This window comes from Sander vitreus, chromosome 5, assembly GCF_031162955.1.
Source record: "Sander vitreus isolate 19-12246 chromosome 5, sanVit1, whole genome shotgun sequence".
NCBI classification, from domain to species: Eukaryota; Metazoa; Chordata; class Actinopteri; order Perciformes; family Percidae; genus Sander; species Sander vitreus.
In genome coordinates, this window is record NC_135859.1 from 31452869 (window position 1) to 31517965 (window position 65097).

The 65097-nt window shown below is 41.3% G+C and overlaps 5 protein-coding genes and 1 non-coding gene across 6 annotated transcripts in view; 2 read left to right on the forward strand and 4 right to left on the reverse strand.

Moving 5' to 3' along the window:
* mmp11a (matrix metallopeptidase 11a) overlaps positions 1-13403 on the reverse strand; it is a 43182-nt gene extending 29779 nt beyond the window's left edge. Inside the window, exons 1-2 of the mRNA XM_078249875.1 lie at positions 13132-13403; positions 1-63 (exon numbers count right to left, since the gene is read on the reverse strand). The exon at positions 1-63 is cut by the window's left edge and continues 149 nt beyond it. Of these exons, the coding sequence (XP_078106001.1) occupies positions 1-63; positions 13132-13236 (168 nt within the window). The 5' untranslated portion in view covers positions 13237-13403. The remainder of the gene's footprint in view (positions 64-13131) is intronic.
* Positions 13404-37496: 24093 nt separating this feature from the next.
* tas2r200.1 (taste receptor, type 2, member 200, tandem duplicate 1) lies at positions 37497-38385 on the reverse strand. The gene is given in 2 exon segments (XM_078249877.1): positions 37497-37569; positions 37571-38385. Coding segments are annotated over 2 exon segments (888 nt in total).
* Positions 38386-39490: 1105 nt separating this feature from the next.
* Positions 39491-47903, forward strand: cfap157 (cilia and flagella associated protein 157). Its single transcript, XM_078249820.1, has 8 exons — positions 39491-39570; positions 41028-41299; positions 42485-42647; positions 42764-43010; positions 44100-44200; positions 45002-45152; positions 47254-47413; positions 47818-47903. Exons 1-8 carry the CDS (start codon positions 39491-39493, stop codon positions 47901-47903), a joined length of 1260 nt encoding a protein of 419 aa, XP_078105946.1.
* On the reverse strand, positions 43054-43125 carry trnac-gca (transfer RNA cysteine (anticodon GCA)). Its single transcript has one exon. It is a non-coding gene; the product is annotated as a tRNA-Cys (tRNA).
* Positions 47904-49956: 2053 nt separating the features above from the next.
* On the forward strand, positions 49957-56999 carry gstt1a (glutathione S-transferase theta 1a). Its single transcript, XM_078249822.1, has 5 exons — positions 49957-50065; positions 50855-50942; positions 52928-53084; positions 53987-54163; positions 56799-56999. Exons 1-5 carry the CDS (start codon positions 49957-49959, stop codon positions 56997-56999), a joined length of 732 nt encoding a protein of 243 aa, XP_078105948.1.
* A 1249-nt stretch (positions 57000-58248) lies between these two features.
* Positions 58249-60682, reverse strand: LOC144517758 (uncharacterized). Its single transcript, XM_078249878.1, has 7 exons — positions 60626-60682; positions 60427-60502; positions 59592-59909; positions 59214-59498; positions 58758-59087; positions 58462-58538; positions 58249-58341 (listed from the first exon to the last, which is right to left on the reverse strand). Exons 1-7 carry the CDS (start codon positions 60680-60682, stop codon positions 58249-58251), a joined length of 1236 nt encoding a protein of 411 aa, XP_078106004.1.
* Positions 60683-65097: the final 4415 nt, after the last annotated feature.

Consider the following 65097-nt stretch of genomic DNA (forward strand, 5'->3'; position numbering starts at 1 on the left):
TACTAGATCTTGAGCATGAGGAACCTTCCCCCTCTTCTTCAAGTCGGGGAACTTTTCAGAGACCTGCAACAACAACGGTGTTCGTGAGTCAGTGCAAGTTTGTTTTTTGTCATTAAAAATCATTAGAAATATGTTAGGCTGTGTCGTCTAATCGTTTTTGGTGTGGCATGACACTGTATGAAAATAAGAAAATCATTGTGTTTCAGGAAAAGATGAAAAGGAAGAAAATAATGTAGAGGAAGGAAAAGACAGACACAAGAATAAAACTATGGTCACATGCAAGACTTGGAGAAAAACGTGCTCTGGTTTATTGGCATTTCTTTAAACCAATCACAATCGTCATGGGAGGTGCAAAGCTCCGCAAGTATCCGCTGTAAAATAGTCTTGCGAGAGAAAACTCGGATTGGACAGATAGTCTAGCTAGTTATTAATTCTCAATTTACCCTGCAGAGATCTGAGGAGCAGTTAACCATAGTCCTCATAAATCCACTGGGGTTTACAATTCCAACACAAAGAAAGCAGAAGGAAACGGACATCGGCGAAAATACATGCATCCTGTGGAATTTCCCGCGGCACCGGAGCAATCCCGGAAGTGGAACGTCAAGGATATAGACTACTGGTGAGCTAACCGCTAACACGTAAGCTAGGGTGACCAGACATCCCCGGTTTCCGGGGACAGTCCCTAGTTTCAGTGACCTGTCACCGGCTGGAGCTGTCCCCAGCTTTTTAGGGGGGCTTGAGCCCCCCTAAAAAGGGTCTAAAACTGCCCATGTCACCGAGCCATGTAGTTTGCCCCAGTTTAAGACAGTCAGTCCCACATTGTCTGATTATCTGTAATACCCCCCCCCCACTAGCAGATCCAGAGGAAATGGCTCTGCTCATTTCCACAGAAGCAAATTACAGAGTAGAGCCTTCTCATCTGACCCAGCCGCTGAACCAAACCACATCTGCAGTGCTACATCTACTGTTGGGTGGGTTCCTCCTATCACACAATTGCAGTTCCGTGCATTTCCTTTTCCGCTGCTACTCATAACAATCTGTGGGAAAAGACGCTATCAATTTATAGTGAAGAGATGAAACTCATTACTTCTTACACGTCCATGTGAACAACCTGTGGAAAAAAGATGCTATCAATGTAATGTGTAGAGATGAAACTTATTACTGCTATCATCAGACAGATCCTAGGAATCTTACCACAGCTTCTCTCTTACATACTGTAATCACGCGAAGAGTTTTGCTGATATTGATCCTTTTCTTAAGTGCGGCAATATCCACGAGTCATTGTTGGTTCCCTCTAAGCACTAATTCAGAGACCTGCAGGTAAAAAGATGTCTAAGCTATTAGGTTAGGACCTGTGGTGGAATGCAACTAAGTACATTTACTCAAGTACAAATTCAAAGTACTTTACTTGAGTATTTCCATTTTTTACTACTTTATATTCCACTACATCTCAGAGGTAAATATTGTACTTTTTACTCCACTACATTTGTCTGACAGCTTTAGTTACTTTTCAGATGACAGTTTTTCATCCCCTTCACAATAACAGAAACAATATTGCTTTACTTTTATTACTTTTAGGTATTTTATTTCCATTAAATTAATTAAATTGCTGTAACTGATTTTATTTTATTTGTTCCTGGTTCAACCATGTGAAGCCCTTTGTAACTTTGCTTTGAAAAGTGCTGTGCTGCAGAATTATTGATCATAGATTGTACAAAGGTCTAAATTATTGTACAAATATTAGAGATTCCTGAAGATGCAGGATAACAAGTCCAAACTAGAAGGGCCCTATCTCTCTTAACGAAAGTGAAAAATGATTCAGATCCACTCCAAAACGTAATGGGTTCTTCCTTGGCAGATGCTTCACCCTTCCACCAAGTTTCATAGAAGCTGGGCCAGCAGTTTTACCGTAATCCTGCCGAAAAACCGAACCGAAAACATGACCTTAGCGGAGGTGCAATATCTTATGAATGAGTTTTAAGTTAATGTAACCTCATGTTTACAAGATAAAATGCACTTGAATTAGATTTAATGTTACAGAGACTTTTCAGCCCTGACAGGAAGATGCTCAAACAGAAAAGTAAGAAAATATCTACATTAAACCAAAGATTTTAAAAAATTAACCTTCGAAGAAACCAACCTTAATTCACAATAGATCCATAAAATATCAAATCAAAATTGTAAAGTCACAATCGTGTTTTTGTTGTGTTTTGAACGAGGCTGCCTCGCTCAGCTCTGCAGGACTCAAACCGCGTCGTCGTTGTAGGTTAAGGGGAACAAAACCCAGCAGGATTCATGGAATGTGCTCCTGCCTGCAGAAACCCAGTGACTGATGGGTCTGGATCACAGAACAAACAGTACACACCTCCTGTGTTTCACTTTGTTTAAACAAGATGTAAGCTGCTTGTTGTGTTGCACAAAGCACTTGCTCACATTAGGAGGGGCGTTACTGCTCATGTCCTACAGTTTTCCTTATACGGCTTGTTAGTGCTGTGATAAATTAACAAAGAAAAACTGCTTCTTCTGGAGGTTTTGTAAGTGTGATCTGAGGTTTCTCACTGTTATCTGCCCTCCTGACAACAAAACCCTCAGATAAACAACAAAACCCTTTTCAAGTTGTAAATCAGGTCTGAAACGTAATCTCTGTTGACATGAAACTGGTGGAAGATATAACTAGCATGGAATTCGGTCACTATTTGTTTGCTTTTTAAAAAAACACATGTATTTACCCTGGGGAAGTGAGCATATACAGGCCTGTAGCTTTCATTGAGGGCACTGAGTTCATGTCCTCAGTATTGCTTATTGAAATCTGGGGGATTTAATGACCTGAGGAGTTTACAATATACAATTACAGATTAAATATGCATGAGGGGATTTCTTTAAGGCTTATAGATCTTTGCCCGAACCCGTCGGGTCCCGTCGGGTCCCGTCGGGTCCCGTAACAGGGCTCACGTAGTAGGAGTTAAAAAAGCAATACAAATGTTTGCCATAATGTTGTAATTTCTTTTTGTTAAAATGGATTTTATAAAATTGGTATCTAAAAAAGTATTGTTTAGGAACCGGTATTGAAGTCACGGTATTGGTATCGGTACTGGTATCGAAAATGTGTGAACGTTACCCAGCCCTAGCAGTGAGCCACTTTTCCAGCTGTGGTTGTTGTCACATCATTTTAGGTTTTTGAACACTGAAACGACTGATGCCGTGGGCTGGTGAGGACAGTGTCCTGCCCACAGCTGTTCCTTGTGTTCAGCAGCCTCTGTGGTCTTTGTTGAGGACCCAGGTTTGACCTGGTGCCAAGCCGACCTCCGTCCCCAAATGACACAGTTTAGACCCCAGTTGTCTGCTGCCTGATCCCAATCAGTGAGCTGAGGTGAAGGGAGTGTCAGCTTTCAGGTTCAAAAAAACTTTGTGTGGTGGGGTCATTTCAAAGAGGGAGATGAAAACAAAAGTGGTGTGAGCGGTAAGTGGTTAAAGGACTAAACCTCCCCCCCCCCACCTGTGTGTCAGTTGTGTTGTTGACCTGCCTGACCCCACAGCTGAGTAAAGCCCTAAATGTGCCGGATTCCACATCACAGTTCAAGTTCAAACCCAAAAAATTAGCTCCATCTGAATATCTGGTGTATTTTCTTGTTTTATTGAGCAGCTTTTATCAATAAACATATGTTTTTTTGCTTTCCAACCTTCTTCCTGAGTCAACTTGACGTTACTTGTTAACAAAAGATTCTTAACTCATTACTGAATATACTTAAGTTGATTGTGTTATTCACCAAAAGTCACACAATAACACAAACTGACTAACTGATCGAGGCAGTGGTAGACCTCCCTTGTTCTGTGAGGTAAAATTACTGTTTTTGTCAAAGGAGTCTGGTGGCATAGATAACGGCTGCAGTTTCCCATCAGAAGGGGCTGTCTGACGGCAAGGTAAAGTGGTGAAAATATTTTCACACCTATAGTTCGGTAGACTCTAGTGCGATTTGGGGGTGAAGTTGCAACACTGTTGCATTCTCAACCAAGACCCCCGTTTTCAGGTGGACCAGAGTTTGGTTGTTTGGTCTGCACCAGAGTTCGAATGAGCTTTCACACTACCCCAAACAAACCAGACTTTCTGACAAAACGCTCCAGGGTTCGGTTAAAACGGACAACACAGCTTATGTGTGAAAGCAACCTTAAACTGATATTGATTTTTTAGGTGGTCCTTTTTGTAGGTGGCTAAAAAACGTTAGCTGTTGCCCCGGTCCACAGCAGTACATTGCTTAGCTTCTGTACCAGTACCAGTCAGTATTACACTGACTATGGACAAGGACCTCAAACAACCCCACTTCAAAACACCTGAACTATCCCTTTAAACCTGCAGTGAAAACGTCCCGACTGCCTTCTGGCTTCCTGCAGTTCACTTCTTGGTCGTGTCAAACTAAAGCACAGTGACCTGGTGGGGGTGATGGTGGTGGGTTTGTTGTCAGACTGTAGACGCTGTTCAGACGCACCGTGTACAGACATGTTTCTCTCTGAATACCACTGTCAGATCCCCTGCACCGCTGCTCACACAGCTTGTCATCACTGTAACCAGAAGCTAGATATGTCCAAACTTGTAATGGATGGCCCCCCACGCACACTGCATCACCGCCGCCGCCACCATCACAAACTCCTTCACATGTTCCCGGCGTGAAGAAGTCTTCACGAGGCCTTCAGGCTCTTTGGGAGTTGTATGTTTCATCAGCAGCTTCTTGCACTCTCAGCAGAAAGTGACAGACTAATTGTCCCAAGGGTATTTTTGTAACGTCGTCACAAAGTCTCCTGCCAGGATTTCCATTGTCTGCTCTGAAATTACACGTGAACACGCATGCATGGCCACAACACTTCTGCCTCAGCATCTGAGTCACTGACATGGGATCACCTGCCCCAAGTTACAAAGCAAACTCTAAACATTTAGCTTTTAAAAAATGTAAGCCCTCTGGAGGCTCCACAAAATTACTGGTCCCAATCAAGAAATAGTCCAGCGCGTAAACCTCCTGTAAAACAGCGGATTTTGTTTTCAGTCTTACCTAAGCTAAGCTGATAAGCTAAGTTAGCATGCAGACATTTTAGCATACAGACATGCTAGTGGTTTCAATCTTCTCATCTAACACTCAGCAAGAACATGAACGTTTTTTTTTCATTAATCAGACTTTTTAGTTCAAAAGATAAGCCTGGTGGTGATATTCTATATTTTTTTCCTAAATGACAACATATCCCATGAAGTCCAAATCCTACAATGAATTGATCCTAATAACAAGTAGGCTTTTGTGTGTGTGTGTGTGTGTGTGTGTGTGTGTGTGTGTGTGTGTGTGTGTGTGTGTGTGTGTGTGTGTGTGCGTCCAATGCCTGTAAAAAAGTATGTTCAACATTCATTCTGTGGAAAATCATCATGAAAAAGGCACAGACACCAACTTGTATACCAGCATTGGCATCACTCTCCAGAATGCATTGCATCCACACAACATGTGTTTTGAATAAGGAAAGTAAGAAATATATAACTGCAGCAGAAGTAGAAAAGTAGGTTGAGGTAAAGTGGGTCCAACAAGGAAATTACAAAAGTTGGTCCAAAACCTTCTCCTGAAATTCACTGACTCTCAGACTGATGAGATCTGAAAAAAAGGATCAGAGGGTTCATTTATATTTATAGCAAAATTCAAACAGGTTAATAAGTGTTTGAAAGAAACTAAACAGGATTCTTCCAATGCTAAAGCCAGAAGATTTTTAATCAACATGATATCTAATCTAGTAACAGTGAATCCGGATGATCGGAAGTAAGCCATAAGTAAGTGTTTACATCAGGAGACAGATAAGCTTTCAATTTGAAGGGTGTGCTCTCATTGAACAAAACAGGGACAAAGAGTTAGTTACAGAGATACAGGATGTATTTTGCCAGATGGAAGGGGTGAGGTTTGATTTTTTCATCAACAAATATCTTCCTTCTTACTCTCCTAATCCGATATATCATCCGAAAATCAGAAACACCCTGCAGTGGAAGGTGATATAAACCATCTGCTTAAATCTCTTATCTTTCCTGGCACAAAAAAAGAGAGACTTGCAGAAGTTCTGTTCGTCTGGCTGCAGGATGACTAACTGATGAGGATTTCACTGTTGATTGTGATTATTAATGAGAGCACATTACCAGGGGGCGTATTAGTTCACAGGCAAATCATGCTGTTTGTATCTTTCTTTTAAGATTATTTTTTGGGCTTTTCCACCTTCAATTTTTGACAGGACAGCTAGGTGAGAAAGGGGAGACAGAGGGGAAAGACATGCAGGAAATCGTCACAGGTCAGATTCAAGCCCTGGACCTCTGCGTCAAGGTATAAACCTCACAGTACATGTGTGCCTGGTCTACCCACTGAGCCAACCCGGCCACTGACCGGCATCTTTGACATCATTTGGTCGTTAATCAATTTGGTAGAGATAGACAGAGATGGCTGCTTTACAGAAAAGTGACAGACTCCAGACTCCAGTTTTTCTAGGGAATGTGGGTGGATTTTAAAACCACAGTATAAATTGCAGGTCCAAGTTCAGGTCCCATCTGCAGCAAAACCTTCTGTATGAAGGCTATCACTGATACAGTACATTTTGGTCTAGAAATATCTCAACAACTATTTAAAAGATTGCCATGACATTTTGTACAGACATTCATGTTTTCCAGGGGATAAATATTACGGACTCAGTTTGTTATATTTGCCCTAACCAATCAGTTGTGAGTGACGTATCTGTCCCTCTGACATAATTTCCAGTGACACTGGCTAGGAGCAGTTAACTTAACCTTTTTAAAATGCTGATTAAGAGTTGTTATTTCTAGAAGTTGACTTACAACAACCTGTACAGCTGCGTCCATCTCATCCACACTGTTCTCCTGTCGCTTTGTTTCATGAATGCAACTAGATAGCTAGCTGGCTGGCTATATTGAAAGATGATGTCCCCATTCTTGATCCTATTTACTATTAATTTACAGTAAAGGTGGATTTGGACTCTCAAGGTGCCTCCATTCGTTGTCATGGACAAAAACCTGATAACTGCAAACTCCTCCAGTTGCCATCTTTGTTTGGGTCAAGAGACGGAGACACACCTTGTGCAATGTATCAAGGTGCAAACTGGAGCTCTCTGCCAATCCAGAAACTCAGTGATGTGCGCTTTTAATAAATTCAGCCTGCAGAATCGCCGGAACTGTAAATACTCTAACATGATGCCACCCTTCCTCTCAACTTGTTAGCGAGGGACTCAGAATGAGGCTGGGGGCTCCGCCTGCTAACAAAAGCATCTGATTATCTTTATGAGAGAAGGTTGCATGTGCCTTTTAACTGCATCCCCCCCATTGTGTGGTATCAGCCACTCACAGCCCGGCGCAGCTGTGACCTAGATCTACTCGATGGGAACCGAGGGCGGCTCTGATGTCACCTTTGCTCTCACGGTTCCCCAACCAATCGCTTTGCCTGAAGACATCGACATCATGGGGCAAAACAGAAAAGCAGAACCAAGGGACTTGGGGTTTATTGACAAAAACAGTTAGCTGTTAGCTCCTCCTCTTCACTCCAGAGAGAAAACAGGCACTTTGTAAATCTCGCTGTGCCGAATGCCACAGACACTGAGGCCTGTCCGGGCCTGTGTAATCACTCACTCTTTTGTCAACAACGGGGGAACAAATTGACAAAACTACAGATTAGACTTTCCAGTGAGATGACCTGCCGACATCGCTACGTTGTCATCACAGGTGCAACACATGTCTGATAATGTATTGCTAAAAAATAGTCATTTTGCATGTGTAGAAAGCTGGTTTTCAACTCAACACATAATCACACTGTCGACAAAGACATGTCATGACACTACAATTGCCTGGCTTCTGATTACTGTGGATTAAACTGTGCAAAAGTATTTCAAGTATGCGAAAACACAGAGTGGATGCTAATGAATCAACACAATGGAAGCATGTCAGGGTTTCCCCCAGAAAAGTTGTTTAGCCTTGTGGCAAGTGTCTTTTTTTCGACGATGGCCCAGCTGGGGCCAGTCACAGACTGATGGCAGCATTAATGTAGATCCCAATTGTTTCTGGATAACAGAATCATGGACAGAATTGCAAAATTGAGAATTAAAAAAAGCTAAAAGACAGATTCCGTACATTAAGTCAATGCTAAAAGCTAACTGGAGAATTGAAATTATGACTATGTTCCAACCGAGCTGCCCCACTATAACTGTTAAAAAACATCTTAAAAATACATTACAAAATAATTCCAAGTGGCTTAGGACTGGTGGTGGGAAACCTGGGCTTGCAATACACAGGGGGACACCCTGCATGTTAACTGATAGTTGGTGTCAGGATCAGTCCAGACAATATGTCTGTTGAGATATTCACTGTGTCAGATTAGGTTTATGGCCCTTTTAAAATGAATCTACTTGCAACCCCTCCTCACCCCTTACATATGTCTACCAGTTGCAACCTGTTCAACAAAAGAGTTTTTTTTCCCCTTGTTTTATTGGAATAATTTTAAGAGTCCTAAAAAGTAAAATGATCCACTTATTTACAAGTTTAGGGGAAAGTCTCAGATGTGTTGCAGATACAATTAGAGCCATGCCCTGTTGTGGCCTTGTTTGGAGTCCTCCCTGACACTGTCAAATTATCCAGGTCTAAATCAGACTGGGTTGCATTTCTTTTTCACATAGCTATGAGGTTAATCTTGACTGCTAAGTTAAGCTTCCTCCCTCACATTCCTTATGGATAAGAGATGTGCTATTGTTCTTAAAGTGCCCATAATATGAAAAAAAAACACTTTCTGGGATTTGGGGTGTTATTTTGTGTCTCTGGTGCTTCCACACGCATACAAACTTTGAAAAAAATCTATCCATGCTGTTTTGAGTGAGATACAGTTTCTGAATGTGTCCTGCCTTCAGTCTCCGGGTGAGCTGTTCAAAATCGGCACGGCTTGTGACGTCACAAGCCGAAACGAGCTGGCTAACCGCAACTGTTAGCTCGTAGCGTTAGCATGCTAACGCTAATGCTAACGCTAGCATGCTACCTCATTCTCAATAGCAAAGCACTGCTACAACACACACAAGTTCACCATAATCTACAAAAGAACTACTTACATGTGTGCCCTCATTTAGAAGTCTCCCAGCTAATCCTGCCTTGTAACTGACCGAAGTTGGAGAAACAGCCTTTCTTTTACTGTCTATGGAGCTAGCTAGCTGACATGATCTACATCTGAGCTACTGCGCATGTGCGAGTACAGATAGTACAGAAGAAGAAAAAGAAGAAGAAGAAAAGAGGTCTCACTCTGTAGCTAAAACAGAGACCAGCTGAAAAGAGGATCTGCAGTAGTGAGAGAGAGCGGTGCAGTACAACAAAAATATGGTGTTTTTTGAAAATTAAACCATGTAAACCTATTCTGGTACAACCTTAAAATACAATTATGAACCTGAAAATGAGCATAATATGGGCACTTTAAAACGTGAAAAGATTAGACATTTGAAGAGAGGTGCTGTATCAAAATTTGATAAAAATCTGACAGCCTTTTCTTTCTTATGTTGACTCCATTGACCTGCAGCCTCCAGAGAGGCTTCATAATCCAGTAACTGCCATGATGTAGCCTATAGCCTGGTGATATTGATCCTTGACCTTATCCGTTACACACTTGTTTTTGACCTAAGACCATAACCATGGTTGTTGTTGTTGCTATTTTGATCTGTTTTCTTTGTTTTTTGTCCCCTGTATAGTTATAGTTTAGCTTAACTTCCTTTATTGATTAGCACAGCCTAAGCTTGGTGGGTGGATGGGTGGGTGGGTGGGAGGGGAGGATGTGGGTATGGTTTATAATTGTCTTTCTTTATTGATATGTCTTTTTCATTTTTTTTATTAGACTGTATTGTAAATCTAAATAGCATATACAGTATGTATACTATTACATTCGTATTATAATTACAGATTCATTTCTTGCATGGATTTTGTAACTGTAAAAGTCTAAATAAACCATGGGGGAAAAAAAGAAAGTCTGAGAAAATAAGCATAACTCTGTGCAGCAGAAATATGTTTTATAAAAACGACCCAGAGGTTGGAAATCAAGCGAACACACGGTCATACACGGGCTGTGGCTTGGCAAAAAAGAAGAGACCAATCAGAAACCAGGTGTAGTTTCTTAAAGCTACATTGTGTAAGAATTGCTCCCATCTAGCGGTGAAATTGTATATGACAACCAACTGAATATTAATTTCTAGCCCCCCCCATTCCGATACGGTGGCCGACCCTGAAATTATCCATCGTTTACATGCAGCTGTTCTAGCCACTCCAATATTAACTTTGGTCTTGTTGCTTTGCCTGTCGCGTTGTCGTTTTAATTCTCTTTTCCGCTTCCCTGGCAAGTAATCTCCCCCTGGCATTCGTCACGGTGCGAAGTGCCACTGAGTGTAAAAGGTGGTTAATGTATTTTAAAGATGGAGGCGCAACATGCCGGCCGTCATTCGAGCGACTCACCTGTATGTATTCTGAATGATTCTAAATGGCAGATTCTACACTTACGAGAATACTTTGATTAGTTGGTGGAAGTAATTACACATGAATGAGCACATATTTGTGAAAGAACAAAGGGGGTTTTGCTAAGAATCAACTCAAAAAATTACACAATGTAGGTTTAAAGGGCTGTGTATTGGCAAGAATTTGGCAATACAATACATATCATGATACAGGGGTTATGAATCAATATATTGTCATACTGTCAGCAAGGCGGTGTATAAAATCTCATTTTAAGAAAACTGTCATAGTAAACAGTGAGGTCAATCTTCAAAATGAAGTGAAATGGCTACTTTGGGGACTAACAGTCAGTTATGTCAGTTATTGAAATCATCCACCTACACTTTATAGACTACTGATGTTATACTCCTTGAAACCTACACCCTCAAATTTGCACACAGACAGTTTTCTTGACTTTAGACATTGATATCTCCACAGTGGCTGAACGGATTTTTACCATTCAAACGGCATTTGAAACATCCATATCCCTTTGTCCTTTTGCATGTACGTGCAGTGTGAAGATAGCCCTTACCAAACTCTTACAATGGGGAACCTGGCAACATAGGATGATGACCTCCAGTTAGCTACCTTAGCTAGAGCAGTTTGCTAACTTGCGCTGCTCTCCAGGCTTCTAGCATCACCCATTTTGCGAGGTCAAGCAGATGAACTTTGCTTTGGCACCGTCTGGTGGTCAGAGAGCTTTAGACCTTTAAGACCTTCAGGAAATCGTTCGTTCAACTTTACGGCTCTTTACTGGAGATAGGTGCAACCAGGGGCGTAGCACAAAATTCTGGGCCCTGTAGAAAGGCATTCTCTACGGGCCCCTCCCCGCATCTACACCTATTCATTCTAGCATCTATTTGGGCCCTCCTCACATAAGGGGCGCTGGGTACTCAGTCCCATTTCCACCCCCAGTCTCGACACCCCTGGGTGCAACACCTACAACTGCATTTGTTACGATACGACCTTGTGGTATTTATTTCTCTTGAAAGAAAAATTGCCATCGCTTTGCAATTCTGCTACAAACAGATCGATTGGCTGATGCTTCGGGAACATACCAAAACTGATTAGTCTGATTACATTAACCTGCAATCGTATATACCTAAAAATCAACACTTCCACCCTTCCTTCAGGACTATTTTCAGTAACCGCTACATTCCTCTTTGTGACTGCTTATCTGAGCTGCCTGCTTGTTTTGATAAATTCCTTATTTTTCTGTGTACCTGTAAACATGACATTCCTTTAAAAAAGCATGCACGCTAAACCAGCCTACTCTGTAAATAGAGGTTACGTGTTTACTTCAGGAAATATGATACAGGAGAAGAGAGGACATAAACAAGGCTGTAGTAAATATGATGGGATCCAGAATTACTACACAAGAACATATTAAGAGGAAATATTAGAATGTAAAATCTTAAGTAATGAGTTGCACTATGTGGTGAGGTTTGCAGAACAGCAGCAGACCAAAGTGAGGCTAATAAACAAGATGGAAATAAGTCAGATAAGCCTCCAAAACAAGACTGTGACTATTTGTAGAAGGGCAACGTGTGCTACTGACGCCATCATGACTGCTCCATATGGAGGACCCCTCTTTTTTATGGTTTTGTTGACAAAATGCCTTTAAGACCTGTTATTACTGCTTCCTACCCTGCAGACAGGGGAACTCAGCAACCTTTATTTTCATCTCTCTTTCTCTCTCTCTCTCTCTCTCTCTCTGCACTGAGGCAAAACCAAAACACTCTGCTGTCATCCTGCATGCACGCCACAAGAGGAGAAGGAGAAGACGTCAGTTTTTGCATGCAAAGTCATGAATGCTTCCAGTGGTGCTGAGCACACTCAAAATAAATAGTGATGATAGTAATTTGTTCAAAGTAAGAGCAGCTCCCGGGCTAATTACAGTGACAGGTCAGCTCCTGTGCGCGCGTCAAAATAGCCATTTTCTTAATTACAACATAATTGTCATTGGTCCGAGGATAGGGCGTGCGCGCGTGTGAGGGGGGGAGAGATTTGAGGGCACATCTAGATAGCTGCAGAAAATTGTTTGGCTACTCAAACCTAGAAGTAGGCTATACTTCTTGATACAAGAATGTGGATTGTTTTAAGCCTACTTTGGAGCAAAGTGACTCATTCTGCTGCAACGTCTGCACAAGAAAATCTAGCGCCATTACATCACACTCATTTAGCCAACGCTTTCATCCAAAGCGACGTACAATTAGTGTCTACAACCATGGAGATACCACCCCAAAATAGCAAAAATCATTGCAAACTGTTGTGCACGAGTGTGTGCACGTGTAGCCTATGTGTGTGTGTGTGTGTGTGTGTGTGTGTGTGTGTGTGTGTGTGTGTGTGTGTGTGTGTGTGTGTGCGTGCGTGTGTGTTTAGGGGGTGGGAGAGTAACATGTAGCAGGAGAAAGAATGAAGAAAGTCAACACTGCAGATTCCTTTAAAATGCAACAGAATAAATCATTTCCCATGCGTGCCACAGGTTAAACCAAACCGACTCATTCTGCAGCACAACATCGATAAACTTTCCAAACTTCTGCAGAAAACTTTTTCTTCTTTTGTTTCGACTTTGCAACAAGTGGGGGGGGGGGGAAAAAACTCACCGGTGCCACTTTGTACCTGCTGGATCCCCGCACTGGAAGACAAAGCGTGCTCTGGAGGCATTGAAGCGCGAAGACGCAGCAGCACACGACCAGAGAAGTTCGCATCCTCACCGCCGTCGGGAGCACTGGTGGTGCACAGGCAGGCTGGGTTTGGCGCAGCTGTGAGGGGTGCGCAAAGCCGGGAGTCACACGGCTGCCGGATCCGGGGCTACTTCTCTTTAAATAGACTCTGATTTCTTTGTTCTCCTAAAGGTTTTTTTCCTCCACATACACTTTTTACAGCCTAGGGCTGATAATACCACCCGCTACCATGTGACTCTTAACCCTTTCTCTGCCGCGTGCACGTCAACTCAAAACAGATGATGATGATGATGATGATGGCTTTGCGTTTTTCACCCGTCTGTGTGTCTTGATTTTATGAATACCAAGAAACTTGACATTTTGAAAGAAAATATCTATTAATTACGACCAATGCCACACATTAAACACTATAAACAGTGACACAGCATGTACTGCAGAAACATATGGAGATATTATCGGATTAGTTTAAGAGTATTACAACAACACAATCACCTACAGTTAAAACTAACCAGCCAGCTAACACAGAACACTCTATTTAAATCATTTTATGAGGAGAAAACATATAGTCCATGTTAAGCCTACAACAGTGCAGATGTGTGAATGAAAGGAAAGTGATGTTTGTGTCGGTTTAACACAGATATAAAGCCAAGACTTCTCTCAGAAGAAAATTGACCATACACCAAAAATAAATTCTCAAGGTTTTATTTTTAACATTCTCTTAAGTTAAAGAAGACCATGACCAAAACACTTTATTTCTAATGGGTTTTAAATAGTTTATTAAGCCTAAGAAGTAGAATTTTCTCAACCCACATCAAACACCTGCTTCTGACTCAAGTGGCATCACTTGAGGACATTTGTCAGACTTCCTGGGGTGCCAATGATGAGTAGGGGTTGGAGAGGAGATCTGGACGGAGTTTTAGCAGATGTTATTTGGCACTGAGGACAATTTCTACAGAATTCAGCTACATCTCTGCACAGTCCCGGCCAGTGGAAATGGCGTTTGACACGTGCTGTGGTTTTGTGCTTACCCAGTTGGCCAGCCCAGGGAACAGCGTGCCCCAAGGTAAGTATGTTCGGTCTAACTGCTTGGGGAACCACTAGCTGCAACACTGACCCCTGTTGATGATAGAGCATGCCATTTTGCAGAATATACTCATCTCTGTTGAAGTTCAGCTCAGCTTCTGGCTCCTTCTCCTTTGCTTTCTGAAAGAGAGACACTAAAGATGGATCAGCTTTAGGGATCATTTCCATAATGTTGTCAGACACTTAGAATAATAATCTAACCAAATTGACAATCCACGTTAGCCCCATAGGGTTACATAGCAGCCCGGTCTGTGCATGGCTGCCGGTTACAGCATCAGCTGGACCAATTTCAAAGATTGTTGTTCCTATCAGTCACTTACACACAAAAACATAGGAAAATAGGGTCCAGGTTTGGACAAATCGAAATTACCCTTCAACATGTTATATCTTGTTTGTTTAATCCAAACAATCCCACCAGTTGAGACGCTGCTGGATACTTTGTGGTTTGTCAAGTTCCAGCATGTAACTCCTCTAAAAACCACAAATTGTCTTTCTTGCATTTCTATTTTAGTACGGATTAAACAAACAAGACATAACGTGATCATTAGTGAGCTATAGGGGTGCTGGAAGGAGGATTGTTTCCAGTGTGCTAAGATAAGATAACCACCTTTTGATTTTTCAATCTTCTCATCTAATTCTTAGAAACAAAGCAAATATTTCCCAAAATGTCAAACTATGGATTAAAGAGGAATAATTATGATAACTGAAATCAAAGGGGGAACAATGTGTGTGAAGTGTAGTTTATATGAGAATAAAAGGAGTGTGTGTGTGTGTGTGTGTGTGTGTGTGTGTGTGTGTGTGTGTGTGTGTGTGTGTGACAAAGTGCAGAAGAAAGTAGGAATCTGTTGATTTATTTTCACAGCTGTAAGATAAAAAGCTCCACAGTCAGACCCACTGGAGGTTTCTGACCCACCTCTGTCCCTTTTTGCCATAAAAAAAAACAACCTCTCTGTGAGTCAGTTTGAGATCATTTCTATAATTACAACCACTAATAGCAGTAAAGAATTCAGCAGAGCTTTCCTGTGTAATGGCTGTCAGCTTTCGAGGGCTATTTGGACTTGAAAAAAGGGCTCTAATAAAATCTGATTGCCTGACAAGGAAGTGCAAGCTCTGCACCACATCAGGCCCGTTATCTTCTCAGTGTAATGAAAGAGAAAAAGGGAAAGGCTTAATATGAAAGTGACACTTGTAATTTCTGGACAGGAGACTATAATTAATGTTACTGAATGCAGATGTGTTACGTATAGAGGCCAATTTAAAGTTAAAGCTCACCCTGAATTAGTGAAATGTCTTCACCCTCTTATTTAAGCCGCTAGTGTATTTGGTAACATATATATATATATGTGATATTAGTCCAAAAACAAATAACAGCTAGCGATGAAGAACTTTCACAGTTCATGTTTAACATCATATCTCCCAAAATCTATAGTTTTACAATAAAATACTTTTAGTTTTGCAGCAAAAATCTGTCTTTTATGCTCTCTATTATCTCATAGGAATAACGTGCAGTTGATTATTTTTTGTCTTCACACATTCAGATTGAACTCAACCAATGAGATAATTTCAGCAAGGCGTGTGTCTGAGAAAGTTTTTGTAAGTTAAACTCAGATCTTCTGTGTTTCGATCATGCTATATATTTTTTTATTGTGTTTGAGAGGAGAGTGTTTTTGATCTCCAGCAGGTCTTTTATTTGACTCAACTTTCCACTCTCTTTATATTCTCTTAGGTTAGCAGACTTAAAACTGCTCTTGTAACTGGCACTGGCCATTTTCTTCACGTGAATCATATAAACAAGCTATCTCATGTTCCCCCCACAGATGGTCCCAATGCATTTTCCTCCTCAGTACTTTTTACAAGAGATGGCAGCGTTCCAACACATGACAGCAGCCCTCAATTAGAAAAGAAATACGCCTCAAAATCAGGATCCAAGTCACTGCCAAGTCCAATAAATATATCGGAATCTGCGTAAGTGACACTGGTGCAGGGAAATACTGAAAACATAAAATGCTGATTAATGTAGAAGGATGTCATTTAAAGCACAAAGGACACCCATTCAAAATAATGGTTAAATAGGTTTGGTATGCTGTGACACAAGGTTAAAGAGATAGTTTGAATGTTTTTAAGTGAGGTTGTATGAGGTACTTATCCATCTTCAGTGTATTACCTACAATAGATGGCAGTCGGCATGCCCCCAGTTTGGAGAAGCAGGCAGGAGTATCAACACAGAAGCTAAGCAATGTTCTGCTTTGGATGGTGGCAGCATCTAAACGTGTTTTAGCCACATAAAAAACGGACCTATATCAGTTTAAGTGTGAGCTATATTTAGAATATTTGTGCGCAATCACAGAAGGCTTGTATCATGTGGATGCGCCGACAGTATTGTTGTCATTACTTAGAATTCCTCATGGGGGCGACAGAAACTACGCACTATAGCTTTAAAACACCAAACAAACTAACCAATCAAGGCAGCGGTAGACCAACAACTTCCGTGTTCTGCAAGGTAAAGTTTTTGTCAAGTGAGTCTGGTGGTCTGGCTTCAGTTCCCCGTCATAAAGGGCTATTTGCAGCAAGGTAAAGTGGTGAAAATAATCTAAATATACCGTACACTTTTTTATAGGTATTTTTTCCACTATAGCAATCGTCCAGACACTAAGGCTGCATCTCAGGTTTTTAAATCCCCGGCTCCTCCACTTGCCTCCCTTCCTCGTGTTTTAGTCCGTCCCACTGAGGAAGCACGGGAGAGACACAAGGAAATCATGGGAGGAGAGAGGAAACGAGGAAATGTGTTTTAGAGGGATGAGACGTTCTTTCCTCTAAAGCGTCACATGAATTCTCGGCTGTATGGGCGGAGTTAGCAACCCTTTCAGCTGCACGGCTTCTGGGAAGGCTGCTCATTTGTATCCTCACTTATAGCTCCTTGGTGATCCCTCCTCGATGCTCACTCCTAGCTATTTGGGGCAGCTTTGAGACGGCCTTCACGAAGGCGGGACAGAACAACTTCTGGTTCAGCTGAGGACTGAGGAGCGAGAGGCGAGGAACGAGGAGCGAGGAGCGAGGAGCTATCAAATAAGGAAAGTGAGATCCAGCCCCAGAGTTTAGGATGCATACTGAAATATGAACCTCTGGAAAGGAAGTGTTCATACTTAATGCTGCTTAGTATTTCAGAATAAAAACCTTCATGGCTACACTAATCATTCATAACCATGTACACATTATTATTGCTATAAAATGATCCCAATCTGATACCTGCAAGTTAACTCCAGGCCTGCATCCAACCTTTGTGTTACCATCTCTTTGTCTGGGTGATATCGGCCTGAAGATCTTTTCAGATGAAAAGATTCAGTGGTTTCCATCTGGTTCCGATGTAGCAGCTGTTGGGCTGATATGAATGGAATCTTTTTATCACATGTAGATTATCATGATGGAGCTCGGCGTTTTCCTTTGGGTAGAAATGCAAAACCGATTTATAAAGAGGCACACAACAAAAGTGCACAGCGTGGCATTCCAGTGAGCTAATGCAGAGTTGGTGTGTGTGTGTGTTTAAGTAACCCTTGATACATCTGCTTATGTACACACTTAATCTCACACATCCCCACACATTTAACATTTATACATGAACTTAATTTAAAGACTTAGACGTGACACTAAAGTAAAAGTTGGAGGTGCAAAGCTTGGGATTGAGTCAAAATAAACTATATTGTGTGTGTTCATGGTAAAGAAGGAACATGTCACTCAATGCAACAGTGTGGCCTTATTGATGTGTTTTAATAGTTTTTGGACAACAATGGAGCTCTATAGCACAGAGAAGGAAGATAAGTCAGGCTTTGATACACACAATACTTGTTAGTAGATACATTCACTATTGGAGGCTTAAGAGACTTTATGAAAGTATCCAGTGGCTGTTTTGAGTTGCAGGGTGGTCTGATGGTTAAATAGATTGTCCGGTCATAAAAAAGGTCACAGGTTTGATCGCTGCCACAGCCAATGTGTCCATCAACCGCCATGTCCCTGAGCTAAACACTGAGCCATTGTGTGAGAGCCTGGAGTATAAATCTCAGTCGTGGACAGAAAAAGTTGCTTTTTACGGCAACATCTAGCCGTAAAACCCTGACGTGTGATATATAAGTTTGAGCTAAAACATCTTACATATGTTATCTGTGGCAGTAGATTCATATCTGGTCCCTCTCAGATGGACTGCTCCACAGGGCAGCGATACTCTGTCCGTCATCCTTAACGAAGGGCTTGACTCAAATCATACGCTTCCTGTCATTACGATACCTCCTCTTTAAAGTGAAACCCTGAACAAAGTTTAGCCTAAATCCGCTGCCTGTGAAATTAATTTTTCATACGGCTGGTTATGGGTTCGTGTCAGCCGCACTTCTCAAAACAAAGACCACATGTGTCCATTTAATGCAAACCAGACGCGTGGATGGAAGTGACCAGCCTCCAGCTGCCTGCCTCCTCTGTCTGTGTGGAGAGAGCTATGAAAAATAGCCTTAGAGGGGGGGTAAGGCGGATGCAGTGGGGGTTATTAGTGGGTTTGAAGGCATTAATCCTTGTTCTCTTCCGCCCGGGGTCATGTCCTTCTGACGTGACCCCGGGCGACCCCTGGCAGGCCTCACCACAACAAAAAGGCCAAACGGGTGACGGAGGAAAGAATGGCGATCAAAACAGAGCCAGAGAAGTGCGCTGCTGCATCCTCTGTGGTGAAATAAAGAGTTTTTCCATTTACGTCAGCAAACATTAATTTTCTGCAGTAAAAAGAAGTTTGATGTTGAGTTTTGATTGGCAGCATGGTTGAAATATTTTGCTTCAGGGGCGATTAAGCTCGCCTTAAATGTGGCATTAAGACAAAATACCTGCAGATGGTCCATAAATCTCCCACAATTTAAATCAATTTTGCTCAAATCAAAGGGATTTGCAATGTTATTGTGACCTTATTGTACTTTATGGTAATTATAGCTTCATTGGTATCATTATTACAATTATAGTACATGCAGAATATTTAAAGGGGTGGTTCAGAATTTTGGACATAGGACCTCATTTCCTATGAGAGTTCGCTGGTGCTAGGCTAGCACAAGTCAACAGTATCTGCTAGCCTGCCACTAAAAACAGTCTTACCCACTCCACAGTACACCCAAGGCAAATAAATTATAACGCCTGTGTTGATGTCTAATGTCTGTGTTGATAGAATAATGTTAAAAATAAAACTACCCTTGCATCGCATTGCAATAGTTATACTTTGTTCCCTGTAGTTGGTAGCATAGGCTACAGCAGCGGCGGAGTGATATTACCTAGGCTACTGAGAAAGCCAGTTTCCATGACAATCACACAAGTTTTTGCATGTAAACTGTCCGAACTTACATGACTTTTCTGTCAGCAATTACCTAAAGTTAGCAGTTAGCCCAGCCAGGTATCTAGCAAGAGTGTAGCTATACCGTTAGCTAACGTTGTCACTCTCCACAATGCACTGAACTGTAACGTTATCTCCACTAACGTTGTCAGTCTCAATTTATCAGTAGCAGCTAGGCTGTTATGAAAGGGACTAGCTTTATTAGCTAGAGTAGCCTACCAAAAGTTATTACCTGTTCATCAGCAGCTGTTGGTGCATCTGGAAAGATGGCTGTAACTGCATTCGTTGTCAGTGACTTGTGGTCCTTTAGATTGCGGGGGTTTTCAAAGTCGTCTGGTCTAAAATGATCACTACACATTTGCCACTTGAGTAGAGTCTCCGCCTTGATGTCCAAGCCAGCAGCAAGAAGCCACAGTTGGTTCCTTTCTGGATCTCCTAATGGAAATTTGTGGAAACTTTGTGGTGCCCATCTGTTTGGTTTATTTTTACAATTTCTAAATGCACACTGAATCACCATGTTGCCTAGTCCTTAGTTTCCAATCCAATGCTTCAATACCAATGTACTAGGCTACTACTAGGTGTCCTGACTGGAGTGCGCATCTCTGTTTACTTTTCGGCGCAGTACTACTAACTGGAGCAAAGTAAAATTCCGCCACTGCAGAGAAACTAGTCCCTCAAAATGTAATGCAATCATTGAGATGCAAGGGTAGTTTTATTTCTAACATTAGTCTATCAACACAGACATTTACATCAATAGTCTGGCGTTATAATTTATGTTCCTCGGGTGTACTGTGAAGTGGGTAAGAATGTTTTTAGTGGCAGGCTAGCAGATACTGTTGACTCGCGCTAGCCTAGCACCAGCGAACTCTGCAACTGGAAGGACTGGATGAAAAGGGTTGAAAACTGTCTCCACTGATAAATAACACACTGGCTAACTTGGAAATGAGGTCCTATGTCCAACATTCTGAACCACCCCTTTAATAGGCTATTCAACAGGTTTGCTTCCACAGGTTTAGTTTTCACTTTGAGTTATAAGTGAGGAAAACAACCGTTTGACAAAAAGTAGGTTTTATGATTTCAGATATTGCACTTATCTGCCAGGATGTATATAAACTCAAGGGAAAGCCAGTAAGTGGCTCTTGAGTTGGGATTATATTGTCAATCTACGGATTCCCAGAACGCACTTTTTTGAAACCTGGTCCCAGGGTGAAAAAATTCGAAAACGCCGCCCTTGTGTCTTCCTTTGGACAGCGAAGCCGCATACTTGTATCGATGATGTCATCTTCACACCCCTCAACCTCTAGCCTTCGACCTCTTATCCCGTGACGTCTCATAACAACAACAACAACAATGGCGGACTACATGCTTGTGTTCCTGATGAAGAAGATATTGAGCCATTTTTGTCCTCTTCTTCTGTTTGGTATCTTCTTCTACTGTCTGTTTGTATACAGCGCGCAAGTTTTATGCGCATGCTCCGCCCCTTCTCCGTTTTTTTGAATTTCTGTGGCAGAAACAGCGCCACCTATAGGCCTGGAATATGAAGTACCGTGTTGAGTCATATAAATGGATCCATTTGGACACAAAAATTCTTGACACAATGCCAGGGAAGATGGGGGAAAAAAAGATTGTTTTGGTACGTGTGGACGTGGCCTCAATCTTACGAAATTGCAATTGTGGAAGAACTAACGGGTGATTATGAAATATTCTTAATAAGCTCCACTGAGGGTAAACACTGTCTTGGGAATCTCTTTGGATCTGGGAATGACCTCTTTATGGGTATTTCTGTTGGTGATTGCTAACATATGCGATTAGCTAGCCAGGACATTGAGTGTATTTTTTTTTGCCTTGAATAAGTCTTTAAGGATAGTTTTTTCTTCTCTACTGTATATCATACTGTGCAGTGTGCAGCAAACCCCATGGTTAGTTTTGAGGTATTCATCAGAGATGGTTCCTGTTTGGAACTTTAAAGCTTTAGTGTGTAACTTTTTGATATTAATGAACGTCCGTTACATTCAAGTCATTGCCAAATGAGTTGCTACAAAGCTAATTAAGACTATCAGCTCCACACAACTCTCTCTGGATTTCTCAGTACGGCTATGTTCAGAAGATTGTGTCGTCCGGTGACTTTCCCGCACAGATGCTTGAGTGACGATAATTATTAGAGTCCATCATGTTTTTTTAAATCCTCCGTGTCCTCCTTGGCTACTAGCAACTGCGTGGGGGGGTGGGATCACGTAAGGCTTGTATCACGTGGACGACAGTAATACAAATTATGTTTTTATGAAATATGATGCATTAATAATGATTAGTTCCAAAATATAATAACTCATCAGCATTTGTTCCATCTAGCTACAACTTTACAATGCTGCTTATACTCTAATCTTTAATTCTGAGGTGATTCAGCTTCATTGTTACTGTTATTTATAGGAGTTAACTGGATGCAACTCAGTATAAATACAGAAGAATCATCATATGTATCTGTAAAAACACTGAGGATGAACCAAATAATGATGTGACCACAAGGTGACGCAACATGCATAACAACACATCTTTGGATTGTCACTTTAATATTAGTTTGTTGATTTTTCTTTCTTGCTTTTGTTCCGTCATCATCTGCTTCAGATATCTTCTTGAAGATTTTCCAGATGTTTCTTTTGAGCTCCCAAGTAATCTTATTTATGATATTTAATGTCCCAAAAGTTGGTTTTAGCACAGAACACAATTCCCAGTTGTTGGTATAGTTACTTCAAAAAAGTTGCAGTTGACTTTTACCTTAGAAACTGAATTGTTGTCACGTTTCTTTGAGTAAAACACTGGTCCGTCTCTATGTATCAGTCAGGGCCAGACTTGGTGGATGGATACAGAACCTGGATGTCTTTAAGGATGATGTCAGGACTAATTACCTCTTCATCTTCTTCTCCTTCCTCTTCACCAGTGGTAGACTGAATATACTCAAATACTAAAGTACAATTTTGAGTTGTTGCACCTTAGTATTTTTATTTAATGACACTTTGTTCCTCCATTACATTGCATTTCAAAGTGACATATTGTCCTTTTTTTACTCAACTACAGCTTTAGTTATTACTTACTCTCAGATTAAGAATTTTCATACAAAACAGGATAATTTTGTAAAACATGATGCATTGTTGTAAATTAACACAATGAGCTGTCAGGAAGGAGGATCACAACTCAGGCGCAGTCTGGAGTAGGTGGTAAAGAATCTTATTTTATTGAAGCTGTGAGCGTGGGCTGGCAGTGGGGGTGCTGGGTCCGAAGATGGCGGGGCTGGCAGTGGGGGTGCTGGGTCCGAAGATGGCGGGGCTGGCAGTGGGGGTGCTGGGTCTGAAGATGGCGGGGCTGGCAGTGGGGGTGCTGGGTCCGAAGATGGCGGGGCTGGCAGTGGGGGTGCTGGGTCCGAAGATGGCGGGGCTGGCAGTGGGGGTGCTGGGTCCGAAGATGGCGGGGCTGGCAGAGGGGGTGCTGGGCTGTGTTCCTCAGTGGGGCTGCAGACTTGATGTTCCAGTGCGTGGCGTGGCTATTGGCAGCAGAGGATTCCGAAGGTGGGTTATTTCTGAGAACAGAGATCTTCCAGTTAGTAACGTCAGGGAGCGGAGCAGACAGGTAAGTACAAAAACAAGAAACTAGACTAGATACAAATCTCAAAGGCTGGTGAAAAAGCATACTCAGTGGTAAGCAACAATCCGGCAGGGAGAGGAAAGTCCGTCTGAAGGCAGATGATGGAGCAGGATGAGGAGCAGGTGCGCTGATTGGAGTTGGTACCAGGTGTGGGGAGAATCAACAGGGGGGGCGTGTCCTCACTCTGTGGAAAATGTAGGCGGGAACAGAAACACACACAGACAGACAAAAAAAAACACACACACCAAACACATGGCAGGCATAACAAAATGAAGAAATAAACCAAACCACATTCACACACACACCAGACTGTCACCGTGCAGAAGTCACGGCAGGCGGGGGCGTGACATGAGCTGCCTCTCGACTAGCTACAACAATACAATGCTGCTTACTCACCATCTGCAATAATAATTCACTTTCATAATGTATCATATATTTAAATTTTCTTTAATGAGTAGGCTACTTTTACTTACTACTACTTATTACTTACTACTTTTACACTGTGGTATTGCTACTTTAAAGGCATACTATGTAACTTTTCCCTCTTCGGTCCCCCTACAGGTTTTCTCATTAGAACTACAGCTCAGGCGGCTGTAGTTCTAATGAGACAACCTGTAGGGGGACCGAAGAGGGAAAAGTTACATAGTATGCCTTTAACTTAAAAGATTAAGTATAAAAAGCTCCTTATGATAAAAAAAAACTTCTAAACAAAAGATGAATACAATCTACATCTGAATCAATGCAATGAAACAATAAAATGGGTTAGGCTGTTTACCTGTTATCATCATCATCATCATGAAGCATGAACCAAAAAAAGGAACATTCAGCAGCAGCAGCAGGTGGGCTGGAACAGAGGCTCCTGTAGCGCCTCCTGGAGGGCACTCACCTTAGCAGATGCTGAAAAACTGGTCCATGCCTTGTCAGCTCCAGACTGGATGACTGTAACGCACTTCACATCGGGATCCCTAACAAAAGCCTGCAGAGACTGCACTATGTTCAGAGTAGTGCTGCAAGGATCTAGCCTGGTTAAACTATTGGCTTAGCATCGCTAGCGTTAGCCTTAGCTAACTCCTTCACCGCTAACGGAGCGAGCTGGAAAATCTAACTTTTCCCGAACCCCGTGGGGAGGAGGGCCACAACATCATGGCCACCAACAAAACCCAGCAAAGGTTGTTCTTGCTCGGGCTTTAACTTCTGGATATTCGGCAGCGTTGCCACAACGGACCGCATCTTTCTCCGCCGCCATTACGGAACTCGCCGAAGGTTACCGAACCTCAACGTCATCGTTCTCAGCCACTCCCTCTGTTCGCTGATTGGACCTGTTCAAATTGGATCGGAGAAAACCCAAGAATATACTGCAAACCCAGACGTAGTACTGAAGGAAAATGAAAATTGAGCGGAAGTACGTAGGAGGGCGGAGCCAGGCTAGCAAGGATCCTGAAGAGAGCGCGAAAGTACGACCACGTCACACCCATTCTCCAGTCACTTCACTGGCTTCCTGTTTCCGCCAGGGTTGAATATAATCCTTACCCACCAGTGCATCTATGAAAATGCCCCCCCCCCCCCCATCTGAAAGAACTACTCACCCCTCTAACTACAACTCAATCCCTCCGTTCAACAAACTCAAACCGCCTCCTTCTCCCCAAGACTAAGCTCAGCACCGTGGGTGATCGGGCTTTCTGTTCTGCCGCTCCTCGGATTTGGAACGCCCTCCCCGACCATCTGAGGGCACCTCAAACTATTGAGACTTTTTAAAAAAACGACTAAAAACATTTCTATTTAGCAGAACTTCTGAGTTTTAATTAACCCTGCAAGTCTATTTGTATTTATATTGATGTTTTTACCATGCTTTTACGATCTTAACTGTAGCACTTTGAGATTTGCTCCAAATGTAAAGTGCATTACAAATAAAATATATTATTAAATCTATTATTAAGTCTCCTCGGGACTCAGGACCCACTCCACCTCTGATCCACTGATCTAATCCAGTGTTTCTCAAATGGGGGTACTTTGGAGAACTGCAGGGGTACGTGACATTTTTATGCAAAATGTTTTTCAGTTACAAGACTGTAGTTACTTCTACTGTCTTTTTTACTGTCAGATAATTTTTTGGGGGCATTTTCAGCCTTTATTCCTACAGGACAGCTGAAGACATGAGAGGGGAGAGAGAGGGGGAATGACATGCAGCAAAGGGCCGCAGGGCGGAGTCAAACCCAGGCCCGCCGCGTCTTTACTTCAGTTTTGTCAAATCTGAAATGTTTGCCGTCTCCCTCAATTACCTCTCTCTATTTGGCGCCATTTCTTTGATTGCTCTCCTATTCTTTTAAATGATATATGTTAACAAGTCTGAGTTTGGGTGACCTGACTGGCATTGACCCGTAGCGAAGATTTAACATATCTGGGTCTATCTGAGTTGCAGCATAACTCAGAGATATTCTCCATCTTCTTCACATCTATTTCCTTCCTCTCTACCTTCAGTCTTTGCTTCCTCACTTCCATCTCCACCTTAAATTCTTGTCTGTGTTTGTACAAGATCAGCTCCCTCCTTCGGTCAAGCAGCCGTGCTTTTTCTGCCATTTTCTTTGGATTTCTGAGGGGATCTGTAACCAACAGCATATGAAAGGTTAAGTCTGGAGTCCAGTTGTACACTCGCACCCCTCCCAAAAGGAAATAGGCAAGTTGTTAAAAATATATGTTGGCCTGGCGCCGTTAGTGAGATAAGAGCTATCTTAGCTTAACTGAGTATGTTTCCTTTGTTCTCTATGATAATTAACTAAGATAAATGAATTAGTTTGGTTTTTTTACATAGTGGTGTTGGACCTTTTACTAGTGAAGAAATGCAATACTTGTTCCACCACTGATCTACTGTGATCTAAAAGGAGGCTATACATATACCTGTATGACATTTTATGTGACAAAATGCAAGTTTACTTTCTTACCATGACGCAGGAGGTAGCACTCATCCACATGGGTTGATTGGATTTCCCTGGCAATGCGGTCTATCTTGCAATTGAGCCACCAAATGTACATTCTTGAACGCAGACCAAACGTTTTCCTCTCCTTCTCCTGGTTCTTTCTCTTCATCTTTTCACACCTCTCTCTTTCGCTTTTTAAACCCTCCTCTTCCAAACGCTGCTTTTCTCTTTCAATGATCTCCCTCTCCTTTCTCGCACTCAGATTGATAGAGAAAGGGCTATTAGCCCTTCTTTCTTGCTGCCTCCTTGTGGTCGAAGGCTCGTCGTCTTCAGAAGATGAAGATGTAGAGGAAGGGCTGTCACCACTTCGTCCGTCCTGCCTCAAGGTGTTTGAAGGGTTGAAATCTCCACGAGACAAAGGTCTCCTACCCCTTCGTACGTGCTCCCACCAGATGGTAGGCTGGTCAATGTCAATTCCTCCATCCTGCCTAAAGGTGGTAGAAAGGTTGATGTCTACGAAGGACAAAGGACTTTGTTGTTGCTGCCTCTTTGTGGTAGAAGGCTCGTCGTTTTCAGAAGAGGAAGACGAAGGGCTCTCAGCCATTTTTCCTTGCGGCCTGGTGGTTGAGAGCTTGTTTTCTGCACAAGACATGATGCTCTCCTTCATGATGGTAGAAGGGCTGGTGCCCACGATGAACAAAGAGCTCACATCCCTTCGTTCTTGCTGCCTGGTGGAAGAAGACTGGTCGTCTTCAGAAGATGAAGACGAAGGGCTCTCACCCCTACATGCCTGCTGTCGCCTTGGAGTAGAAGGCTGCTTGTCTTCAGAGGATGAAGAGGAAGGGCTCTCAAACCTTCGTACTCGCTGCCTGGTGGAAGAAGACTGGTCGTCTTCAGAAGAGGAAGACGAAGGGCTCTCACCTCTCCATACTTGCTGTCGCCTTGGAGTAGAAGGCTGCTTGTCTTCAGAGGAGGAAGGGCTCTCACCCCTTCGTTCTTGCTGCCTGGTGGTAGAGGGCTTGTTTTCTGCACAAGACAAAGGGCTCTCACCCTTTCGCCTGCGCTCCTTCATGTTGGTGCCCACGATGAACAAAGAGTACACATCCCTTCGTTCTTGCTGCCTGGTGAAAGAAGGCAGGTCGTCTTCAGAAGATGAAGACGAAGGGCTCTCAGCCCTTTTTTCTTGCTGCTGCCTTGGAGTAGAGTGATGCTTGTCTTCAGAGGATGAAGAGGAAGGGCTCTCAAACCTTCGTACTCGCTGCCTGGTAGAAGAAGACTGGTCGTCTTCAGAAGAGGAAGACGAAGGGCTCTCACCTCTCCATGCTTGCCTTGGAGTAGAAGGCTGCTTGTCTTCAGACGATGAAGAGGAAGGGCTCTCAAACCTTCGTACTCGCTGCCTGGTGGAAGGAGGCTGGTCGTCTTCAGAAGAGGAAGACGAAGGGCTCTCACCTCTCCAAGCTTGCCTTGGAGTAGAAGGCTGCTTGTCTTCAGAGGATGAAGATGAAGGGCTCTCAAACCTTCGTACTCGCTGCCTGGTGGAAGGAGGCTGGTCGTCTTCAGAAGATGAAGATGAAGGGCTCGCACCTCGCGATGCTTGCTGTCGTCTCGGAGTAGAAGGCTGCTTGTCTTCAGAGGATGAAGAGGAAGGGCTCTCAAACCTTCGCACTCGCTGCCTGGTGGAAGGAGGCTGGTCGTCTTCAGAAGAGGAAGACGAAGGGCTCTCACCTCTCCATGCTTGCTGTCGTCTCGGAGTAGAAGGCTGCTTGTCTTCAGAGGATGACGAGGAAGGGCTCTCAAACCTTCGTACTTGCTGCCTGGTGGTAGAGGGCTTGTTTTCTGCACAAGACAAAGGGCTCTCACCCTTTTGCCTGTGCTCCTTCATGTTGGTGCCCACGAGGAACAAAGAGCTCACATCCTTTCGCCTGCGCTCCTTCATGTTGGTGCCCACGAGGAACAAAGAGTACACATCACTTCGTTCTTGCTGCCTGGTGGAAGAAGGCTGGTCATCTTCAGAAGATGAAGACGAAGGGCTCTCACCCCTACATGCCTGCTGCCGCCTTGGAGTAGAATGATGCTTGTCTTCAGAGGATGAAGAGGAAGGGCTCTCAAACCTTCGTACTCGCTGCCTGGTGGAAGAAGGCTGGTCGTCTTCAGAAGATGAAGACGGAGGGCTCTCACCTCTCCATGCCTGCTGCCGCCTTGGAGTAGAATGATGCTTGTCTTCAGAGGATGAAGAGGAAGGGCTCTCACCCCTTCGTATTTGCTGCCTGGTGGTAGAGGGCTTGTTTTCTGCACAAGACAAAGGGCTCTCACCGTTTTGCCTGTGCTCCTTCAAGATCGTAGAAGGGTTGGTGCCCACGATGAACAAAGAGCTCACATCCCTTCGTTCTTGCTGCCTGGTGGTAGAGGACTTGTTTTCTGCACAAGACAAAGGGCTCTCACCCCTTTGCCTGCGCTCCTTCGTGATGGTAGAAGGGTTGGTGCCTCCACTAGACGAAGATCTCTCACCCCTTCGTCCGTGCTCCCTCAAGATGGTGGGAGGGTTGAGGTCTTCAGGAGACGAAGGTCTCTCGCTCCTTCGTTTGGACTTCTTCGACGAAGAGTACATATCTCCTGAAGACCGAGGTCTTGCAAAGAGTTTTAGTCCAAAAATGGATCTAAACATTTTCTCGATGATTTCTCTTTTGTGTTTTGGCGTTGTGAAACTGCAAGTACAAACACACAAACACACAGCAATTACTTCACTGATCACATTATTGTTTCAAGCAGCACACTAAGCAGGTTATTTCACTTAACTAAACCTTCTAACTGAACTTAAATAAACTGAGAAATATGTATCTGGTCACACATCATTATTGCACTGTGCTTGATAAAAAAAATGCAAAAGGTCTGCCACAAATATACTATATTATATAGACTTCAGACTACAGTAATGTACATTCAAATAAATCAATCAAGTATTAATGTAAGTCAGACACATATACAGTACATATATCCATTAACATACTAGAGCTGAAACTAGTAGGCTACAGCAGTGACGGACTGGGATCAAAAAACGGCCCTGGCATTTGCAACACACAGGCCTTATTTTCAAACCACATCCAACCATAGAAATAAAAATGGATAGAAAGGCCATTTCCAATCAAATCAACGTAGCAGAAAGGTGTACCATTGCAATGGTAACGTATAAACTTCAACAAACCGTGGAGTAGTAACGTTACGAGGCAGAGAGCCAGCCGCTAAATGAGTCAAATTAACTTCATGCCATTTTATTTATATGCATCAACGTCACACAAATGTCATAAAACATACAAAAAATGCAAAAATCTAAAATGTGCCGACAACAGTTAAACATCTTAAAGCATCTGCAGACCACTAGGTGGCGGTGCTACGACATGATCCGCTCCACTAAAGGCACATCCACCACAAATACACCGGCTCGACGTTAAAGCACAGTAGCTAGCTAGCTAGCTACATCATACAACAGCTCCACGGAAAGAGCAATGCACGGCCACAGTTGAAATGACAACAGTTTCACCAAAATATGCAGCTGCTAACGTTAATATTAGCTGAAGCAACACACTCTTTTTGTTTGGAAAATAAATCACTTAATTTAACATATTTTTCACCAGAAGCCAACCGTGCTATCTTTGTTTTCTCTCTCTTTTTCTCGGCTCCCCCCTTTGGTCGTTTCGTGCCGCGATTCATTTTCTTTTATCTTGGTGGTGGTCAGTGATAATGGATTCGGCGCTAAAAAAAAACATTTTGAAACTATCATAGACTTCTACTGTAGTTGCTCGCTCTCGCCGTTCACGGTACGTGGTACTGTAAACATTTCCATGGCAACATCGACTTGGACCAAACAATGACGTCGTTATAACGCTTAGGATTGTGGGTAGTGTCGTTTTTCTCTATATGATCGCGAATAAAAATAACTTTTTGAAAAATAACAAGACAAATTATTGTTATTATTTGATTATTATTATATATATATGGGCTACAGTAAGAATGATAATATTAGACAATATTATTAGTAAGAATAATCAAAATAATAAAAACACTACAATGAAAGCAGTGTTTTCTACGACTAGCTCAAAAGACACCTTCACTGTAACACAACAAGACATTTTTGTTTTACATCAACAACCCACAGATCATTTTAAAACAGGACGTATTTAGTCATACGTTTGAGAAATAATCAGGGACTGCAAACCTCTTAGTCAATTTAAAGTGTCCTCGAGGGCAAGGAAACACTACACATGCAGTCAATGTTGTGCACGTGCAATTTAGGCAACACGTAATGCAACATTTAATAATTAAAATTGTTTTGTGCAAGAGACAAAGTGCATTTGCATCTCCTGATCACAGACAGCACATCTGATAGCTGGAATATAACTGATAAAAAAAGATATTTCTTTGACAGAAACATGTGAGTAAAGTAAATGTACTCCTTCCCCAACACAATACGGCTCTACTAAACAGAAAGGGTTGAGTAAAAAAGTAGTTTGAGCTCTGCTGTAAAGTGCGACTTACCTTTCCAAAGGATTGTGTGGAAATGTACTGGAACTCTGTGTGCCACTGTAGAAGAGACTATCAGTGTTCTAGTTCTGTTGTTTTGTTTTGTTTTTGATTTTAAATAAAAGCAAAGGTTGAGTCTACCGTTGTGCAAAGTCTACGTTCAGTTACGCGTTCTGATTCGTCGACTGACCGTAGACTCCCCCAATTAAATCGCTCCGCGGACAACCAATCACACGCCGACATTCAAAGCTGAACCTGCCGCTGCGGTCAACGGAGGTCTCCGGTGATCGTAGCCTACAGTATTTCTGTTAAGTCTGAATGAAATAATTCTTAATAACACTCACGGCTTATATTTTTACTAAGCCTGAAATAATTAATTCTTCATTACACTCACTGTTTGTACTGCCCAGTTGATTTTTTTGATCGTTTGGGAAAGCTAATGGTATCAACTAAAACTATAAGTTAAGGCAAGGCAGCTTTATTTGTATAGCACATTTCAGCAACAGGGCAATTGAAAGTGCTTTACATGAAAACAGATTAAAAAAATTAAAAACAGATAAAATACGAGAAAAAAAAGTTACAGTGAATACAGTAAATATATAACAGCAGATAAAATAACTTTCCAGGACTCAGTGATCCATTTTTTGCAAAGCCAAAGCTTTTTGACCAATATGACAGATATCTCAAGCAGTCCGGTCCATATTTTCTAACCATCTCACCCACTATGGGTCCAGATGCATCGCACGGCTTTGAGGTTTCATTCCCCATATTTACAGAAGCTTTCCTTTAGTATACTCTTATCTTTTTTGATGTGGTCGTCACCGGAAAGCTTAGTTCTTTTCTTCGGCAAACCTTGTAAAACCCGGTACAGCCCTGCAGACAAAAATCTTTTAATAGCCAAGAACGTGTTCTTAAACTATTTTATTTCTTCTGCAGTCTGTCTCTAAATAGTCAAGAACTCGCTCAGAGTGTTTATAGACTATTTTTTTCTTTTTAGGCCTTCTGCCTAAATTAGTTAGTTACTTTCGACTAACTTTTTGATCAGCCCAACGTCTGTCTCTTCTGTCAACTATTGTCATGCCTGCACCAGAGAAATAATCAGAGATATGTCCGTTTCTGCAAAACAATGTCACCGGAATAATCATAAATGCAATTCTATTATTTGTTTTAGGAATTTCTCTTTATATGCTTATATAGATTGTTATACAGTGTCAACAATGCAGCTTCAGTATAAGAAATGAACAGTTATTTAAAGAAAGGCAACATCAAAAAGATAGGTCTTCAGCCTTGATTTAAAAGAACTGAGAGTTGCAGCAGACCTGCAGTTTTCTGGGAGTTTGTTCCAGATATGTGGAGCATAAAAACTAAACGCTGCTTCCCCCTGTTTAGTTCTGACTCTGGGGACAACAAGCAGGCCTGTCCCAGACGACCTGAGAGGTCTGGGTGGTTCATAGTGTAGTAGCAGATCAGAAATGTATTTTGGCCCTAAACCGTTTAGTGATTTATAAACCAGCAAAAGTATTTTGAAATCAATTCTTTGAGGCACTGGAAGCCAGTGTAGAGACTTCAGAACTGGAGTGATGTGATCCACTCTCTTGGTCTTAGTGAGGACTCCAGCAGCAGCGTTCTGAATCAGCTGCAGCTGTCTGATTGATTTTTTAGGGAGACCTGTAAAGACACCGTTACAGTAGTCAAGTCTACTGAAGATAAAAGCATGGACAAGTTTTTCCAAATCCTGCTGAGACATAAGTCCTTTAACCCTTGATATATTTTTAAGGTGGGAATAGGCTGACTTTGTAATTGTCTTAATGTTGCTGTTAAAATTCAGGTCTGAGTCCATGACTACACCAAGATTTCTGGCTTTGTCTGTTGTTTTTAACATTATCGTTTGAAGCTGAGTGCTGACTTTTAATCGTTCCTCCTTTGCTCCAAAAACAACCACCTCAGTTTTTTCATCATTTCATTTAAGAAAGTTCTGGCACATCAGTCGTTAATTTGTTCAATGCACTTAGTCAGTTGTTGTATTGGACTATATTCCCCTGGCGATAAGGTTATATAAATTCATGTCCAGGGTCCTGCAGCAGAGGAGCAAATCTGTTATCCAGTTGCACACTCAGTTGTTGGGGAGGCATTTTGTTGCTAATTCTCCCTTTTGCAGCTGTCCACGGCTGTGTCCTACTGCGTACAGGGGTTGAAGAGGCGCTCTTCAATGATGATAGGATGATAGTGCAGGCCAGCCGGTCGTAACACAAATCTCAGGGCGCTGTGCCCTGCCCGTTAGTCGTCCTCCCATTTCCCAGGAAAATGATTTACTCTTAGGCTATTGTATTTGTTAAACACTAACGTTAGGACAATATTTCTATCGAATAGCGTTACAGTAGACCGGGGCGACCCTCCTCAGATATATCATTCATTACCGTTACAGTAACGTTAACGTTACTAACTTGTTATGACAGACAAACCATAGTGGAAAAACCATGTTGTAGAGTAAAGTTGTTGTTGCTGTAATTATTTTAGTTATTGTTGCTGTCACAAAACATTAACGTTTTACATATTACTAATCTAATTCATGTTTCTGTTCATGCTGTAACAGCATGTGCCATCTCAGGAATGCATTTCATCAAATAGAAATTGTCAGATAGACATGTTTTACTGGCAACTTTTGGGGCAAAGGATTTTTAACTGATTTTGAGTGTAAAGTTGGCATACAAACTTTGCCAGAGGGAAATGGGCTGAAAAGTGGATAACATGTATTATAATAACATTCAGAAGTTATATGAACTCTACCTCAAAGTTATCTTCATCTGAAGAGCTGTAATCAGGGTTGAGCAGTTGTCATCCTGCTCTGACACTTCCTCCTCGCTGTGTGATAAAAGGGTATCAATGACCTTTTGAACACTAACATGCATTGTCATATTAGAAACTGAATACATAATATAAAATAATGTTAAAATAAAACTAATAGTGTTGTGCTGTTACTGTGTCTAAGTGTGTTTCAGTATCTATTAGTGAAGAGGGCAACCCCAGTAATCCGCATCGTCAACCCAGAGGCCCCTGCACACCGTCAACAGGCCGTACTGATGGCGACTAAAGAGGTCCGTTGCTATCTTCCAGGACAGCGCCCTGACACACGCAGAGAAGCTCCTTCGAGCAGAGGGCATCCCTGCACCGTCGCGTCAGCTGTGCCTGGGAAAGCTGCTAGTCCCTTTTGGCCAGTATGACAATGCACCCTTCCACTGGCTTGTCGCAAATGATGTGGGATACATGAAGTAGTAAGCATATTATATTCAATACTATTGTTGGCTGTGCATTTTTTTGATTGCATGTTTAAAATAAATATCTGTTTACACAAAACTACTATTTAGTGTTTATTATTTATCTATGCAAAGTTTTCTTTACTCAGAATCTTAATTGCAGTTTAACTCATGATGATGATGATGATGGTACTAAGTTGAAGTAGAGTATAAGTACTATATAAACCCACAAAAAACTATTCATTCTACTATTCAACTACCATTTTTGACTGTGTGATGTTTAACCTACTTGTCACATAAGTAGCACTTTTTAATGTAAGCCAATCAGATTTGTCAATATTAAGTTATTGAAGCACATGTATGACATGTGCCTGCTGATCCCAAGGTGCAATAAAACTGAAGATATATCTTAAAGTATTACTTAAGAACTACTTTTTCTTTTGAAATCAAACTGAGTTTCAGCATGCGAGCAAACAGGCCACATGCTCTATCATTACAGTAGCTGCACAGTGTGGTTCATACGTGTTTACAGGGAGGGAACAATGTGAAATCTCTCATTTCTGCAATGTTCGCACACTACAAATGAGTGAGCACAACATCAATTAATTACATAAATATATATATATAACAGACAATCACGCCACAATTATACCAACAACAAAAAGAAGACTCAGGTATTTGTATCCTAGATCACACAGGGGCAAATAGCTCAGTCAAAGCATTTACAACCTGATGGACCCTTCTGCAACACCTTCAACCTACTTTTGAAAACATTTAAAGAGACCAGCTCCACTAGACCAAAGATCAGTGTGCAGCAGCAAATTCAAGTCCCAGGAGCAGCACACATAGAAGTCTTTATTTTGCATTTCAAGATGGACATTGAGGACAGAGAGATAGAGTAAGTCTTGCGAATATGTCACAGAGTGGAGACAGGAGCCTCCAGCATTTGTCAGATGGATAAATGTACATAGATATGATGGAAGCAAGAATTGCCTTTTAAATAAGGCAAGGCCAGTGATTAGGTTTCCTGATTGACAAAGCTGGCCGACCAGCACCAGCACACAGGGAGCATTGGTGAGTTAGGGCCTGATATTTTAAATAAACCTTAGTGCTCCGTGGTATCTAAGGAGTGAAGCCATTAATAAGATGCATACATATGTTAAAACAAAAAGTAGCAGCAACAATCTTAGAAAGAAAAGTCAGACTATTTCTGCAATAAAAACCAAGCCTCACATTAAGGCAAGTTGGAAGTTTACCTTTTTTCTGCATTAATAACAAAGCAAAAAAGCTGGTCACTTTGTCAAATACCATTTATGAAATGAAAGTGAAAACAGATATAAATTGGTTATAAACACCGAGACATTAGACTTTCATTTTACCTAAAATGTTCTCACTTTAATTGGAGCAGTATAGATTAAACATCTGAAATTGTCCAGTCATTTTATGAAAAAAGGTAGAACAAATTGCAATAGAAGCAAACTCAACAGATTTTGTATCCTCAATATGTCCTGAGTAAGGAAAAAACAAGCCCGAAGAATCCCATTATCGGAAAGTTTCGAAAAAGACCCAAATATAGCCTATTCATATGCCTATTCATTGTTTTTCTCACGTCAATAGGGTAAAACTTTGAACCTTTAGATATCACCATGAAAATTACTGAGTTGATCACTTACATCAAGACAAACAAAAAATGTATTACACTTTTTTCAAATTTTTTGTTGACATGGGCACACGGTGCATAATCTAATTACATATGTGCTAATTTGCATAAATACCATAAACCATATAAACATTGGGTATAGCCAGGTGAAAAAGTTTTGTTGAATCATGTTGACATATAACAGTAAAAGACTTAATGTTAAGGTCTGAATGGAACCCATTAAGGCTACCCATGAGCATTAATACATAGAGGCAGGAAGAAATACTTTAAACCAGCCTTTAGTAATTATTATTGCAGAGATGGGGTTTGGGGCTGGGTCTGTGGGACTGTTTCTAGGGGATGAGTCTGAGGGAAGAACAGGAGACAAGGGTAAGGAGAATGCAGAAGACAAAAGGTAGGTAAAATAAAACGTGGCTGGATCAAGCAATCAAATTACGTACACAATGCACCACTAGAGAATCTCATCTTCATTGAATAATCCATGTAGGAGAAACAAAGGAAATCTTTCTTACCTGAGTGACAGCTTAGTGACAGTTGATTGACAGTTGAGTGGACCTTGAATGAGTGACTGAATCTCTGCCTCTTATGGTGACATTTGTTTGTCTCTATAGTCTTTTACTGTAAGATGTCAAAAAGATTCAACAAGACATTTTCACCTGGCTATATCCAATGTTTAGATATGTTGTGGTATTTATGCAAATTAGCGCATGCATTATTATGCACCGTTTGCTCATGTTAACAACAAATTTCAAAAACTTGTAATACATTTTTCATTAGCATCTGTGTCTCACACACACACACACACACACACACACACACACACACACACACACACATGCACAGACACACACACACACACACACACACACACACACACACACACACACTGTGGAATAATAACATTAACAATGAAAATTAAAACAAATATGAATGCCTCAGCTCGGTCCGTCTGTCACAGATATTGTATTTATAGTATTTCTCACCCTCACTGGATGACTGAATGTTCCCTAAAGTTTCCTGTTTGGTTGTATCTTTTGCAACCTTTAAAGAACGTTCCCAAAAGGTTGGCTACTGTATATTAGTTCTAAGAATGTTCCCAGAAGAAACATTTATTCTTGAAAAACCGTCTGATAACCCTGAGGGAACGGTTCCAGAAGCTTCTCAGAAAGGTTTAAAAAAGAAAAGAAAAACCTTTACACAACAGTTAGGGAACATTCCATTTCTGGTGGTGGCCCGACTGACTGAGCGACATTGCCATCCCTGTAGCTCCGATTCAAAGGCCCATTAGAAGTTGTTAAGTCTATGGAAATGATCAAACTATTATTTAAATAAGAGAACCCCTGGGTGCCTGGGTAGCTCATCTGGTAGAGCAGGCGCCTGTATATAGAGGTTCACTCCTCAACACAGTGGCCGAGGGTTCGACTCTGATCTGCAGCCCTTTGCTGCACGTCATTCCCCGTCTCTCCCCTTTCATGTCTTCAACTGTCCTGTAAAAATAGGACAAAGGCTTAAAAATGCCCAAAAAATAATCTTAAAATAAGATACCCTCCAAGGAATGTTGCCTGAAAGTTTTCCAAAGGTTGTTGAATAAAACCTTTAGAGAACCTCTAGAACATCCCCTGAAGATTTCCAGACGGTTATATTTGTAAAGATTGAAATGAACACATTTACAAATTTCATTTTAGTTATAGTATAGTATACAGTATTAAATTACTGTAATATATATATATATATATATATATATATATATATATATATATATATATATATATATATTCACACATAAAATAAAAATAAAATATGTATATTTTTATACACAGTCATTCATGTGGGGCTGCATGTTGCCTGTCTAAAATAAAACTCATTTAAACTGTGGCTGTTGCTCCGCTCTTATCTTCAGCACTCCTGGCCGGTGTGTTTGTGTTCTTCCCCCTGCAGCTCTCCAAGCCTCTCTCTCAGGTTTTTGTTGGAGCAGGTGAGGAGGATCGCAGAAGCCACACAATAAAATGACAAGCCAAGGAAGAGCGTGTCCGCGCTCAGCCCAGAAGCAAAGATCGCATGCAAATAGTGAAGGGAGATGGTGAGCAGCGTGGTGAGGTAAACCCACACACCAGAACTACTGTCAACCTGCAGACCAGCACACACTGCAGTGTGAGAGCTTGTGATCATCATGTGCATCAGGGTGAGGTAGCAGATTAAGATGATCACATAAACTTTGACGTCAACCCAGGCGGGGAACAGAGGCTTCCTGATGACACAAGCAGCATCTTCTGTCATGTTTGGAACAAGAGTTTCGCTTTGGAAAAAGGGGGTGAACATCACACATGAGTTTAGAGAGGTCCCCACCAGGGTGATGTTCAGGATGATTGAGATGTTCTCCTTGAGCGCTCTGAAGAGAACTGAGGAGAAGTTTAAAACCCTAATGCAGTAGAAGACGCACAGCCATGCGACCGACTAGAAGCTGATGGAGCTGCTGCTGAGCCACACAAACAGGACAACACAGAAGAAAAAATGGAAGTCTGGCCGGCAGAGCACCCCGGCCCAGACCGAGGCCACGAGGACCAAGGTGGAGATCTGCAGCAGGATGTTGCTCAGCGAAATGAAGCAAACGATGATGGCAACGGTTTTCACACCTCCGGACCTGCACTGCTGCACCAGCATGACCCCGAGGTTGAAGACGTTGGCGAGCACTCCCAGGACCAGCATAATGGCGGTGCCGCACAGGCTCAGCATCAAATCTGCAGATCCAAACATGGTTGCGAAGGCCCAGCAGAGATGGATCCTGTTGCTTTTCCTCCCAGGCCTCAGAGCAGAATGACATGCTCAGGGTCCTTACAGAGGAAATGAAAAGACCCAGCATGCAAATCTCTTCCCCTCAAGTCGCTTGTGACTGTTGCTGCATATGGAAATAGAAATTAAACATCACTTAGATCAGTCACCTCGCTGCCTTGTTCATTTATAGAACAGACTTTGACAATAAACTGAGCAATTACAGATGTTTAGGTTGCCCTGACATACAATCTGAGCGTTTAGTGTTTTGTTTTTGTCTAGGTTATACAGTATGTGTCTGTTATTGTTGTCATAGTGATATTGCTGTTATATCATCCCCACTGCAGTGTTTGGGTTTTATTCCTCCATTCCAAGGTCAGGTAATTTACCAGCATTTGCATTTCATTGAGTTGAATGTACATTTTCTTTATAGTTTATGTAATACAGATTATCAAAGAGCAGCAGCTTTAATATAATAAATTGGCTTAGATAGCCTATTAAAGATAAAGCATTCACTAAGGCACAGAAATATGCAGCCAAAAGTGTTCAATAACAAAATAAAAAACTATACATTAAGAGATAAATAATTATGATAAAGTTTAGGCTATTTATACATTCTAAAACCAGAAATTACAACGTACTACAAGGAAACTAAAGACAGATACATGTACGAAGTCACTTATAATACGATAATTGTAATAGTACTTATAGTAGTAGGATAATAGTAATAGTTTGAACCTGAAATCTGTGACAATTAGTTTATTTTTGAAAAGCAGTCCCTAAAGGCACCATTCCCGAGCAACAACTAGAATATATTATATTCATAGAAACAAATAAAAAATAAAAAATTATTATTATTAGTTAAAATTATTTATTTATATGTATGTCTGGACAGTTTTGGTCATGATCAGTTTATTTTTGAAAACTGAAGAACTTTCCGAGCAGTCCCTGAAGGCAGCAGCATTCAGTATCAACGGTTTCTCGTCGGGGAACTTTCTTTGAAAAGTAGCTAGCTAGAAGATTAAGATTTAAGCGGAGATAAACAACCCGCAGCCAGAAAAATATACAGGAAAAAGACAAACACATAAGTATGGCGGATTTAATCGGTTCTGTGGAGGAGAAGGCGTTATATTTGACTCAAATTCAATATCTGGAGGAGCAGTTGGAGAGGTAACGTTAGCTACGTTAACGTTAATACTGGGGGAAATAGCTAGCTAGCTACATCAAAGAATGCTAGCTGTATAAATGTAGCTAGCTAGCTATGTGCACTTGTTTAATCTTTTACACTTGACTGACCAACGCTGACATTATAATTTTAACATATTTAGCTACGTAACGTTAATTGAATCAAAGAGACAACCAATTTAGCCAATTTAGATACTAGCTACCCCAATTTGGACATACTCACTTTAAATCGTCCTGTTGCTGAATGTGCTAGCTATACAAATAAAATAAAGCTGCCTAACGTTAACGTTAAATGATTAGCTACCTATTGGGAAGGAAGTTTAGTTGCATTAGCTTTAATGTTAAATCACAAAGCAATACTGTATTAAGTGTAGTACTGTAAAAGTAAATACAATAAAATACTATACTATAACGTTAGTAAATATACCTTATAATAAATATAATATAGCTAGCTATAAAAACTAGAATTAATATAATATATAGCTATATACTTGCAGTATTGGGAACTAGCTAGGTGACATCTACAGGAAGAAATGTTGTTTTCAAGTTTTTTTGGGGGGCTTTTCCCCCTTGGACAGGACGGGTGAGAAAGGGGAGAGAGGGGGAAAACATGCTGGAAATCGTCACAGGTCGGAGTCGAACCCTTGACCTCTGCGTCCAGGGATAAACCTCTAAATATATGTGCGCCAACCCGGCCACAAAGTTTTTTTTAACTATGCACACAATTCTGGAAACCTGAAGCTCATTAATCAACAACAAGACTCCATAGAAACAAGATTAAATAAAATTAGATTAATTATGTTTCTATGCTGCAGACTGCTAAACTCAGCACAGTTACACTGTTTTCACTTACTTACACAATACAAATACTAAATTAACCAGGAATGAAATCTTAAGGATTGCCACTTTTAAGTGCTGTGCTCTTCCAGCTAGGGCTGCAACCAACAGTTTTGTTAGAAAATAGCTGAATAGAACTTCCCAGAGCCTGAGGCAATGTGTGTTTTTCATTGCGTTGCAAAACGAACCTAGGGGTTATTAACAGATGTGTACCCACTCTGTCGCTCTCTGGGACATGTTTTCATGCTAATCGAATGTGTTTGTAGCTTGAAAACAAGCTAGCGCGGACCGCTGGTTAGCTTACAACGCTAGTATTCGGGGCACAGGGAAAGTAAAAACAAATCGCTATTTAATACCACTAAAATGGCTCAAAATATCACCACACTTCAACGGTAGCATAATGAGGGTCCCTAAATGTTAACCGAAGCATTGAGAACATTGTAAGTGTACAGACAGTTTATTGAAAAGATAGATTATAAAGACACTGTTCATGTTTCTCATATTGATTTTATTCGGCTTAGGTGCTGCCAAAAATGGCTTAGGTGCTGCACCTAAGTCTTATAATGGTAGGGAAAACCCTGCAATAATATATCTTCAACCTGCAGATGTCATCTTAAATATGACGAGCTGGAGAAACAGAATAAGGACCTGGCCACTCAGTACAGCACGCTGGAGAAGGACAAGAAAGACACCACTGAGTCCCTGAAACGCTCTGCGACTGTAAAACAGAAGAGGGTTGAAGAGCTGGCTGAGCAGCTGAAGAGTCAGCAGCAGGGGGACCAACAGGACAGAGAAGAACTGCAGCTGCAGCACAGCAAGCAGAAGAAGGAGCTGCAGGACCGGGTCAACGGACTTTACTCAGTAAGCAGGACGATGGGTGAGGCAGTACAAATGTTTGTCACACAGCAGCTTTTTCCCTGCCGTTATAAGGTTTAGGTGCAGCACCTAAAACGTTTTGGGCAGCACCTAAGCCGAATGAATATAAAATCATGGAAACAGACTAAGAGACGTTTCTCAGATCTAATAGTTGTAGTTGTAATAATTGTATGTACTCAGACTACAGTAGATTCTTGGTGTAAAGTAGGGCTGGGACGATATGCTTTTGTCCCGATTTGATTCTTTCACGATACATGGGTGCCGATTCGATTTGTTTTGCGATTTTTCATTTATTGCAAATCTAAGTATTGCGATTCGAAAGTATTGCGATTTTCTTATCTTTCTTTAACAAAAACAAAAGTTGAATAATACACTTCTAGAGACAATATATCATGAGACATTTCTAAAAAAGTAATTGTTTTCTAAGAAGAATGCACATCACATGTCAGTCAGTCAGTCTGACATTTTTTTCATTTGTAAAGAAGTACATAACATGGGTTTTCTGCATCTCCTGCTTTTGATCTGTTTTGATGGAAAACTGAATATTTTGTAAAATACAATAAATTTTTTTCACCCCTAGTGTAAAGGGCTTTTCACACGGGAAGCGATTGTCGTGCCTCGTAATTAATTTTCAATGAGAGGCGAGTTGGCAGATAGTGAGGCGAGGGCAGTTTGACAGGCGATGCGACAAGCGGGCTCAATCCCATGAAACTGTCGCGTTCATGCTCGTCACGCCCGGCCGCTGCAAGAGGCGGATTGTCTTGAACTTTTCCCTACGTGAGCGACACGCCGTGCAAATCAATGAACAAGAGACTGATTCTTGTGTTTGTGAGTCCCCTAAAATATAAAACTTTTCTAAACAGTTATCAGGAGCATCGGCACAAGACTGGATTTATCAGGTAACATCTGTAATTATGACCATGCTAATTTAGCTAACTTTAGCTATCAACAATAGCAGTCCGTGGTTACCCCACGTTGATCGCCTGGCGTTTAATCGCGGAGTGTTGTCCTTCACATGAGGAGCGCAGTGAGACCCAGCAGATCCGCGCGACTACGCAGGCGAAGTGTCGCTCCCCGTGTGAAAAGTCCTTAATGGGTTCAGTATGCTTGAAATTGCTGCTAAAAGTGTAATTGTCAGATTGTCTCTGGAAAAAAGCAGAAGCATCCTCTCCTTTCTTCCCCTCAGTGAAAAAGTTTGAGGAGCAGCAGGAGCTGGAGGAGCAGCTGAAGCAGCTGATGCAGAATCAGTCCAACATAGAGTCTATGAAGAAGCAGCTGTTGGGTCAGAGAGAAGAGCACACAGCTGCCATCGACAGCCTGATGAACGAACTAGAGTTGGAGAGGGAAAAGTAAAGTTAAACTGACAGTTTGTGTTACATCCGCAGGGGACCTTTTCCATGCTGATGTTTGATTGTTGCTTCAAAAATGTTCATCAGTAAATGTTTCCCCTGTCCTGCAACAACAGGATTATCGTGGAGGGGCAGCAGGCTGTGGACCGATGCGTTGAGAAGAAGGCCTCAAAGATTCTCTGGAAGGAGAGAGCTCTTCACAGCGAGCGGCTGCAGCAGCTCCAGGTCTTGCTGAACGAAAACTTGGTCCTGCCAAAGGAGAAAGACGTCTTGCAAGACAAAGAGAGGGATCTTTGCTTTGAGAGAGAGCAAATGAAGAAAGCGCTCATAAAGATTACCCAGGAGAGTATCACCTACAAAGACGTAAGAGGACTGTTTTTGATGGTGTAACTCTAAATGCTAATTCAGGGGGCATCCGGATTTGAACCGGAGACCTCTTGATCTGCAGTCAAATGCTCTACCACTGAGCTATACCCCCCACTGTAAATGTACATTCAAGCACTACTCTAGGATATATGGGAGAATAGGCTTATCACTTGTTCACACCAGTTTGACATGCAGCAGCTGAGCAAAGAACACGTGACAAACTGATAGAAGCCTTCAGTCAGAGAAGAGGCTTTGATGCTTTTTCTTTCAAACTTTTTTTTTTTTAGCATCTTGTATTGCTTTATGTCATCTTTTATGCTTTATGTTATGTCATTATGTTTTCGCTCTCTGTACGGACAGTCTGCTCCGGGTGGAGGTTTCAAGCTTTCTTTGTTGGCTTTTGCGTATTAGACAGCGTTTGGTTTACGGATTAGTGACATACGTGAGCAAGCTTGCCCAGGATATGTTTGAATCTCAAATTTCAGGGACGTGCACAGACATCCCCCCCTTTAGTAGAGGGACTTGAAAACACCTCTCTAGTGACAAACTTTGCACAGATAAGTAATGCCGCGTTCTATTTACCTCGGAACTCGGAAGCCGGAGCCGGGAATGACGTCATACCCGAGTTGAATGCGTTCTATTTGAAAGTCAGATTTTCATTGTTTTCATTAGCTCTAGCCCGGTTAGCTATTGTTAGCAATACCAGTTGATAACAACGCATTACGCCGTTTTTTGTGCATGCAAACAGCGTAACAACATGTCCACAGATAGAAGTTGGACATGCCTGTGTGAACGACTGATTTAGTGACACAAATAAGACAGAAGTGCTTCTAACTTTATGTTACTGCAGCTTTTGATACAGGGGGCAGCCATGTTGGATTTTGAACTCGGGCTACTGCGAGGTTGTACGAGTTCCGAGCTCGGAAATCCGAGGTCAGGGGGCGTGTTTACGACTTTGACCTCGTTAGAACCGAGTTGCGAGGTAAATAGAATGTGGCATTAGTATAGTCAAGGTCAGACATTTAAGAGGACATAAACATAAAAAACATTATGTGAAGGGGGACTTTAACCTCTTCCCTTCTTCAGGAGATAAAGCAGCTGAAGGAGAAGAGCCAGAAGCTGAGGGTGGAGCTAAAGGACCGTCATGCCGCCTACGAGAGCATGCTCGCCAAGAAAGAGGATCTCTGGTAAGAGTTTACTCTCTTTCTACTGTCCATATCTTAAGATTCAGATTCACAGTTATTGGTGAACATTATAATCCCTCCAGATTCAAAGTACAAAACCCCATTTTTAATAACAAATGGCTGACCACATTTATAGACAGACAATACATGCTAATGAAATTAGATTTATAGTAATCTGATACAGGGGGCATCTGGACTTGAACCAGAGACCTCTTGATCTGCAGTCAAATGCTCTCCACTGAGCTTTACCCCCCTGCTAAAATAGCCACTTATTGTATGTGTTGTGTTTTCAGACAGGAAATTGTCTGTAAGCACTCGAACACACCTGAAATAATCCACAAAAACACTGATGGATTGAAAGTTAAAGTTAAACGTTCATAACAGACTTTTAACCTTAAACTGAGACAGACCTCAGGAGGAAAAAGTGTATCTTCTGACCAGAGGGACAGAAAATGCCTTGTTTATAGTTTTCCCAAAAACAAGACCTGATTGGCTTAAAAAAACATTGGCTGATAGTGCTATGTGCAGCACATTCCTTCTTAATATATAATGCAACCTAGACACAAGTAGTGTAAACAAAGCATATGATCTCCAGCTGACTTGTTTGTCAGTCCTTAGCAAACAACATGTGATCTCAGTGTACAACGGGTCACAGTAATTCAAACTTTGTTACATGATAAAACAATGTTTCACAAAGGTTTTATTTCACATTTTCCTGTTTTTATCATCATATTTTAACATTGCCCAAAAAGTGTAACATTTGTCTACATGCACCAATAAGCTTCGTCCCCCGCCACCTAACAGTAAGCGCCTGGACTCAGTGGACAAGGACAGACGACAAAAAACAGCCGAGGTAGATCAGCTGAAGGTGGAGCTCCAGAGAGAGAACAGCAGGAGGAGGCAGATAAAGAACGTCGTTCAGGAAGCAGGCATCACTCTCAGTCACATCCTGACGGTAAAAACACACAGTCCCGTCCAGGAGCATCTGGACAGATGATTCAGTTCCTGCTGCAGTGTCTGATAGCTAGAAATTAAATCTTGCACACTCTAGGCTCTGAAATATCATCAGTTGTATTCCAGAGAGGGGAGAGGATACATTGGTTATTGGTTCAATTTGGCTGGTTTTAATCCAGGAAGGCCAGATGTCACAGTAGCCTTCTTCTGCTGTTCACTCAGTGGTGGAAGAAGTATTCAGTTCCTTTATTAAGCATCTTTAGCAAGTCACAAACACTCTACAATAATGGCAAACACTAGCCTGACATGGGAACAATGGGAACTCACCATTGGCAGGGTCAATCCGAGGGGCGGGATAAACGGTTGTCTTTCACATTCCCTCTGCATGCAATAGGATAGTTCTACAACCAACCAGAGCAACGCTAGTTGATAGATTAAACTTTTGCCGTATCTGGTCGGCAAAACTCCGAACACATCTTCCTTTTTTAAGAATGACTTCAGTGCCGTTCTTTGTTCTTTTCTCAAAGAAAAGCTTAATTCCAAGTCTCCGCAGTCGCGGCCAAAGCCGATTCCAAAGACCGCTGTTCGCCAGCAGCAGCAGCCATCTTCTTTGTTTTCAAGTAGCAGGGAATTCGCGCAGAACCATCGCAACTCTGCCGTCATTATGTTAAGCCCGCCCACTGACTCTATACACGATGTGATTGGCCTGACCAGAGTTTGGTTTTTCCAGCTCGCAAGCCAACGGAGAGTTGCTAGCCGACCCTGGCTGCAGATTACATTTGCTGCTGCTAGGGTGCGTCTAGATTTCTAGGATAGGCAAACACTTCATTACAAGTAAATGTTTTTATTCAAAAAATTTACTTCCAGAGAAACTGAATCTTCTTAGGTATCAAAAGTAAAGAAACTTGCCCTATGCATTAACATGTTGGCATTATTTTCTTGTTGTGGAGCTAATTTTGTATGTAAAACGTTTTGTCTAAATCTGCAAAGTAACTACAGCTGTCAAATAAATGTGGTGGAGTAGAAGTATAAAGCAGCACATGATACTGTAGAATATCTAAATACTGAAAAAAGTTTAAAACTTAAAAAAGCAAACCTTTGGTTTTGTAACCAAGGTGTAATATATAAACACATAGCAATTTGTACTCAGATGTCAAATATGTAGGGCTGTCAAAATAACGCGTTAATTTCAATTAATTAATCTGAGAAAAAATAACGCAGATTAATCCATTCCATATTGACGTTTGACCCGGAGCCGTTCTAGCACCATTGGACTGTAAAATGAAGGAGGGAGACGAGAATGTGCTGCCTGGATCATTAATTGGAACATTTACTTGTAAAAATCTTCTTCCTGCCAACCCTGGCTACTGAAATCTGGTGCCACTGATATGTCTGCGCTTCTCTCTGATGCTCTGAAACACAAACACTGCTGCACATGACGCTAGCTAACACTATACTCGACAGCAGCTAACGTTAGCCTACCGCTAGCTAGTAGCTGGATTAAACACGGTTAAAATGCTGACAGCTAACGCTAAACGGTGTAAAGTATGACTGTGCTTTACTGTAGAGGATTCAACACCGGGATGTAACAATCTGCAGCTGCCTTCGGAGAAACAACACAGACGGTGCGTTCAATGAAACTGGTAAACTACAGCCTCGTGGTGCATTTGAAGTTAATGTAAATGTCCTTTTCACATCTGGTGGTTGTTTTTGTCGTCAACAGCAATTTACTAGTGAAATTAGTTATTGTAATACATTATTATTAAATCATTTAATTTTGACCATATGGCCTTAGCAATAAACAAGCCGTTCTTTAATGTCACCAACTGTTGTTTAGTACCCTTTTTTTTTCTTTTCTTTTTTTACTTTCTTAAAAAGTATCGGTTCAGGCACCGTTAATTATGTATGCGATTAATTTCGATTAATTAATCACAGAGTATGTAATTAATTAGATTACATTTTTTAATCGATTGACAGCCCTACAAATATGGTCTGAAAAATTAGCCTTTAGCCTTACGGCCTGTTACGTCTCGATAAGAAGTATCTCGACCAATGAGATGATTTCTGATTATGGAAGCTCTGGTGTTGTCTGTCCTCTGCAGGAGTTAGAGAAGCCGTCCGAGACTGAATGGAAGATCCTGAGGCTGCTGGAGATCCTGGAGAGCACCGCCCCTCCCAGCGACCAGGCTCCGCCCTCGACAACTCACCTGAGAAGAGCAGTTGAGAACCGAAACCGCAGACCACTGACCCCAAACCAGCCAGGTACTGGAATCCCTCTCCACTGGACTGTGTCTTTTATAGCAGTGGTGTGAACACTGCTGCTGATTTCCTGATAAGAAAAACCCAGAACACACTGCAGCTGTTTCCTAACAGCTGCACAGTGAGCTGGATCTGAGGCTTGATTCCCACCAGAATCTAATTAGCTATTAACTGGTCTCAACTAAATATTCATATACAACCAAGCGTCAATTTTCAGCCGCAGCAGGCAACTGTTTTCAACAACAAATGCATGTTAAAAAAGTCAAGAGTGAAAAAGTTTTGTATATTGCACCATTTATATTAATAAATAATAGATAACTGAGGTAATAAGTGTTGTGTTCTCAGCGTATTTTGTTCAAAAACATAGTTTTGAAAAAAAATAAAATAAAGGATCTGTCCGTCTTCAGGAAACTCTGCAGTCAGAAGACACCCAGCTCTGTCGTGTGCTCCTCAGCAGGCTGATCCAGAAGCCGGAGTCTCTGCAGATTGCTGAACTGAATCCAGTCCACAGTAGGGAAGATCAATGTTGTTCATCCCACCGGCCCATTTCAGAATAAAGGTTTTAGTCACTTTAGTCCTGCTTCTGTTCTGACCGCTGATCTGTTTGTGTAGACTTGTAGATTATTACTGTTTTGAGTATTTACAGATTGAAAAAATATTTTTTTATATTTATGATAATTATTTTGTTGACTAATTACTGTCAGAAAATAGTGAAAAATTAAGTTTCCAGAGGTTTCCAGATTCCAAACTGATGTGCTTAAATCGTTTTGTCTGACCAACGGTCCAAAACCTAAAGATATTTCATTTACAGTGTTCCAAAGTAAAGAAGCTTGAACTAGAGATGGCCCGATACCATTTTTTGCTTCCCGATACCGATTCTGATACCTGAACTTGCGTATCGGCCGATACCGAGTACTGACCCGATACCAGTGTGTCATATATTTTATTATGTTTTAACAGCTGTATACTACTATCCCTGTATGGATGTGATATTATTTCTATCTTTGTTGTCGGTCTGGCTCAGGTTAAACTCTTTGTGAAACATGAACAAACACAAACAATGAATGCCACCGAACTTTCTTTTATTCTGCAGTTTGACAGTCAGTTCTAACAGAAAAAGAACATAAATAAACTACTTTAACGTAGATTTTCTTTAGGGCTTTATTACGTGATATCGGATCGGTGCATAAACTCCAGTACTTCCCGATACCGATACCAGCGTTTTAGGCAGTATCGGAGCCAACATCTCTAGTTTTAACAGGGTTCATGTGTTTTGAAAAAACCTGGAAAAGTTATGGAATTTAAAAAATGCAAATTCCAGGCCTGGAAAGGTTTTGGAAACATAAAAAGACCCAGAAAGTTTTGGAAAAGTCACGGAATTTTTTTTTAACACAGCATAATAATATGTGATTAATAAATGTATTTCACGTTGTCTTAACCTCAACGTTCTATTCGGGGCGCAATATTACAAATCCCACTATGAACCACATAAATTGTCATTCATTTTATTGTTAAACCTCTGAGAGTAAACAACTTTAACACAGATTTGTATTCTTATTGTATAATGTCGACTGATATTTTCAGGAATACATAGTCATGGAAATTTGCCAAAAAGTCATGGAAAAGTATTGGTTAAAATGCGTATGAACCCTGTTTTAAGCCAACTTATTGTCAAACACTTGCATATTTAAAAGTCATAAACAAGTTATTTAATTTGTTCTGTTTTTGTGTGTTCTCAATGCTTTATCTGTAGTGTAGCGTGTGTAGCGTGATTTTGATGTTTTCTTCAGATGTGTATGTTGACAGTTTGATAAAAAGATTTTTAAAAAGGAGGTGAGGCATTTAAATGTCACGCCACATGATAAAAGACCTCCGCGTATGATACACCAGTGTTTCCTTGCTCCTCCAGAAGCCTGCTCTCTCGTCGTCTCCTCGAAGTGCATTTAAGGGATCAGAAGATCCTCCATGATGGAGGAGGGGAAACCATTTCCGGGTCACAGGAGGAGAGAGGACGCAAGGAAGCATAAGTTAGCGTATGAAAAGCACCCAGTGACTCACAGACTCCTGCCTTCATTAGTGAGATAATTGATCAGAATTAGAAATATGATGTAATGATATAATATAAATAATGTAGTTTCTTAGACACTAGTTGAAATGAAATTGTACTTTGTGTAAATAGTAGAGTGAAAATTGGTGCAAATCATGTGAGGACAGGGTCTTCATCATCATGTGGTCATTGGCAGGTCAAACCTTTTCACGATGACTGACTTCTGCTGTAAAATCATTCTAAAGAAAACTCTGAACCACAGATAAGACAAGTAGATAAGCATGTGCTAATCTTCACAGTGTTTACAAAATGTTGGCCCAGGCCAAGGCCAAAGGTCCGACTGCTCAACCACGACGGCCTGCTTACTTTGAACTGTCGCCACCATTTAAAAATCAGTGAGCCTCACAGCAAGGAGAGGCGGAGTTCTGGGCAGACAGAGGATAACAGGCGCTGCAGGAGAGTACTGAAAACAGAAGGAACACTGTGGAACCGAAGCATCATGATGGAGCTGTATCTCGACCTGCACTCCCAGCCATGCCGCTCTGTCTTCTTGTTTGCCAAAGTGGTCGGGATTCCCTTTGAGTTCAAGCTGGTGGAGCTCGCTGCAGGTGAGACAGACACACACGGGGACGAGATCTTTTGAATGCATGCATATCTGAGTTGTGTAAGTTTAAGTAAGGCTTTTAGCTCACATTCTTACTTAAATGGCTTATTTTGAGCTTTTGGAAATGTACAGAAAGTTACCAGATGTTTGCAGAGTTTGTTTGAGTTCAATGGCCTGCAAACTTTGAACTGGTTGCATAAACTCCAGCCCCTGAACTCTGCATAGTTATAATTGTAATTATTTCTCTTTGTGTTTGTAACTCTATAAACACATTTTGCAAGAGTTGAAGGTTGAATGTCCCTCAGGCCTCGAACTTATTCTGTAAGCATGAACATTAAAAAAAAAACTCCTCCTCTGGGCTATCAGTTTACATTTCCACATTTCACCCAGAAAGCTGACAGCGAGAAGTAGATTAACGTTCCCTCCTAGATAGCCGACTTTACAAGCAAACAGTAGGTGGGATATTGTAGGTCTGAGGTCAAAGCATCCAGACAAAACATTACTGCGTCCCTGAGGTGATTGAGTATAACAGAGACATGCTGGGGAAAGAAAATAAAGGAAAGAGAAGCATTTGAAAGCAGATGGAGGGAGAGATTTAAAAAACACCATAATTGGTTTCATGTTTGCACATCTATTTATCTCCAAATGGTGGAACAATTCTTTTAACTTAGTTATGTGCTATGTGTGCATGTATTCTTTTTATATTTACATGGCAACACAAACTAACTGAGAGCAGACCGTTTGTCTTCATTTGAACACACGTGTGATCCTCATTTGTGTTTGTTCGTCTCAGGGCAGCAGTACAGCGATGAGTTTGGAAAAGTCAGCCTCATGAGGAAGGTTCCTGTCATGAAGGACGGAAGCTTCATTCTGACGGAAAGGTACAACAATCATTCGGGTTTAGGATTAATAATAATAATAATAATAATTATACATTTTATTTTTATAGCGCTTTTCAAAGTACTCAAAGACCAACATGGCATCATGACTTCGCGTAAACATACAAGCCAACTTTCTAAAGCCATGTGGTGTGTTATCTGTACACATTATGAGCTATCTGTGTGTATGTCTACGCTGTATACAGCGGACGGCAGTCTGCAACGTCACAGCGTAAACATACACGCCACGTGGCACTTTCTAAAGCCACATGGCGTGTTATCGCAAGGCTACGTGTTATCGCGAGACTACGTCACACGCGGGTTTTAGGAACACAAGAAATGGACAAACGGTTGGGATTAGGAAAAGAAAACCAGGTTGGGTTTAGGAAAAGAAGAATGGGTTTGGGGAAACACCAACAGGGTTGGCTTTAGGACACGCCACATGCGGGACACGAACGCTGCTCTCCTGGGTGAAAGTCCTGTGTTTTACCCAAGTTAAATGCCAACACAAAGAAAGCTGAAGGTAACGGACATCCAGCCAAAATGAGGGACATCCGGCAGGATTTCCGTCGGCACCTGAACAATCTCGGAAATGAAATGTCGTTGATATAGACTACACAAAACACAAAAACAAGCATATTAAAAACATATGACACAATTAAAGCGTAACTCTTGCCAAAATGCAACCTAGGGTCTTTTTGTGAATGTACCAGAGTCAAACTTTCGTTTAAAAGCATATTTAGGACGGAATCGCCACTTTTAAGATTTACCGTATTTTCGTTTTTCGGTCAAATGGCCTTTTGAATGGGAGTAATAGGGACACTACTATGCTAGCCTCAAAATAGCTATTTTTAAAACACTAAGAAGGCTCGACACAACGTGAAACTTTGCTCCAAGTATCACCAGGGGCTCTACACCTTAACGAAAGCATTGACAACATTGTTTGAGTACCCAGAGTTTACTAAAAAGAAAGGTTTTGAGTAACTCACGTTAGCAGTTGTTGTTTACACTATCCAACATTTTCCCAGTCAAAAATAGGCGATCTCCGAATGCGAATGAACGGACTCCATAGGAGGAAATGTCATTCCTATATGAGGCTCCTGTTTCAACTACAAGGTCATTATTGTGTTTCACTAACGACAAAACAACGAATTAGCCGTGCATTTATATGGAACTAAGCTTTTGGAGCTTTCCATCTTTACTCTCCTCCCTCGACTATTTTTGACTGGCTCGATAGACGGCGACCGGAAGAACAACAGCTACAGTGGAGCATACTTGGAGCAAAGTTTCATGTTGTGTCGAGGCCATTTGACTGAAAAACAAAAATATGGTAAATCTTAAAAGTGGCGATTCCGTCCTAAATATGCTTTTAAACGAAAGTTTGACTCTGGTACATTCACAAAAAGACCCTAGATTGCATTTTGGCGAGAGTTACACTTTAAACCAGATACCAATAGTATATTATATAGGCTGAAGGCTATTCTAACGAGATGGGTTTCGAGAAGGGATTGGAATGTGTCCAGATCAGTACAGTCACGGATGTTTATGGGTAAAGAGTTCTAGAGGGAGGGGGCTGCGATGGTGAAAGCTTTGTCACCCCAGGTACAGGTGCTTGGTCCTGAATGGTGGGGAGAGGATTGACTTCCTTACATCTGATAGTCAGAAAGTTAGAGACAGTGAGGGACTGAGCTCGTGCTAGAGTGATTTTGGACACTGCCCCTTTAACCATGACTATTAAATATCAATCAATCAGTTAAATTTGTCCCATGAAATCGTACGAGGTACAATTCCAGTGAAATGTTATCGGGGAGCTGTGACATTGTGGTCGATAGTCTGCATTTTAACCCCATGATTAATCCATTAATAAGCAGTAAAACTGTTCTGGTAGCACCTGTCCTGTTTCATATCTCTTGTTCTTTCTAACTAACAGTAAATATGTATTTAAGTTACCCGGTTAGTAATAATATTAAGTGCTGTCTGTGTTGCAGCGTTGCGATCCTGAAGTACCTGGTGCAGAAACATTCGTCGTCAGTGGCAGATCACTGGTATCCTGCTGACCTGCAGCAGCGGGCTCGTGTTAATGAATACCTGTCATGGCAGCACATGAACCTGAGAACTCACGGGTCCAAGGTCTTCCTGCTCAGGGTACGAGTCCCTGATCAACCCGCTGACGTATCCTCACCTGACCCACTTCACTACACACATTTCAACACCCCTGAAATTAGGGCTGGGCAATATATCGTTATTATATCAGTATCAATATGAGGCTAGATATACTATACTATATATATATATATATATATATATATATACACACACACACACACACACACACACACACACACATATATATGACACAAATGTTGTCTTTTCTTGGTGTTAAAGGCTACATTACAGTAAAGTGATTAATTTTTTGAACTTACCAGACTGTTATAGCTGTTCTTTAAGTTGCCTTTACCCACTTAGTCATTATATCCACATTACTGATGATTATGTATTAAAAATCTCATTGTGTAAATGTTTTGTGAAAGCACCAAGTCAACTCTACAATATCGCCGCACTATCGATATTGAGGTATTTGGTCAAAACCTTTGTGATATTTTATTTTCTCCATATCGCCCAGCGCTACAGAAATGTATAGTTACATAATAACTGATACTCTCCTCCTCCCCACACTATTAAACTAAGTTTAGGGTATTAGCATTCTAACATTTGCAAATTAGCTCTAGCTCTCTGTTTATTTTCTTTTAATATGTTTATTCTATGCACCAAACACAAAGTCAAATCCCGTGTATGTTGAGATGTCGGCCAAACGACTGTCAGACATTGTCGTCTCTAGATCAATGACTAAAATCTACTTAAGCACATTAAGAAAAGTACCAACACTGTACACAGGTAAACATTTGAGACTACTTTTTATAAATGCACTTACAGAATATTAATGAATATTATAAATTGTGTATTGTGTGCAGCTAAGGGAACAACAACTGCTACCACTACAATGATTGCTGCTGCTGGTACTACCAAAGTCTCATTGGTCTTTGCAGGCTCTGTTTCCTGTCATCATGGGCTCTGAGGTCCCGAAGGAGAAGATGGACGCTGCTGTCGAGGATCTAAATCAGTCGCTCAAAATGCTGGAGGACTATTTCCTGCAGAACAAACCGTTCATCATCGGCGACAAAATCTCTCTGGCTGATCTGGTGGCTGTAGTTGAGATCATGCAGGTAATACTACTACTAAATTATCTATTACTACTACTAGGGCTGTTGGAACAAATTCCAAAAGTCGAATATAATTCGAATAGTAAAAAAATCAATACTATTCGAATGCTGAAATCACCATTCAAATGTGATTTTTTTTTTATAAATAGGTTTGCTATCGTTAGCTAATCTCCTTCTTCTCATGTCACCTAACGTTAGTATAGGGGGGAGTGACAGGTTGCGGCAGGAAATCGGAAGAAGGATGAGAAATAGTTTAACATGACTTAAAAATCGACATCCACCGAGCCAAAATGCTTATGTTATCAATAGTTAGCTCGTTCTGGTTTCCTAGCTGCGTCGTGAGTTATAGGAGCTTAGCTGGGAGCTTCATGGAGACAGCTAAAGATTATGTTAGCTGCCCTACAGCTGTCAGAGTCAGCTTTGACTTCACATATTACCTTCTAACGGCTGTATTCTCAGTAACGTGACAATCTGCAAGAAACAGGTTGCTTATAAATCACTAAAATAGTAGTGACAGCACCGTTTGGCTTAGTTATCAATGCCGTTAGCATCGTGGCTAACACTATTGTTAGTGTTACTTAGTTTATGACAAATAGTTTTGGCTGTGCTTTCTAACATGATGTCATTGTGCTAACTGAGCAACGTTAGCCTTTACAACAGAGCCGCATCAATACACTTGTTAGATTATGTTTCATTACAGAGTTCTCTGCTGATATATGTTTATCGCTGTGTGCCTGTGGTGGAAAATAATGTAAACAGAGAGTGGTGTGCCAGAAATGCAATGCGCCATGACGTAGAGCCCCTTCAAGGCCAGGCTGATGTTGGAAGTCCCTCTAGTGGACAGAAAGTGTAATAACAACCACATGCTTATAGTGGCATTGACAATGCATAACCCTGAGTAGTGTAGTACATGTTTCTAACAGGCTGCATATGAGCATTAAATATTCGAATATTATTTGAATATTTAAAAAAAATAACAAATGAAATTCTAATGGTATTATAGAGGAAGACTGACAGCTCTAACTACTACTACTGCTAAGAACATGTAAGCAAAAATGTCTACTTCTAGTCTAGTACTGCTGCTACTAATTCTACAGCTGTGACTTTTAGATCATGATTTCACAACAAATGGTGTATTTTCTTTTGAGAATAAATGTCATTTTTTCATCACTATATGCACAATATATTTTTGCAACTTAATGTAGCTACTGTAATGTAACCAATGTAATGTAGACTAACCTTAAAAGGCACCAATGTTACACATGAAGTTCAGTTTACCAGTCATGAGGAGTACTAAACCTTGTTTCATGTCTTCTGTGGTTCTGGAGGAGTTTGCTAAAGTTTGAGTTGTATTATGATGGGAAAAGTGATAAGAGATATTAATCACAGGTGCTGACAGTGCAAATATCTTATCCTGAAATTCTTTAGATACACTGTCTTATTCTTTAACTTCACACTGTAGCAATGTCAGTGTCCTTCTTTATGGCCGCCTCAGTTTAGAGAAATGCATCAAATCTGTGGATCCGTCCTGTTCCCCGTGTCTTGGAAACATTTAAAAGATTATAGACAGTTGGTCTATACCCCAAACCTCTGAATTGTTATTTATGCCTTCATTACCTGTTGACTGGACTATTGCAGCTCTCTGGGATCTGAAACTATCTCTGTCCTGTTTACAGCGGATTTAAAACTCAGCCGCCAGGGTTTAACTGGAACTAAGGCTACAGCCACACTTTTCATTTTCATTTTAAAAAGAAAACAATCTCTGTCCTTACGTGCATTTTAGCAGCATTCCAGATATCACCTCGGTCCATTCAACACACTTTAAAACGCATATCAGAGACCATTCACGACACGTGCATTCTGATGTAAACACGTTGGAAGGCTGATAACGCCGGTGGGCATGGGAATTGTTTCAAATCGCTTGAAAAATTGCTCACAAATTGCACATGTAAGCAGTAGTAGCATTATATAGAATCCAGAATGTAGAATTTAAATGTGCAACAGCTGCTAGCATCTACAACAAGGCATGAAACGGCTTTGTTATTTATGTTGAATTAACTAAAGGGTCACGTGATAGGGGTGTGAAGAATCAGGGAAGGACTTACCTGATGAGATTAAGGCGGCAAACTGTAACTTGTTTTAAAATACTTTGAGAAACCGACCTTTTTAAAATAGCTTTTTATTGATTTACTTAGTTTTATCTATTGTGTTTTTTTATCTTATGATTTGTCAAACTGTAAAGCCCTTTTTCACAAAAGTGCTACATAAATAATATGTATAAAATGTATTATAATATCTATTATTATGCCATTAATCATCTTTCATTCTTGTTTTAATCTGTCTCTTGTGAGTCCCCCAACTTTATGGAAGTGCAGAACTAAATAGCTGAAGAACTCCTTTAACCAAAATAACTAAAATAGTTTTCATAATAGATTATGGGAAAATTAGGGATTTGATACGATAGGTACAGCCCAAAAAAGATTTATTGGTATTAGAACGTTCTGAAGACCCTGTCTGCATGTTCAGATCCTGACCCCAAGATTGACAGAACTGTGGTTTAGACATTTTATGTACATGTAATTGTAACGTCATTTGAAAAATGTGTGTATTGAGGTTGTGTTTGCTGTGTGTTTTGCAGCCTGTTGCAACCGGCCTGGATGTGTTTGAAGGCCGTCCGAAGCTGATCAGCTGGAGAGAGCGAGTGAAAAAGGCACTCGGTGAAAAGTTGTTTGACGAAAGTCACGAGGTGATCATGAAGGTGAGCAGCCTGCCGCATAAGATGCAGAACAACAGTGAGCTGGAGATGCTCAAACCAAAGTTTCAGAAGATTTTCAGCTGAGAACAAACACAGATGATACGACTGTCGGTGTCAAAATATTATCTCAATTGGATTTTAATTTCATGGTTGTATGGTGATTTTTCTCAGCAGAATTTCTGTGCCGGTTTAATGAAGTACTGAGAAATAAGTCAACCAGCTTCCAGGTATTAAACTGTTTGTGCAGCTGCGTAACCCAATTGTGTAAAAAATCTTTAATGTGTTTATCTGATGAAGACTGCTGTTAAGTCTCTATCTGCAGAAATGAAACATACTTCGTTTTGCCAACAAAATAAAAATCTTTATTTTTTTGAATTTTTGTTGGAACTATTCACCAGTGAAAAATGTGTACAAACGTGTTTTACAACAACTCATTGTGTATTAGATGTGTGTTTTATTCCTGCTGAACCGTTAAATGAATGAATACACCACAAATACTAAAGTGATGCATTAAAATGATGTATAAAAAACAACGGTTGTCGTTGTCAACTTATAAATGGCTTTCTGAAAGTAGGTTTTTAATTTAAAGGGGTCATTTGGATTTAACAAAAGGTTATATGACTTACACGTCTATGTAGAAAACATGCTGGAATGAAGGTAGAAAAACAGACATTTTAAGGTTTATTAACACATTCCTTATTAGATGTACAATATGTAAGGGGGTAATGCCTGACGAGGTGTCCATTGTCAGGTATTAATGGTTGACGGCGAGGCGTGAATTGTCCAACGAGCAGTTGTTTTTGGGTGTTGCCCATGTTTGTGCCAATGCCTTTACATGACCCTCTCACTGTGTGTTTTCACTTCATCAAAGTTAATTGGAAGTTTGGTTGGCTTAAAATGTCTTTTTTAGCGTTCTGCCAAAAAAGCTAGCGCTAGCATTAGCTTGTTACCTAATAGAAAGTCTGATGATTTTCAACCAGCTCTGTGTACTGCCGTACACGCTGATGAACGGCACCAGTACACGGAGGTCCGCGTTTACCCGCCAGTAAAACTCAGCTGGATGACTCGTGTCATTTCCCTCTTAAGCGTTTAGCTACAGTAAGCGCAGCGCCATTGATACCACAGAAACACTGGCTTAATCGCGTCATCCTCCCCAGCTCCTTCCTTTTGTCTAAATATGGTCACTTCTGGCTCCAAAATACCAAGATGGCGACGTCCAAAATGCAAACTCCCGGCTTCAGAATGGCAGTCCACAAACCAAAGGGTGAATCCACCAATGCTACGTCCATTATTTTTTCAGTTTATGGTATAAAATGAGGTGCTACGCTGCTCCCTAAGCTTCTTCGTCTTTAGCTTCAGAAACACCCAGGTTATAATCATCCAGTTTAATGTTCTCCTGTCTGCCCGACATCTTCCCACTGCTGGCCTGGAGAGACATGACAGCAAAACAAAAATATGACTTCCTGCATCACTCCTCTTTTCAGTTTAATAAACAATGAGTGCTTCATTTTAGTCAGTAGTCTAAACGACAGACAAGTGTCAGTACCTTACAGTAGAAGTAAAGGGCAGCTAACAGCAGAGTCAGCAGCAGAACGACCACTCTGATGATAAAAGGTGTCGGATCTGATGAAACACATCATGGACAGTCATCACATCACAAAACATCATGAGTCCAACAGCTCCAAATAAACAAACTGTAGTGAGCCGAAATCTGGAACAATGACTAGAGTCGTCACAATGTAATTGCAGAAACAACAACATGCATTGACGCTATTGTCAGTTGATCATTTTTACTCAGTTTGAACCAATCATCTTTACCAAACCTGTAAACAGTCAGCCCACCTGAGACAGTGAGAAAGAGCAGACGACTCTTAGAGGAGAAGTTATGAGAAAAAACATAGATGTGATAAACACAGTGGTAGCTTCCTTGGTGGGTGGGCTTTGCAGCAGGAAACAGGAAGTGGGCAGAGTGATTGACAGCTGACTGGGTGTAGTTGTGTGCTGAGTTGGAGGAGGTGAAGGTGAGCTGGAAGGAGCCTTGTGGATACTGGGGCTGGATGGAGCAGCTGATGGTAAAGTCGGAGTCCTTGGACACCTGAAACCCTTCCTGCTGGGCCTCGGAGACCCCATCCATGGAGTAGGACACAGAGATGTTGGGCTGAAGCAGCAGGTCTGTATATACAGAAATGATGAAATGTTACATTCAGCCAACAAAATGGCCCCTGAAAAAGGATGTGATATCACGGGTTTGAATACATCATGACATGATGTCATATATAATGTCACTGATGGGCTTACCTGAGCAGCTCAGATTCAGGATGGAGGAAGAGTACCATGATATTGCACATTCCCTCAGAGCAGATCCAGACTGAACACAGTCGGACTTGATCCTCCACACAGGTATGTCTGAGGACACCTCTCTCTGTCCTACAGAAACAGCAGAGCCACAGTCCAGCTGTGAACAGGCAACAGCTGCTTCCTTCAGGGTCCAGTCAGAGTCACTCACTGGTCCCCAGTCTTCCTGATGTTTCACCTCCAGTGTTCCTGCACAGCGACTCTCTCCTCCCTCCAACCTGACAGACTCTGAACAGAAACAAGAGAGTCATCAGTAAAAGAATAAAGTGAGTTTCATTAGAACAGAAATCACCCAAATCAAAGCTGCAGCTCCTCTTCTACCTGAGCAGGTGAGTTCAACAGCTTTTCCCGGTCTGCAGGTGTTTCTATCTGAGCCTGAGCTTCTACAGTCCAGGAGAGCAGACTCGTTGCCTCCACACTGGAACTCTTTGGTCCACCATGGAGCCTCCACCTGTCCATAGAGCACCCCCTGGAGGACTAAAGGAGCCCCACAGCCAATCTCCCTACAGACCACATCTGCGTCCTGCAGGTCAAAGTCAGCTTCACACACTGAGGACCACCTCTGGTTAGACTGGTTCTTCTTCACCTCCAGTCTGCCTGAGCACAGACTGATCCCATCCACCAGCCTGACAGAGTCTGGAGAGATGATAGAAGATAAAATAGAGACACCGGACACAAAATAAAACAATGTTGTGAATGTGAAACAACAATTCAGTGATTCAAACTGGACTCACACAGTTCGCACAATTCCAACATGAGTTCATCATTAACAACAGAAGACATCTGTATAACACCACAGAATGCAGCAATGTTACTATTTAATACACCAATTGTCCATTTTTGAGTACCTTCAACATGTTTTTAAACAATAACACTTCTGATTTACTAAGGCAGCAGCTCATCAGACTCTGTCACGGCTGCTGGATGTGTGTCAACCTGGGCTACAAAACTGTCATAGATTATGTCATAATTGATATCATTGATGGGCATCTGAGAAACAGGATGGCGGTAGAGGAATCTGATTTTGCACAATCCCTCAAAGCAGATCCAGGCTGAACACAGTCAGGCCTGATCCACCACACAGATATGTCTGAGGAGTACACTGTATGTCCTACAGAAACAGGAGCGCCACAGTCCAGCTGTGAACAGGCAACAGCTGCTTCCTTCAGGGTCCACTCATAGAAAATGTCACCCACTGGTCTCCGACTGCCTCCTTCCACCAACCTGACAGACTGAACAAAACAAGAAGGTAATCAGTGAAATAAGTGAAATGAATTAAGAAAAGATAAAACTAAAACTTGACTGCTGTTTTTGCTTGAATGATTCCTTTATTATTCTTTTTATTCTCTATTTACCTTTTGAGTTGTGTTTTTCTTCAGCCGGGAGTCCTGTGGAGACAGAGTAAACGTCATACTATAAAGGCAGGAATCACTGTGACTGAGTCTTTCCGGCTGTCTGTCTATGAACAAGGTAACCTGCATAAGCAAAAGACGTCACACATAGCACAGATTGGAAGTTCAGGGTGACAAAGACGCTCACGTAATAAAGTAAAGTAAGTAAGTTATTTATTTATTTACAAATGTACATACTGTAACTACACTTATACATAGCCGTATTCTACTGCTCTTCATACTATTCATCCTGCACATACACTTCTCACTACTCTTATGATGTTACTGTTTCTGCACTACAATGGTACTGTTAACACACTGCACATAGCTGTACATATTGTACATATCTGTCTATATGGTTCATACTGAATATCCATATTTTATTGTCTTTCTTATAATACACTGCATTTTTACTACTATTATAATGTTACTGCTGCTACATTGCACATACTGTATCTGTACATGTTGTTCATACATTGTTCATATTACATAGCCATATTTATTCCGCTCTTATAAGGTAACTGCTAATACACTGCACACATTTATATTTAATTTATATTACTCTAAACCACTTTCTGTAAACCAACTGTACACTACTGTCTACACTGCACTCTATTTCTTGTCTGTACTTGAATATCACATTGCACTTTTCTGCTCTTTTTGCACTTCTGGTTGGACACAAACTGCATTTCGTTGTCTTTGTACTTGTACTCTGCAAAATGACAATAAAGTTGAATCTAATCTAAACAGGCCAGATTAGCCCTCTGAGCTAATGCGTGCTACCTACTGTAGCCAAGGGTAAAAAAAAACACAGGCTCCCTAATTGGAACTAGTGTGAACACACTTTTATTGACGCACATATTGACAATGGCAGCAACCTGGTCTCACAGAAATGAACACGGCCCCTTAACTCAAAATCTATGACAGTTTCACAGACCAGCCGAAAATTCTGTGATGGGCCCACGGAAGTGATGCCTATGTAAGTCAATGACTTGATCTGAATTCCCTGATTCCATTATAACTGCATCGGAATCACCACAAATGAGTGAAGGGACTTTATTCAGATCATTTTGCTAAGAGGAAACTCAATGAAACAGCTCACAATACACTAACAACATTTTGCTGACACTACATATCAAACAAAAGCAAGACACTATGTCATACTAAGTTGAGCGGTAAATTCAGCACTTCTAAGAAGAAGGCAGAAGATAATGTCATCTTTGAGCCTGACAGCGCAAAGCCTCTCTTCCTCCGTCTCACTCAGACTCACCCTGGGTCCGGTAGTGTAAGTATACTAACTTATATCATTAATAACATTACTGCTGGCAAAATACCCCCGCTGATTAAATCTTTAACATCACTTTTACTGTTAAGCCACTCAGCCGGTTTGTTCAGTCTCTCTCTCTTTCTCTTAAAGTGTTCATATTCTGCTCATTTTCAGGTTCATAATTGTATTTAGAGGTAATATCAGGATAGGTTTACATGGTTTAATTTTCAAAAAACACCATATTTTTGTTGTACTGCACGTTGCTGCAGCTCCTCTTTTCACCCTGTGTGTTGAGCTCTCTGTTTTAGCTACAGAGTGAGACATCCCACTTCTCTTCCATCTTTGTTAGGAGTCGCCCAGGCGCAGTAGTTAGGTAAGCACTACTAGCCGGTCAGAAGCAGAGTATGAGGGCGTGCCCTGACAGTACCTAGGTAAGGACTACTAGCCAGTCAGAAGCAGAGTATGAGGGTGTGCCACACTAGCAGCTAGACAAGCATTAAAACGTGTGTTACAAAGTGACGCACGTTTGTCTCTGAAGTAAAGGCTGGACTACAATAGAGCTGTTTGGAGCAGTTTGTGAACAGTGTTTTCTGTTGGAGATGGTAAGTCCCTTTGGGGTGGACTTTGGGCTTTTTCACTTTGTAAACCTATAACGTGCACAAAAAGATATATAACACAATAAAGGAAAGGGGAAAAGCCAAAAAGCATAATATGAGCACTTTAAGCACACACACACTCACTCACATCGGCGGCTGAGTCCGTCTCTGTTCTCAGCCCGATTCAGGTGGTTGATTAACACATATTTTTGCGGACTGGCTCTCATGACAGGCCGAATGGGTGCAACGGAACCACGCATCACTGAAAGGACTGAGAGTCACATTCTCAATCATTCAACCAGGAGTTAAAGTGAGCCAGAACCATCCTGGGAACTGCGCTGGGGTACCTTCGATTAATAAGTAAATTCATTTAATTGGCAGTTTAATACATCAGTGTTTCATTATGCAGTGGCACACTGCCATGAGTCCACGAATGAGGCAAATGAGCCACAAACGACTAGAGATGCAAAGAATTGCAGAGACATAACAACCACAATGAGACTCGAAACAACTTCAAAGAGACCCAAATGACCACAAACTACTACAATAAGATGCAAGTGACACAAAAACTCTAGATGCAAAACGACTAAAAGAGACACAAAATGATGACAAAGGGAAACAAAACTACCATAAAAAAATGCAAAACGACTACTGATTGGATAAATCAGAAATAACAATTGCTTAAAAATAGATTCAAAAACTTGGTTTGATTTGATGAAAATCTGAAGGATTTTAACTTTAAAATGTACGATTTTACAATGTCCATTTTCAATTGTTTTGAGTCTCTTTATTAAATGGGTCCATTGAAGATGATATTTTAGGTGTTTTCACACCTAAACTGTTTGGTTAGGTTAAAACGCCCGGTTAGTATAGTTCATTTTGGCTGGTATAAAAGCTGTCAATCTAATCTGTTTTTGTTGCTTTTAGTTGCATATCAGTCCTGGCCGCTGTGGCTCGTACACGAAAGATAATTGCTAATTATAAATACACTGATTGGAGGTCAAAAAAAAAAAAATGACATAAAGAAGAATAGAATAAAAAAACTAGATAGGCCAATTGGCAATTGGTGTGTGTGTGTGTGTGTGTGTGTGTGTGTGTGTGTGTGTGTGTGTGTGTGTGTGTGTGTGTGTGTGAGAGAGAGAGAGAGAGAGAGAGAGAGAGCACTTTGTTGTCTGATTTAAAGCCAAATCATATATTTGAAAAAAAAAACACATCATCGTTAAAGCAGAGTCCTACCTGAGCTCCACAACAATAGAAACAGCACCAACAGGTGATCCATGTCCAGGCCTGTCTGTCTGTCTGTCTGTCTGTCTGTCTGTCTGTCTGTCTGTCTGCTCTCTGATATTCACATTTGCAGTCCTTAGTGTATATCTGACTGCATACAGGAAGAGGTGGAGCTTTACTGGAACATGTCTGATGGTCACATCAGACAACTTTGTGGGTTTATGGAGATGGGGCTGTTCATTATCTTGTATGAACCAATATGACAATCTGATATTTTGATGATGACAAGCACGTATCTTAGTTACACTATAGCATGTGACGGTAAGGGGACTGTAAGAGAAAATGGCTTAAAATAATTGTTTGGCGTCAGTGTTGCCTAAGCGTTACCTGGATGTAGAATTTACCTGTGTTTTCAAGGAAATATCCATCAGTTTAATCGGGAGCATTGAGCTGCAATTCATTCTTTTAATCCAAAGTCGACCGTATGAAATGCTGCATTCCAATATATTTTTTGCTAAAACTTCAAATCAACCAGCACTTTTGCAGTCATTAATTAAGAGAAAGTTGTGGCTTTTGATTTTTGTATCAAATTCAGTTTTATATCAGCATTTGCAGGCTTGGGCCCGTAGATCCCTCAGGCTTGGGCCCGTAGATCCCTCAGGCTTGGGCCCCTACTTCCCTCAGGCTTGGGCCCCTACCTCCCTCAGGCTTGGGCCCCTAGATCCCTCAGGCTTGGGCCCCTATCCCTCAGGCTTGGGCCCCTACCTCCCTCAGGCTTGGGCCCCTACCTCCCTCAGACTTGGGCCCCTAGATCCCTCAGGCTTGGGCCCCTACCTCCCTCAGGCTTGGGCCCCTAGATCCCTCAGGCTTAGGCCCCAGCGTGAATGTACGGAATGCATTTTATTTAAAAAATGATGGCGAGAAATCTGTGTTTTGCTAACCATTAACATGCCTTCTAAGATTAGAGCTGTATCCCTGGCCACCCACTGTAAACATGGGTGGATTAAGAGACAACGGGCCCCTGGGAATAGACATGCAAAAGGCCCCACCACCTCTCCTGCTCATGAGCAAGACACGGAGCAGTACAGTCGAACAGTTAACTTAATTTCATATTATTTATAAATATGTTTACTTTTGCAGTGTGCAAATGTGATTTCAATGATATTTACTCTCAGTGGACTGAAGTTAACCTCTCTGAACTGCATTTTATTCATTTTTTTGGAATGAAGCTGCTGACAGATTACAGATTAAAGGACTGTGATTCCTGTTTTCATGACAACCAGGGCAGGCTGAGATGTTATTATCAGATCAACGCTGTCAGTGTCTTTTCATTATTTCCGGTAGATGTG

Bases quoted from the DNA above. Each gene is read 5' to 3' on its own strand.
- LOC144517758 (XM_078249878.1), bottom strand. From the start codon at position 60,682: ATGACGTTTACTCTGTCTCCACAGGACTCCCGGCTGAAGAAAAACACA. The intron at 59,499-59,591 runs GTAGAAGAGGAG...GTTTCTGTTCAG, and splicing joins TGTTGAACTCACCTGCTCAG to AGTCTGTCAGGTTGGAGGGA. The intron at 58,342-58,461 runs GTACTGACACTT...ATGTCTCTCCAG, and splicing joins CCCTTTACTTCTACTGTAAG to GCCAGCAGTGGGAAGATGTC.
- cfap157 (XM_078249820.1), top strand. From the start codon at position 39,491: ATGGCGGATTTAATCGGTTCTGTGGAGGAGAAGGCGTTATATTTGACT. The intron at 41,300-42,484 runs GTGAGGCAGTAC...TCTTCCCCTCAG, and splicing joins CTCAGTAAGCAGGACGATGG to TGAAAAAGTTTGAGGAGCAG. The intron at 47,414-47,817 runs GTACTGGAATCC...GTCCGTCTTCAG, and splicing joins ACTGACCCCAAACCAGCCAG to GAAACTCTGCAGTCAGAAGA.
- gstt1a (XM_078249822.1), top strand. From the start codon at position 49,957: ATGATGGAGCTGTATCTCGACCTGCACTCCCAGCCATGCCGCTCTGTC. The intron at 50,066-50,854 runs GTGAGACAGACA...TGTTCGTCTCAG, and splicing joins GCTGGTGGAGCTCGCTGCAG to GGCAGCAGTACAGCGATGAG. The intron at 50,943-52,927 runs GTACAACAATCA...TCTGTGTTGCAG, and splicing joins AGCTTCATTCTGACGGAAAG to CGTTGCGATCCTGAAGTACC.